We start from the raw sequence: 72,089 nt of genomic DNA on the forward strand, positions 1-72,089 counted from the left end.
TAGATTCTTCCGAGAAAAGTGATTTGTTAAAAGTTTTGGTTATTTCAAATCAATATGTACTCAACTTAGGACATCTCCTCACCCACGTTAATTTTTTAAAGAGAAGGAAAGTAGAAGGAGAAGATGAACACTTCGTCTGAGGCTCTGCCAGCCTACGAGGAAATGCAATCCTCCAGGCTGGCCCGAGCGTGGGCTGCGGGCAGGGGACTGTGGCGCCGCTGTCTCGTTTTATTCCACGGCCGTGCAGCAGAGGGCGCGTGGCTCTCAGCACTCAGTGCTGCGCGCTCCCCTGCGCCTCCAGGATCGTATCCCTATTTGCCCCAAGGTCATAGCTCCTAACCCAGCTTGCCAGCCCCAGGCCGGGGAAACCAGAAACGGAGCCCTTTGCGCTGGAGACCCCGGCGCGGGTGGGGCGGAAGGGCTCCAGGGCCCGGAGACAGATCACAATGGGGACAGGGGATGAAAGGCGCCGGGGGTCCGGGTCCCGAGCAGTCCCCGCCGCCGCCAGACTCTGCGCCCGGGAGGGGGATGGGGTGCGCGTAGACGCTCCGCGGCCCGGGTCGGACGGAGGAGCCCAGGAGCCACCGCAGCCGACGCGAGCCCAGAGATCCGAGCTTCGCTGCCAGCTCAGGACACTGGGGCCCGGACGCGGGCCGAGGGGAGCCGGGCGACTGGAGAGGAGCCCCGGAGCCCCGCTGAACGCCCGCCCAGAGGGCGTTTTCCCCGCCCCCGGAGCCTAGCCCGCCCGGCCCGCCCCGAGCGCGGGGAGATCACCTCCGCCCGTCACCTCCTCCCCTTGTCGCCTAGGTCCATCCGGGCCCCCTCCCCCGGGCCGCCCCCGAGCACGAAGTTGGCGGGAGCCTATAAAAGCCGGTGCCGGCACGACCCGCGGACATACAGTGCAGGCGCCCGAGCTGCCGCCGCTAGACCGGTGCCGATTCCTGGCCAGCCCAGACCGCCGGCGCGATCATGTCCCATCACTGGGGGTACGGCAAGCACAACGGTGAGTGCCGGCGGTGGCCGGCGCGGCGGCCCCCAGATCCCGGATCCCCGAGCCTGGATGCCGGCCCGGGGCCCACAGCACCCGCACATGCTGTTTACTGCGGCCGCGGGGAGCGCTGGATGCTCAGGTGCGCCCCGGGCGCTCACTCCGCTCGCGGCTCCCCGGCGCCGGGGATGCCCCCCTTGCCCCAGCTGCGAGGCCACTGTCGAGGAATCCCCGCGTCCGCCCGAGGCGCACAGGGCCCGAAGGAGGGGAGGCGCAGCCCTGGCCGCGGGACCCGAGGACAGTCCCTCCAGGGATCATTTTAACCGGACCTAGGAGGAGGCGGGGAAGGGTTTTAACGGAAAATTCTAGTTGTTGATCGCAGAGAAATTAAGAGACTCCCCTTCCCCCTTCCCCTCCCCCCCCAGTCCACCCCCACACACCCCTGCAGTTTCAGCACCACCTGTGGCTAAGGCGCTCAGCACGAACTGTCCCGGGGCATTTTCCAGTGCTGGTTTGAATCCATGGCGCTGATTTCCGAGTGTTCCCTTCATCTCTCGACTTCTAATGTTAGGGGGTCGGACACCAGGAATCAGGTTTTATCTTGGCCTCAGACCTGGTTCTTCCGAGCCAGCGGAGCAGAGAAGCATGCCTCTGGCGCACCTAGCGCATCTTTGGAAGGTGTGGGGCTTCCTAGGTAGTGGGGACCCTGACGGTTAAAGGAGGGGTGGGCCCGGGCCTGGGCAGTGAGGAAAGGATCCGGATCTCCTTGAATGTCTTAAGTGAGCTTGCATATCCCCAAATCCCAACCACAAGCCCTGACATTAGTGTCTGCCCAACTTCACTTGCTGAATTTCAGTAAAACGACTTTAAAATAGCTAATATTTATATAGCACTCAGTGATCTAAGAACTTTACATATATCAATTCTAATTGTTACAGCGACATCTATGAGGTAAATTTCTAATTATTCCATATTGCAAATGTGGAAACTGAGGCACAGATTACGTGTTTTGCCAAAATTTACCCCACTGTTAAGTGGTGCTTCTAAAATTGGAACTGAGCAGATAGGCTCCGGAATGATTGTTCTCTAGGGGTCTGGGTGTACCTTTCCCTACAATGGGGGATTCACACGTCTTCTTTCCCCCAGGACCTGAGCACTGGCATAAGGACTTCCCCATTGCCAAGGGACAGCGCCAGTCCCCTGTTGACATCAACACTCATACAGCCAAGTATGACCCTTCCCTGAAGCCCCTGTCTGTTTCCTATGATCAAGCAACTTCTCTGAGGATCCTCAACAATGGTCATTCTTTCAACGTGGAGTTTGATGACTCTCAGGACAAAGCAGGTCAGTGTTTAGAAAATAACTTGTGTATTTCAGACAGTAGCTGTTTTCCGAGCTTAATGGAAGGAGCCAGGAACAGTGGTAGGAACCCTCTTAATAGCACAGTTTGTCTCAGGACTCAAGGATGCCACCCTGATCATTTTCATTAGGTCTCAGATTCTGAGAAGTAGGCTAATTAGTTTGAAGTGTCCCGGGGCCGTTTCTCCTCTGTGAAATCCCTGACTTCTATGTAGGGCATTGAATAACTGCGATATGCCTGTGAAAAGTCACAAAAGGCACAAAGTCCCCTAGCAATAAAGATCAATCATGATGAGATTTGCACTAATTGAACTTTTAAGATTGTAAAATATTTGTCTTCCAGAGCTGATGCATATCCATTAAAAAGTATATCTTAGTGAGCCTTATCTTCAAGGTAGCAGCGAGAAGAGTAACAAAAAACGTGCCAATTTAAAATGCTGAAATTCTTGGAAAATGTTATGGGTATTTCTTAAGATTGGGCTAGTGTGATAAAGATGGCAGCATATTTTGATATCTACTCAGAAATTCATTCCACAAACGAAGATGTTGTAGAGTTGGTGGACATACCTGGCCCGTTACTGACAAAACCAATTACCATATTTATTTGTAATAGAGCTGTTTACAGGATGCTCACTGTAAAAAAAAAAAAAAAAATGCTGCTTTTTTTTTTTTTAAATCTCTCTCTCTTTTGAAACAAGAGAACAATCCCATTCAGACATAGTAGCTGCCTTCTTTGCTCAGCAGTTACTTTAATTGCCAGTGCCCTATTTTCCTGAGTGCTTTGCTCGGAAGGTCATTGAATGAAATGGTGCTGCAAACACATTTTGTTTGGTGGTGGGAGTGAGAGGAGTGGTGCAGTAAAATGAGAAAGTTTTGGAGTAGTGACCTACGGTACTAATATATTGTATAACATGCAATTATAACCATTTGGGTTGACTATTCTTTGTCAGCAGCTATCCTATATAGTCAGCTTGGTTTTGTAAAAAGAATTTTTCCCTCCTTTCAACTTTTAAAAAATTTGTAAACACCTGGCTTTCTGAAATGGTGATTCTGGAAGACAATTAGATGGGGGATAATGTGGAGATCATCTGAGAAATGTTTTCAACCTACCTGTGCCTGCCTGTGTGCACCGTCCCCAGTACACACATACATACATACACACACACACACTCACAATCATACTCACACATTCTGACACAGTATGATGATTTATTAGAATCAAGTCAAGGTTGTACATTGAAGACAGTTCAGTGATTCTGCTACATTGCTTTCCCAAGCATTTCTCTCACTCCAAAGGAACAGTGTTATATAATTAAATTAAACACTTTTTTCCTTGTAAAGAATACTGTATATTTATAACATGACAAGGCCAAAGGTCTCAAGGTATTACACATACAGAAAGGATACTATAACATTTCATGTCTAGTCATTTACAAACCAAAAGAAGTGAGCTACTTTAGTCTGTAGCTGTGCTTTTTGAAAGAGCCACAATGATGTCATTGTTTTCAATGGATGTAATGTCTACCACATTTTGTATCTCATTGGATGCTACATAGAAATTGGATACTTTGAGTCTTTTTTGGAACGCTGAAGAAACAAATCTCCAATAAATGAAAGCAAATGAGATTCCTTATCGTCCTCACGGTGGCTCAAGCCTGTAATCCCAGCACTTTGGGAGGCCGAGACGGGCGGATCACGAGGTCAGGAGATCGAGACCATCCTGGCTAACACGGCGAAACCCCGTCTCTACTAAAAAAATACAAAAAGCTAGCCGGGCGAGGTGGCGGGCGCCTGTAGTCCCAGCTACTTCGGAGGCTGAGGCAGGAGAATGGCGTAAACCCGGGCTCGGAGCTTGCAGTGAGCTGAGATCCGGCCACTGCACTCCAGCCCGGGCGACAGAGCGAGACTCCGTCTCAAAAAAAAAAAAAAAAAAAAAAAAAGAAAATGGATAGTGAAATAAATTATTCTAGTAATACATATTATTGGAAAGTGGATTTGAACATATGGTCTGGTGGTTATCAGCATAGACCGGGGTCAGAGAGACCTAGAGTTGAGTTCTAGCTCTGCCGACAACTAGCTCAGAGACTTTGCGAGTAATGCTGTCTAGGTTTTAGTTGTTTTTAACTGTTAAGTTGGAGTAACAATAGTATCTGCCACAGTGGAAGGATGAAATGGGACAGTATATGTAAAGCACCTAGCCCAGTGCCTGGCGCATAGAAGTTCCTCAATAAATGGCCTCTGTTGTTGTCACAATTTGAACCCTTCGACCGCCTCTATTAGACAATTGCTGTAAATGTTGCACCTGAGGTAAGATTTCTGAATAAACTTTTTCTTTAACAGCTTTAAGATTAGTTCTCATCGTTGGATGGTATTTTAAAATTTTATTTTTATATTTTCTGAAGCATTCTGTTTATCATACTGAATATGTACTTATTTTATGTATGAAGTTATTATATAGTTATATATTTTACCATGAATCTGTTAAACTTTGACGGATTTCTCCATAAGCAGTAACTAATTGGTTCTAGCTACATTTTTAGCAGCTATTTCTTGTGGAGAGCAATGCATACATTTTGAAAGAAGTTGGCCATGTTTAGATTGTGAAACAGATGAAAACCATGGCGTTTAGGTAGGAGCTCCCACCCATGCCTTTAGAGACACATGTATTATCCACCTAGTTCTTCTACAAAAAAAAAAAAAAAAAAAAAAAAAAATCATTACTAACACCACTTAAATGCATGGGAAGCTAAGCATCATGAAAGCAGGGTGGAGGCCTGGTCCCTCTCCTGTTTCCCGGAGCCCATGCTGGAAATATCTAAAGTAGAAAGACATAGAAATAGTAGACCCTGACTGCCACTTTGATAAGTGCAGAAAGGAAGTATTCCGAGGAACTATGGAAACATGAAGGAGGCTTAGCAGTCTAACTGTGTAAGACAGGAAAGATTTTCCAGGGTAAATAAGGCTTATGTGGAGGCTTGAAGGATTTTGATGTCTTGGACAAGAGTCCAGGCAAAGGGAGATAGGAAATACCAGGGGACTTAAGAGAGCACAGCATGTGCTCCAGAAAGGCAAGAAGGCACACTCAAAGCAAGGTCAGGAAGGACTTGCCCTCATTTGCATAGGAAAGATTCCTTTGTAATTTTGCCTCTCTTTTCCACATTTTCAGTTACTTTGGTTAAACAAGGATGCAGAATATATTACAATGTCAATATTAAGGGAAAAGACATCTACAGAAGAAATTTTTAAAAATTATACCATGTGGGGGCCAGGCATGGTGGCTCACACCTGTAGTCCCAGCACTTTGGAAGGCTGAGGCAGGCAGATCACTTGAGGTCAGGAATTCAAGACCAGCCTGGCCAACAGTAGTAGAAACCCCGTCTCTACTAAAAATACAAAAAAATGAGCTGGGTGTTGTGGCATGCGTCTGTAACCCCAGCTACTCAGGAGGCTGAGGCAGGAGAATCTGGATCCCGGGAGGTGGAGGTTGCAGTGAGCCAAGACCACACCACTGCACTCTATCCTGGCGATGGCATGAGACTCCATCTCAAAACAAACAAACAAACAAAACCACACACAAAGAAAAAACATGTGGAAAAACTCCCTTTAGAATTTTTTTTTTTTTAAAATAAGACAATCCTAGGCTCTCAAAGCCAAAACAAAGAGTAGAGATACTCTAGTTAAACTCACCTAAAATAAACATGAAGAAACTGAAGCCGAAGAGTTTAAATAACTTGCTAAGTCATCTCCTTGCCAGTTTGATGGAGGGACTAAATAGCAATCACTTAAAAATAGAATTTGAATAAAAATATTTGAAGGATAACCATATTTGACATTTAGTTTGTACATACCATGTTTTTTAAAAACTGGCATTTTTTTCTGTACAGTTAAGTCAAAGAGTTTTTTATTTCACTCATTTAATTTTAACAAATCAACAGTTTAACATCTTTTTGTTAGGAGTTATTTTTGTGGTGGTAACATTTTTAGATTTCCTATACCTCTTATTTCCTGCATTTAAATGCGTTTCATTTACCTGTCTTCTTTGTCTTAATGAGGTTTCAGCCTTCTAGAACTTCTCATAAATTGAGGTTTTCCAATATGCTTTAAATGTTCTCTTATATCCAAACTTAGGTACTTGGGTATCAGGAACTGAGTGGGTTGACTTTATTGCTGATTTAAGCTTGAGAGAATTTTTTAAACTGTGGAGTTAATAGGATTTAACTAGAAGCTTGGGTTAGAGCTCTGATCAATCTTCTAAATTCCTTTGAAAATAAGCCACCTTAAATTCACCTTCAGTTAATGAAAAATTGCTAATCCCTTTAGGTTTTTAAAAAAACTTATTAAATAATAACTCACCCTGCTTGAGATGTTTTATTAATGGCCTTATCTAGGAGAAAAGAATAGTAGTCAAATTATTAACTCCTGCTAACTTATTAACTTTTATTAAGGAGTTTAATACTCTCCTGCTTTATTGCAAAGTTAGGGACAAATTTTGAAAGCCAATGCCAGAATTATTGGGCCAACTCTTATCCAAGTCTTACATCATTTCTGTTTTTTAGAAATTGAAATTTTAAAAATCTGTTTGTTATTTCAAGAAAAGATTAAAGGAAGCTGGATGAGTTTACCTGTGCTCTTTCTAAGTGACCCATTGTCTGTATGACATAATGGATCTTCATACATGGATCCTGCTTGACTTTCAGAGACTTGCTTTTGAAACTCTAAAAGTTTTCTTCCACAGCAGTCCTAAGTTAAAAGAAAGCATGGCAACAAATGAAAGGGCTTGTCATGCACACAGTCATGGTGTCAGCAAAACCCTAAATACCTAGAAAATGGACCAACATATTCTAAACACTGTAGTTACTATATTCACATCAAAACAGCTTCTTTTTTTACTCCTATATAATTGCCACATAGCTTAAACCACAACTTCTGTTGAATTTCAACAGTGTTTACTCTAGCGAAAGTGACAGCTACACATCTTATTGCTTTAAAACAAATGGAACACGTGTATGTTTTTTATCCCCAGATTTGTCTATATTGTCACGTAGCCTTAGGATTATTGGCTGCTGCCAACAGTCAACACAGTAATACATGATTTTAACATTTTCAGGTTATTTATAGAAAAGATAGTCCTGAAAATGACATGTTTTCTGTAGAATTAATCATTTGCTTCATTAGTAGGAAATCATTTAAAATTTATTTTTAAACTAAAGATTATTGGGACTAGTTTATTTATATTTTGGACTTAAAAGAAACTGTTGACATTCATTAAGGTCTTTAGTCTGTCACTTCAGTGCATCTTAATTTAGTTTAAGTGAGTAGGGAGAAAAAATTAAAAAATATTAAATGTTCAGCTTTTAATTTGTGTAAGCAATGTGATTCATTTCAATATTGCTAGATCTCTTATTTTTCTCAAAAAGTAATTTATATAATTTCCTCAAATAATATGTATAGGAAGACAGATTATTCTATAACATTACACTTAGTGCTTGTTTTGTGTTATATACAGAGTATGTATAATTGATGACAGATCATGAAAATTAAAATTGGCTGGAGCTCTTGATGTTGAGATTTGAATTTAAATTAAATTTGGGAGGTCTTGAAAAAACGTTAGAGTAGAAAACTGTATTTATGTCTCCATCCCGCACAAAACACATTTCTGGGGCACAATAAACCATTGACTCTTTAAAGCGCCACTGCCATGGCTGGATTTTACAGAGAAAAAATACGCAGTTAGCAATTTCTGCTATTTTTAAAAATTATTTTTACATTAGAAAATAGATTTCATTTTAAACTGCAACAGTTTAGAAAACGGCATGGAGTTATTTAAATAAATAAGTAGAACCAGAATATAGCATAAAGTCCCTAACTTAAACCAAAATATTATCTTTTATTTTTCGCAAATAAAAAGTTTGAGTTTATGTCAATTTATTATAACCATGTTTTTGAAGGACTTCATTGACTAAACTCCATGCTAAGAGTTTGCTAGAATTGTTGCCTTCTGTAGCAAGTAAACGTTAAGGATTTAATAACTTTTTCTAGTTACAGTGGGTTTCTAATCTTCATAGCAATGAGTTTTATTTTAACAGGGGCTAAAACAGGTATCTGGTGATAGGAGATTAGCACTGAATGTGTTTAATCATTGAGCCCAGAGTACTTTTTCTTTTTTTTTTTTTTTTTGTCTTAGCTGTTAGCAAGCATTGTTTAATAAAAGTTTGCACACACTCTTGCCTAATTCTAAATGTTCTTAGAAACAAATTAAGATGAAATTTTAAGATTTGTAAGAGAAAGAATAAGAATAAGAAATAGCAATAAACTTTATTCTCCTTAAAATGTAAGATCCTGCTATGATTCTTCATTGGGGAGAAAGAAGCTACATTTGGAAAACTGGTTATCTCAAGATGCTTAGTATAGTTTTATTTAGTTAGTTTTACCACTTGGTAGAATTAATGATGTGACAAATGACATTTGCTTCTTATTATCAGCCAGTTGGTTGCTAGCTTTAAAGAGTTATTATAAAGGATTTTTTTCAGTATTAATTTATTTCATGAACATATATTTAATTTTTAAGGGTATATTATTATTTAAAAAAAGAGAATTCTTTCATTCTCTTAAAAAGAGTCTAGAATTAGAAGCTAATATTTCCTTATAGAATTATCAGGAAACATACTGTCATAATAAGTTGTTTTGGTGTTCCAAGAGATGTGACTTTGTCAGAATACATCCAAATTCATATTTCTTAGCAGATCTGAAACATAACACCATTTATAATTCTTTCTGTTTTCATTCTTCCTTTTTTATCCTGGCCTACTGTAAAACAGATCTGGCAGCCAGAGGTTGTATCAGGAACCACAGAAAGACCTCACTGCTTAAATATCTTCAAAGCAGTGTTTCACTTTGAATAGATGAATGGGTGTTGCTACCATGTAAGCATATTTAGGTGAAGCTCATGAACAAATCTTGTTGTACCGAAGTTATCCCTTTGTTCTGCAATGCCAAAGTAAATCTGGGGTCGTTATTTTATGGAAGTATAAAGTAAAGCTAATAAAATACACTTATAGCAACAGATGTTTAATTCCCAGTACTAGAAAAATAAAATTTAAATTGTAGAACTAAACTACCTCTAAAAGCTTTTGAATATATTGGTTAAATCCCATTAATATATATAAAGTTAGGTACAGAGTTTTCTTGGTGGAGGGGAGGAGAAAGAGTGATTTCACACTATTTTAATCCTCTGTCAAGACGCAACTTGTTAGTTATGTACAGATAGTTCGTAGCCCAAGTATGTGAGTTTTAGTACTGATTTGGCTTAGTGAAGTTACATTAATGCCAAAATAGTAGAATCATGGAATAGTTATCAAGTTAGAATTTTAAGTTCTTAGAGATAATAGAGCACATTACACTGCATATAGAAGACGATCCACAAATTATTAGTAAAATAGTAAATGATTTAGTGTATCCACTTTACAGATGAGTAAATTAAGGTCAAAGAAGATTAATAAAAACTTTTGGCTGGGCACGGTGGTTCATGCCTGTAATCCTGCACTTTAGGAGACCGAGGTGAATGGATCACTCAAGCTCAGGAGTTCCAGACCAGCCTGGGCGACAAGGCAAGACTCTGCCTCTACTAAAAATATAAAAATTAGCTGGACATGGTAGTGCACGCCTGTAATCCCAGCTACTCGGGAGGCTGAGGCACGAGAATCACTTGAATTCTGCTTGAGGCGGGGGTTGCAGTGAGCTGAGATCGCACCACTGCACTCCAGCCTGGGCAACAGAGCAAGATTTTGTTCAAAAAATAATAATAGCCAGGATGGACTCCATCTCCCGACCTCGTGATCAGCCCACCTCAGCCTCCCAAAGTGCTGGGATTACAGGTGTGAGCCACCATAATAATAATAATAATTAAAATATATGTAAATAAATAATAAAAAATTAAGGGAACAAAGCTAGCCAGCAGCAGTGACAGTCCAAATTCTAAAGAATTTGGGAAGCCTATATAAGGATAATTGGATTTTGCAATGTTAAGATCAATGGAATACTTATTTCACAAATTCGGGTGTGTAAGAACTGGTATCAGAGGTTAGCAAAGCAGGCTGTATGGCAGCCATTGGGCCTTGGTAGAACAGACGGTCCCACGTTTGCAAGTGTATGTGGCAGACCAATTATTTGGCCAGTGGCTACATGGGTGCTTCCTAAATGATTCACAGAGGGATTATTAGTTTCACTTAAAATTTTCTCTCTCTGGACCTGAATCTATGACTCTAAAACAAATCCAGAAAAAGGAATCAGTATGCTCAGAAAGAAAGATGTGAAAAGCATCCTTTCTCCAGACAACACATGTGAGGAATAAAAACAGACGAAGTGATTTTGTTCAGCACCATAGACTAAACTTGACTCTGGATTGAATTTTCAGAGTGAAATGTGATGAAAGGCAAACATTTAGTACTGTAAAATAGAACTAAAGATGGTAATATTTAGACATGTGTTTCATGTGCGTGTGTATGAATGTATGTGTGTATACATATGTATGTATGTGTATGCAGATACATACATATATGTTACATGTATATATGTTTTTAATTATAGTGATCAAGGGAGGACCCCTGGATGGCACTTACAGATTGATTCAGTTTCACTTTCACTGGGGTTCACTTGATGGGCAAGGTTCTGAGCATACTGTGGATAAAAAGAAATATGCTGCAGAGGTAAGATATACTTTTTTTTTTCTTTCCAGGGAAAAATGTTTATAAGTTGATAGCATTAATTTCAAAAGCTTAATTTGTAAATTCAACTCGCACCCAGTGAACCACTTCTTTTACAAAGGACCTTCATATTTGCTTTTTATAACCTTTAATTGTGACATTATACTTAATGCTGCAGAACTTTCTCTACTGTCTCCAACTCCACCATTTGCAAAAAGTAAACAGACTCAAATTAGAGGATCCTGTTTTAACATAAATTTGGATATCAAATGTGTGCCTTCTGTCAAAACTGTACATTTCTTTGTCTTAGAGTTATTGATGAAAACACTTGCTATTATACCAAGTACTCTGTGGATAATTAGAATTAAAATGAAAGGAAAGTTTTGATTTAAAATTATCCATATTTTCAATTTCCTAAGTAACCTTTACTGTGAGAAAAAGACCATTGGACAAAATCTGTTGGCTTTGATTGTGTAAACCACTCACTGTGGCTTTGTTTCTTCACCTTAGCTTCACTTGGTTCACTGGAACACAAAATATGGGGATTTTGGGAAAGCTGTGCAGCAACCCGATGGACTGGCCGTTCTAGGTATTTTTTTGAAGGTTAGTTGATGGCCCAATTATTTCTTTTTTTCCTATTTTTAATAAAGAATGACCAGACAGAACATTTGTAACATACAGGACATTCTACAAAAGAGCTTAGGAAATGTCTTTGTCCCTGAAATGTTTTAAAGTTTATCTCCTCCTTTCATATCTGCTAGTTGCAGTGGAGATGGAGGACAGAAAGACAATAGGAGAGGTGTTTATTCGGTACTGTTTGAATGTAAACGTGAAGAACATAAAAAGATCAACTTGGGTGACTGCTAGGTGTTTGTTTTCTTTTCATTTAATCTGAGGCTAAACAGTACTATATCATGATAAAGTAAGATCAGGTACTGAAGAGGGGAAAGACAGTGAATTTCAGGCAACAGTGGGACAAAACTGGTTGAGCTGCCTTCTAAACAGTGGTAAAGGGGAATGGAGAAAAGTCTGGACTGGAGATTTATGAGCTCTGATTCATATGTTGAGGTGAAAGCTACAGGTATCTATGAAATCATCCAAGTACAGCACCAAGAGGGAGATGAGAAAGCTGCCCAGGGGGCAATCATGAGAAACTGCAAAATGTAAGGCCTTTACAAGGGGAGAGATGCAAATTAAACAACTTAAAAGGGGTCAGGCGTGGTGGCTTATGCCTATAATCCCAGCACCTTGGGACACCAAGGCAGGAGGATAGTTTGAGGCCGGGAGCTCAAGACCAGCCTGGGCAACATAGCGCCATTCCATCTCTATGAAAAAATTTTAAAAATTAGCTGGGCATAAAACAAACGAACAAACACAAAAACACAAAATTAGCTGGGCATGGTGGTGTATACCTGCAGTCCCAGCTACTCGGGAGGCAAGGGCAGGAAAATCACTTGAGCCTAGGGGTTTGAGGTTACAGTGAGCTATCATCATGCCACTGCACTACAGCCTGGGTGACAGAGCAAGACTCTGACTCTAAAAAAAAAAGGCAAGAGTTAAGAGAGATTTGGGATGTTGGAAGGCATAGGGAAAGCCAAAGAAGAAGATAATTTTTAAAAAGAAGGGATGACCGTAGTGTAAAGTCCAAATCAAGGAAAGTCCTTGAAGAGTATTCTAAAAGTTAGAGCTCTGTCACTGGGGATAATTGAGCCAGTGGTTTCAGGAGTACTATCTGAGTGGAAGCCGAGGCAGGTTGAAGATTCGGTGAAAGTAGGCAAGTCTATGGTGCCAGTGTCATCAAGCCAGTACTGATGGGTGTCATGTATAAAGTGGAGGATTTGGGCTATTTGGATGTTTTCTAATAGAGCTACCCAAATAAAAATAAAAACTGGTACAGTACCAACTGGGTGATAATATCTTGCCCTTTATGTTTTTCTTTAGGTTGGCAGCGCTAAACCAGGCCTTCAGAAAGTTGTTGATGTGCTGGACTCCATTAAAACAAAGGTAAATTTGAATTTTCTGCCACCTCCTTAGGGTACTGATTTTCAATACTCCATTGGTTTTAGAAACTTCTTTTGATCAAATTGCACAGTCTCAATGACATGTGATATTTGGATGAGCAGTTGATAAAGGTAGAATATTCCTTAAATATTTAATGTTTCTTTCAACAAAGTTGATCCTAATGCTAGCATAATTCTAAGACTTGTGTTTATTTAATCTTGCTCCCCCATCATTTGAACATCCATATGTAAGAGTCAGAGAATCTTATGACTACAAGGCGGTTCAAAGGTCCTCTAGTCAAATTATTCACTCACTCACAGAGCAGATATTTGTTGAGTATGTACTATGTGCCAGTCGCTTTGCAAACAAGTAGATACAATGGTGAACAAGATAAACAAGGCCCTGTTTCATGGAGATTTCTATTCTATAACCTCTTTGCATTCATTCATCCTGCATTTAAATCCTCTCTACAGCATAGTTGTATTGAGGTCGTTGAGCATCTGTTTAAACACTACAGTCACTTCCCGTAATGGGGAACTTATCAGCAGGGACAGCCCTGGCTTTCTAAAGCTGATCCTCACATTGAAGCAGCATCTATTCTCTGAAATGCTCACTCTACACCCCTGGCTTGAGGCCCTTGAATTCATAGAATAAACCTGATCTCTCTTCCACATAACCCTACTCTCTCTCTACTCTGTTTTTTCACCTACCTCAAGCTAATTATCTTTAGTTCCCTTTAACTATTCTCATATGACATCATTTTCTCTCTTTGCCACCACCTTGTCACTCTTCCAATAAATCATTCCTGTTTGCTTGAAAAGTGTAGTGTCCAAAACAGAATGTAGTTATTTGATTCTGACCTAGAGCGAGAAAAATCACCTCCTCATCAGGGATACCCTATTTCTGTTATTGCAATCTGAAGTCACCTCATTTTAGTGGCAGCAGTCTCACTTTAAATACTGGGTGTGATCAGTTAATGACTTAATGGAGAATGTAAGGATTTTAGATAAATGGCCAACATGAAAAATGGACATGTGAAAATAGTTTTTGTTTTGTTTTGTTTTGTTTTGCTAAGACCTGCCACATATTTTCAAGTCGAATGTCTTCTGTTAATTTCTTTTTATTTTGTTTGCCAGTGAATATAGGACCTCTCTTTTAACAAGTGTTTTTGACCATCAGAGAGGAGTATACCTATTTGTGTCTCCTGCTTTCCTACCTTCCTCCTACTGTGTCAATGTGACGGTTTGAACCTGCGTATTTGCCTTGTTCTAGGGCAAGAGTGCTGACTTCACTAACTTCGATCCTCGTGGTCTCCTTCCTGAATCCTTGGATTATTGGACCTACCCAGGCTCACTGACCACCCCTCCTCTTCTGGAATGTGTGACCTGGATTGTGCTCAAGGAACCCATCAGCGTCAGCAGCGAGCAGGTTGGTTTTCTAATGACAGGTCTGTTTATAGGTGGAGCATTTAGTCAAGGCAGAAGACCTTGGCCTCCAGAGTGAGAGAGACCTGAGATTTAATCCTTCTGCTACTTCTTGCTGTGGAAATAGTGCCTTTGACGGTGCTCAGCAAATAAACAGCATTCAGTAAATCTTTGTTGTTATTAGCTATAAACTTACACAGTTTGTTTAGCCTGTAAAATTGAATAGTCATTGTAAAGATTCAATGAAAAAGGTGTCTGTCACCTAATAAATGCTCTTTTTTTTTTTTTTTGCCAGTTATGAGGAAACTGAGGCTTAGAAAAGTGAGAGTTCATATTCAAGGTTACATAGATATCAGTGAATTCCCAGCTTACTACTCACTCACATAAGAGCTTTCTGCAGTTTTATTTATATCAGAATGCATTTCTGAATCCTGACAGGTGAGAGTCATCCCTTGGAGAACACATATCTATTAAAACTTACTCCAGGTTGCTTTAGAGGCTTAGAGCAGGTATTCTTACATTTCCAATACAATGTATTGTGTGATGTTCAAGTGATTAATGCAGCTTCTAAGTCACTGATGAGTGGCCACAAAAGTGGATACAAATGAATTTTTCCTAGACTTGTCTCTTAGCGCACAGTTGAAATGTAGAAAGTGAACATTCCTTAGGATTCGCAAGAGGCTGGATCCTGAATAATTTAAGGAGAGCTTTAGGAGCCAACAATCTTGAAAATGGTCACTATGTGAGTAGTGATAGTGTGATTTAAAGCTACAAAAATGCTGAATAATAGAGGTTTAGAGCTGCAATGTGCAATAGAGATTATGTTGTCCAACTTTCTCATTTCACTGGCTTGAATCACTTTGATCAACAACAGTCTGAGAAACAGGAAAATTGAAGTGTTTTCCCTTCAGCTACCTTGGGACAGAATCAGGTCTGGGAGCAAGGATTATATTCCTGTGTCCTCCTTTAGAATATGAACTTATGAATGCTGAAGATGCTTCACATCTTTCTTTAAAGGAAATATATATCTAACTGGAAAATTACTTGTAGCATATCAAAGTGTGCCTAAAAAATAGCATGCTTGTCTTGTAGTATGTCACTTGAAGATTGACCTTGTAGTAATAAGATATTTGAGCAAGCTTCTTGAAGTTATAGTGTAAGGAAAGATTATAATGCCACTTTGCTATGTAGATGCGGTGTTTACGTTGTAATTTAAAACATGGAATTTTTTTTTCTTCTTTCACTGAGAGCAATGCAACTTTAAAGCAATAGTCTGACATTTAGAGCCATTATAACAAATAGATTTATGGCGTATACACACCCACAGGCCGAAATACACATATAGATAAGGGCAGTTGAACCTACTGCATTAATCCTTGTGCCCTGAGTTTGCTCTTTAAAGTTGAAAGTGGTATTAAACTAATAATGTTAATTGCATATATTGGCAAAATACCAATAGGGCTATTTTTCTTGTCCTATAACATGGAGTCTGGAGGGAGGCTCATGCTTAGCTCAGGAAGCTAGGGCTCCAGGTCCTCCTCTGTCTGATTCCCTTGACTTGGCCTTGCCCATCTTCAGGTGAGGACTTCATCTTCAAGGCAGTTGCAATAGCGTTTTGAGCATCACATCTGGATACAACCACTTCTTGAGGAGGAAATGAATACCTCTTCCGTTGGCTCCCTAGGAGCGGAGAAGCTTTTCCCTGAAGGCCCCTAGCAAACCTTTCACTTCTCACTGGCTAGAATTGTGTTTTCTTGCTTAGTCTCTAGCCAGGGAATGTGATCATTTCGGCCTGTGGGTGTGTATACACCATAAATCCATTTGCTATAATGGCTCTAAATGTCAGACTATTGCTTTAAAGTTGGATTGCTCACAGTGAAAGAAGAAAAAAAATTCCATGTTTTAAATTATAACGTAAATACTCCATCTACAAAACAAAGTGGCATTATAACCTTTCCTTACACTACAACTTCATTACCCCGCTGAGGCTTACAGGGAGAGGGCCGATGTCTGTTAATGAGGAAGTATAGGGGTGGCGGGGTGTGGATTTTAGGTAAGCAGTATAAACGGGTCTGCTAATTCTGCTACCTTTATTTTCTATACTCAGGCTCTGTCTCTGTGATGCTAAAATAATGAGTCAAGTTGACTAATGTGACGAGTGTAATTTAATTGGTGCAGTGAGGAACAGAAATCGGTTATACTAGTTTGATCAAAAGTTTGACCTGATTACACTTTATGAATAGACTCTCTTTCAGATTGCTGGAATTCTGTTGTAATGAGTCAACCCTATATATCCTTAGAATGCTCCCTAGCATTCAGTAACCATAGCTGTGCATGTTATAATGTACGTGCATGGAAGGTGGCTTTATGGGAGTGATTGAGAGACTATTACCAGACAAAAGAGATCAAAGGCTGTTGATTCCTGGGCTGCTGTATTACTGCCCAAATCACCCTTTTTCATTTGGATCAAGTCTTGGTTAGAGGGAGGAAAGTAGCACTTTTTAAGAACCTTGAAGAAGTGGGAGACTGTTTAATGGCTTCCTGTATCTCAGTGGTGGCCAGTAAACTGAAACAAGTTTACAAGGGAGTAAAAATCAACCAGTGACAAGGGGTTCTAATGTTAAATGCATATATTGGCAAAATACCAATAGGGCTATGTAGGATGATGAGCACTCACAATTGTTCACTAAAATGCTATTTTTAAAACAGGAAAGTAGAATGGTTGAGTGCAACTCCATAGCATGAAATAAATTGAGCTAGTTAAGGCAAATCAGCCTGGGCAAATTCATTTCTGTGTTTTTGTGTATTTGGAGATGCCAGCTCGTCGCTCAGCCCATAGAGCTTACAGGTCCTGACCACTTGATCTAATTGTACAGATGTGATAGTTTGTCTTCCCTGGGGCAGAAAACAAACTTTAATTTGGAACTAAAATTGTTATTATTTTGCATCTAAAGGTATGAGTTTATAGATTTTTGAGATTAGATTTTAAAATTAAAAGGTCACTGAAAATTTCCTTTAAAAATGGCCCCAATGAATTTGTGTATTTTGTATAAATTGGTTTGTTATATTAAAGCATGCATACATAATCTATATGTGATTATGTATTTATTAGGAATCAAATTGAATTTTGGCCTTTGATGCACAGCACTGTGAATGTTGGGGAATGTAATTTTTGTTTGTTTTTGTTTCTGCTTTTTGAGACAGAGCCTCGCTCTGTCGCCTAGGCTGGAGTGCAGTGGCGCAATCTCAGCTCATTGCAATCTCTGCCTCCAGGGTTTAAATGATTCTCGTGCCTTAGCCTCCCGAGTAGCTGAGATTACAGGCGCGCCACCACGCCTGGCTAATTTTTTTTTTTTTTTTTTTTTTTAGTAGAGACAGGGTTTTGCCATGTTGGCCAGGCTGGTCTTGAATTGCTGACCTCAAGTGATCCACCTGCCTCAGCCTTCCAAAGTGCTGGGATTACAGGCATGAGCCATTGTGCCTGGCAGGGGAATGTATTTAAAGATACAACACAAGCATATAACTGAATACTATTGTGAAACGTGAATTATCAATGTTTTATTGTGTCTTTTAGATGTCGAAATTCCGTAAACTTAACTTCAATGGGGAGGGTGAACCTGAAGAACTGATGGTGGACAACTGGCGCCCGGCTCAGCCACTGAAGAACAGGCAAATCAAAGCTTCCTTCAAATAAGATGGTCCCATAGCCTGTATCCAAATAATGAATCTTCGGGTGTTTCCCTCTAGCTAAGCACAGATCTACCTTGGTGATTTGGACCCTGATTGCTTTGTGTCTGGTTTTCTAGACGCTTCGTCTCTTACTTGATAGGCTTACTAATAAAATGTGAAGACTAGATCAATTGTCATGCTTGAAACAACTGCTGTGGCTGGTTGGTGCTTTGTTTATGGTAGTAGTTTTTCTGTAACACAGAATATAGGATAAGAAATAAGAATAAAGTACCTTGACTTTGTTCACAGCATGTAGGGTGATGAGCACTCAATTGTTCACTAAAATGCTGCTTTTAAAACATAGGAAAGTAGAATGATTGAGTGCAAATCCATAGCACGTGATAAATTGAGCTAGTTAAGGCAAATCAGGTAAAATAGTCATGATTCTATGTAATGTAAACCAGAAAAAATAAATGTTCATGATTCCAAGATGTTATATTAAAGAAAAACTTTAAAAATTATTATATATTTATAGTAAAGTTATCTTAAATATGAATTACGTTGTAATTTAGTGACTTTTGAATTACAGAGATGTAAATGAAGTATTATGTGTAAAAATTGTTATAATTAGAGTTGTGATACAGAGTATATTTCAATTCAGACAATATATCATAACTTAATAAATATTGTATTTTAGATATATTCTCTAATAAAATTCAGAATTCTGTTTTGGGTTATTTTATTGTGGACTGAGTAGTGGGTAATACAATAATGGAGGAACAAATGTCTACTTTTATAATTCATAATAATTCCTTATTAATAATGAGCCATCATAATTGGCTTACTGATAATTGAAGAAATCTCCATAAAAGGAAAAACTCTGGAGGTCATTTACTTATTATGCCAAGTGCCGTTTTAAGTGCTTTCTGAGCATTCATGTGATCTTCATGACAATCCTATGAAGATTAATTCTTCAAGAGAAATGATTACATTAAAAGTAGCAAGGTAGAAAAGGGGGAAGAGTCTGCACACTGAATCAATATAAGCCCCTTGGGAATAAAATAAATAAAAGTTCATTTTATTAAAAAACGGAACTCAATTGACACCCAGAAGTGAAATAATAATTTGAATTTTAAAAAGAGAAATTAAGCTGAGCATGGTGGCTCACTCCGGTAATCCCAGTACTTTGGGAGGCTGAGGCAGGATGATTGCTTTAGGCTAGCAGTTTGAGACCAGCCTAGGCAACATAGTGAGGCCTTGTCTCTATAAAAAATGTAAAAATTATTCGACCGTGGTGTTGCATACCTGTAGTCCTAACTACTTGGGAGTCTCGCGCACCAGGATCACATGAACCCAGGCGTTCAAGTCTGTAGTAAGCTATGATTGCACCACTGTACTCCAGTCTTGGTGACAGAGTGAGACCCTGTCTCTAAAGAAACACACAAACAAACAAAACAGATGAATTATACAACTATTACAGACAGGAAAGAGTGAATAAATGAAAATAAATCTCTTACTATTATGCCTTTCTGGATTTAGCTCTGTGCCTTGACCATGGAGTCTTTGGCTAATGAATTATTCTGGAAAATGAAATGGAACACATATCAGGTTCTACACGTCAGGGAATAAAAACTCATTGCTTTAGATAGAAAATTTCCTAAACTCACCTTAGATCTTTAGCTAACTCAAGCTTACAAAAATTTTATTCTGTATTTTCTACCAAATAATAGGTCTAAGAGCCAATTTGAGTTAACTTTTTATATGGTATGAGGTAAGGATTTAAGTTCAGTTTTTTGGCCTGAGGATCCAACTTTCCTAGCACCATTTGTAGAAAAGACTATCCTTTCCCCACTGAATTGTTTTGGTCACTTTGTAGATCAAGTAACCAAAACAACTTACTTTCTCACCTGTTTTCCTAAAGAATTGTACTGAGTTTGATTATTTGTTTTGAATCCCAGCTCTTCTCAACCTCTCTGATCCTGGGTATATATTGAGAGTGACACCCAGGATTGTTGCTTTTTTTTTCTCTTTGAGATAGGATCTCACTCTGTGGCCCAGGCTGGACTACAATAGCATGATGGTACGATCTCAGCTCACTGCAACCTCTTCCTCCAGGGCTCAAGTGATCCTCCTGCCTCAGCCTCCCCAGTAGCTGGGACCACAGGTGTGCACCACTACACCTGGCTATTTTTTTGTATTTTTAGTAGAGGCAGGGTCTCACCATGTTACCCAGGCTGGATTGTTGTGCTTTATTTGCTACAGCTCATCTCATCTTCCTTGGGACCACCCTCGTCTCCAATCCCCACTCAGTGGCGGCAGGGCGGCTGGCAATTAAAACTTGTCAGTAAAGGACATCTCAGTTTGTTCAGGTTTCAGCAGTCTTTTTTCGGGTTTTTATTCTCCACTCATACCAGCCCACACAGATGGTGTCTGGGTGACAGAGGAGAGGGCCCAGGATCTGTATAATGCCCCCAGATCCTTGCTGGCCTCTGTTGTGGGGTGGCCTAGGCTGGCCCTGGCTCCATCTGTGTCTGCTGGCGTTTGGTCTGTTCCATCTGGTTTTTGGAGGTACTAATAGCAGAAGGCTTATCCTCACCACTGCCTCTAGTTGCAAAGTCTAGAGCTCTTCATTTATGACCCTGGGGAAGGGTCCAGGTGAATCTTGTTTCCAGAAAGAAACAGTAAAAGGGAAGCCTCTGTCATACAGGAAGAATCACACAGAGGCAACCTATCTTCTGATGAAGAACCAGTTTCCTTGCTTTTCCTTATCACCCAGATTGGACCCTTAAAGAATGAGGGCAAAGAAGGACACTAGTACCTGACATCCTTGCTTAATTCTTCTCTCCCCTTCTTCACACAGGGTCAGAAAAGGTTGGTTTGTCCTTCTGTAATTCTTCCCTGTGTGGCGGCAGATTCTCTTGTACCCTGTTTCTTTCTGAAAGCAGCATTCACCTGGTGTCTTCCCCAGAGTCATAATAGCAGACAAAATGCACAGAAAGAAAATTGGTTTTACAATAGGAGAAGGGCCATCAGAAAATATTTCAAAATTAGGACCCACGTTACACTTAGCAATATGCTGCTGCCAAAGACTCAGTGAGATTTCTTTAGTCCACTTGGTAAAATCTAGAAGTTCAACTTGTGTTTCTCTCCTGTCTCCATCTCCTCTCCACCCCTGACCTCTGCCTCTAATATAAGTAATCTATATGCCCCTGACCTCCGCCTCCAATACTATAAGTAATCTATAGTGCTTCCATGTTTAACAAAAGGTAACATCATTACTTTTATGTTTTTTAATTTTTTATTTTTTATTTCAATAGATTTTTGGGGAACAGGTGGTGTTTGGTTACATGAATAAATTCTTTAGTGGTGATTTCTGAGATTTTGGTGCATCCATCACCTGAGCAGTGTACACTGTACCCAATGTTCAGTATTTTATCCCTCACCACTGCATCCATGCCAACATCTTTTTTTTTTTTTTTTTTATCTTTTGTTTATGGTCATTCTTGCAGGAGTGAGGTGGTATTACATTGTGGTTTGGATTTGTATTCCCTGATAATTAGTGATGTTGAGCATTTTTCCATATGCTTACTAGTCATTTGTAATTCCTCTTTTGAGAATTGTCTATTCATGTCCTTAGCCCACTTTTTGATGGGATTATTTGCTTTTTCTTGCTGATTTCTTTGAGCTTTTTGTAGATTCTGGATATTAGTCCTTTGTCAGATGTATAGATTGTGAAAGTTTTCTCCCACTCTGTGGGTTGTCTGTTAACTCTGCTGATTATTTCTTTTGCTGTGCAGAAGATTTTTAGTTTAATTGAGTCCTACCTATTTGTCTTTGTTTTTGTTGCATTTGTTTTTGGGTTCCTGATCATGAAGTCTTTGCCTAAGCCAATGTCTACCAGGGTTTTTCATGTTATCTTCTAGAATCTTTATGATTTCAGGTATTAGATTAAGTATTTGATCCATCTTCAGTTCATTTTTGTATAGGGTGAGAGATGAGGTTCCCATTTCATTCATTTACGTGTGGCTTGCCAATTATCCCTGCACCATTTGTTGAATAGGATGTCCTTTCCCCACTTTATGTTTTTGTTCACTTTGTCAAAGATCAGTTGGCTGTAAGCATTTGGCTTTATTTCTAGGTTCTCTAGTCAGTTCCATTGGTCTATGGGCCTATTTTTATATCAGTACCAAGCTATTTTGGTGATTATGGCCTTATAGCATAGTCTGAAGTCAGGTAATGTGATGTCTCCAGATTTATTCTTTTTGCTTAGTCTTGCTTTGGCTATGTGGGCTCTTTTTTAGTTCCATATGCATTGTAGATCCTTTTTTTTTCTAGTTTTGTGAAGAGTGATGGTGGTATTTTGATGGGAATTGCATTGAATTTGTAGATTGCTTTTGGCAGTATGGTCATTTTCACACTATTGATTCTACCCTTCTATGAGCATGGGATGTATTTCCATTTGTTTGTGTCATCTAGGATTTCTTTCAGCAGTGTTTTGCAGTTTTCCTTGTAGAGGTCTTTCATGTCCTTGGTTATGTACATTCCTACGTTTTTTTTTTGTTTTTTGTTTTTTGTTTTTGTTTTTGTTTTTCTTGCTTTTTTATTTGTTTGCTTTGCAGCTATTGTGAAAGGGGTTGAGATCACAATCTGATTCTCAGCTTGGTCGCTGATGGTGTATAGCAGAGCTACTGATTTATGTTCATTAATCTTGCATTCTGAATTCCTTTGTCAGTTCTAGGAGCTTTTTGGAGGTGTCTTTAGGGTTTTTTAGGTATACGATCATATCAACAGCAAACAATGACAGTTTGACTTCCCCTTTACCAGTTAGAATGCCCTTTATTTCTTTCTCTTGTCTGATTGTTCTGGTGAGGACTTCCAGTACTAAGTTTAATAGAAGTGATGAAAGTGGGCATCCTTGTCTTGTTCCAGTTCTCAGGGGGAAAGCTTTCAACGTTTCCTCATTAAGTGTAATATTTGCTGTGGGTGTATCATAGACGGCTTTTATTACCTAAAGGTATGTCCCTTCTATGCTGATTTTCCTGAGAGTTTTAATAATAAAGCAATGCTGGATTTTGTCAAATGCTTTTTCTGTGTCTATTGATATGATCATATGGTTTTTGTTTTAAATTCTGTTTATGTGGTGTATCAAATTTATTGACTTATGTATGTTAAGCCATCCCTGCATCTCTGGTATGAAACCCAGATTATGGTGGATTATCTTTTTGATATGCTGTTAGATTTGGTTCATTAGTATTCTGTGGAGGAGTTTTGCATCTATGTTCATCAGTGATATTGGTCTGTAGTTTCCTTTTTTTGTTATGTCCTTTCCTGGTTTTGGTATTAGGATGATACTGGCTTCACAGAATGATTTAAGGATTCCCTCTTTCTGTATCTTTTGGAATAGTGTCAATAGGATTGGTACCAATTCTTCTTTGAATGTCTGGTAGAATTCAGCTGTAAATCCATCTGGTCCTGGATTTTTTTTTTTGTTGGCAAGTTTTTTATTACCATTCCAATCTTGCTGCTTGTTATTGGTCAGATCAGAGTTTGCATTTCTTCCTGGTTTAATCTAGGAGGGTTGTATATTTCCAGGAATTTATCCATCTCCTCTAAGTTTTCTAGTTTATGCATGTAAAGTTGTTCATAGTAGCCTTGAATAATAATCTTTTGTATTTCTTTGGTATCAGTTGTAATATCTGTCATTTTATTTGTTATTCAGCTTATTTGGATCTACTCTATTCTTTTCTTAGTTAATCTCTCTAATAATCTATCAATTTTATTTACCTTTTCACAGAACTGGTTTTCTGTTTCATTTATCTTTTATGGTTTTTTTTATTTTGTTTGTTTGTTTCAATTTCATTTTGTTCTGCTCTGATCTTGGTTATTTCTTTTCTCTGCTGGGTTTGGGTTTGGATTGTTTCTCCAGTTCCATGAGGTGTGACTTTAGATTGTCTATTTGTGCTCTTTTGGACTTTTTGATGTGGATATTTAATGCTATGAACTTTCCTCTTAGCACTGCTTTGGCTGCATCCCAGAGATTTTGATAGGTTGTGTCACTATTATCGTTCAGTTCAAAGAATTTTTTAGCTTCTTGATTTCATTATTGACTGAACAATCATTCAGGAGCAGGTTGTTTAATTTCCATGTATTTGCATGGTTTTGATGGTTCTTTTTGGAGTTGATTTCCATTGTTATTCCACTGTGGTCTGAAAGAGTACTTGATAGAATTTCAATTTTCTTAAATTTACTGAGACTTGTTCTGTGGCCTATCATATGGTCTATCTTGAGGAGTGTTCCCTGTGCTGATGGATATAATGTATATTCTGCAGTTACTGGGTAGAATATTCTTTAAGTATCTGGTAAGTCCATTTTGTATAGGATACAGTTTAAGTCCATTGTTTCTTTGTTGACTTTCTATCTTGATGACTTATCTAGTACTGTCAGTGGAGTCCCCCGCTATTATTGTGTTGCCGTTTAACTCATTCCTTAGGTCTAGTAGTAATTGCTTTATAAATTTTGGAGCTCCAGTGTTAGGTGCATATATATTTGGAATTGTGATATTTTCCTGTTGGACTGGTCCTTTTATCATCAAATGATGCCCCGCTTTGTCTTTTTTATCTGTTGTTGCTTTAAAGTTTGTTTTATCTGATATAAGAATAGCTACTTCTACTAGCTTTTGGTATTCATTTACATGGAATACCTTTTTCCACCATTTTACCTTAAGTTTATATGACTTCTTATATGTTAGGTGAGTCTCCTGAAGACAGGAGAAACTTGGTTGGTGAATTCTCATCCATTCTGCCATTCCCTATCTTTTAAGTGGAGCATTTAGGACATTTACATTCAATGTTAGTATTGAGTTATGAGGTACTATTCTATTCATCATGCTATTTCTTGCCCTCATTAGTCTTTTTTTTTTTTTCCATTGTGTTATTGATATATAAGTCTAGTGTGATTTATGCTTTAAGGAGATTCTATTTTTGTGTATTTTTAAGGATTTGTTTCACAGCTTAGAGCTTTTTTTTAGCAGTTCTTGTAGTGCTGGCTTGGTAGTGGCAAATTCTCTCAGCATTTGTTTGTCTGGAAAAGACTATCTTTCCTTCATTTATGAAGATTAGTTTTGTTGGATACAAAATTCTTGACTGATAATTGTTTTGTTTAAGGAGGCTAAAGGTAGCACCCAATCTCTTCTAGTTTGTAGGGTTTCTGCTGAGAGATCTGCTGTTAATCTGAAAGATTTTCCATTATAGGTTACCTGATGCTTTTACCTCACAGCTCTTAAGATTCATTCCTTTGTCTTGACTTCAGGTAACCTGATGGTTATGAGTCTAGGTGATTATCTTTTTGTGATACATTTCCCAGGTGTTCTTTGAGTGTCTTGTATTTGGATGTCTAGCTCTCTAGCAAAGCTGGGAAAGTTTTCCTTAATTTTTCCCTCAAATATGTTTTCCAAACTTTTAACTTTCTCTTTTTCCTGGGCAACACCAATTATTCTTAGGTTTGGATGCTTAACATAGTCTCAAACTTCTTGGAGGCTTTGTTCATTAAAATTTTTTTTTCTTTGTCTTTGATGAACTGGGTTTATTGGAAAGCCTTGTCTTCAAGCTCTGAAGTTCTTTCCTCTGCTTGTTCAATTCTATTGCTGAGACTTTTCAGTGCATGTTGCATTTCTCTAAGTGTGTCCTTGATTTCCAGAAGTTGTGATTGTTTTTTAATTATGCTATCTGTTTCACTGAAGAATTTTCCTTTCATATCCTGTATCATGTTTTTGATTTCTTCAAGTTGGACTTCGCCTTTCTCTGGTGCCTTCTTGATTAACTTAATAATAAACCTTCTGAATTATCTTTCTGGCAATTTGGAGATTTTGTCTCGATTTGGATCCATTGCTAGTGATCTGCTATGATATTTTGGAGGTGTTAAAGGTCCTTGTTTTGTTCTTTTGTTCTATTACCGGAATTGTTTTTCTGGTTCCTTCTCATTTGGGTAGACTATATCAGAGGGAAGATCTGGGATTCAAGGCCTGCTGTTCAGATTCTTTTGTCCCATGGGGTGCTTCCTTGCTGTGGTGTTCTCCCTGTTCCCCTAGGAATGGGGCTTCTTGAGACCTGAACTGCAGTGATTGTTTTTGCTCTTCTGGGTCTAGCCACCCAGCAGAGCTACCTGTTCTGGGCTGGCACTGGGGAGTGTCTGCAAAGAGTCTTGTGATGTGATCTGTCTTCAGGTCTTGCAGCCATGGATACCAGCACCAGTTCCAGTGGAGGTAGGAGGCGAGTGCAGCGGACTCTGCCAGGGTCCCTGGTTGTATTTTTGTTTAGTGCACTGGTTTGGTGTTGGTTGGCCCCCAGCTAAGAGGTGGCACTTTCAAGAGTGCATCAGCTGCAATCCTATAGGGATGATGCAAACTTGCCCTGGGGACATGTGGTTAAGTATTTAGGCTTCTTAGGCAATATGCAGGGCCATAGAGCTCCCAAGAGATTATGACCTTTGTCTTCAGTTAACAGGGTGGGGAGAGAAAGACCACCAGGTTGGGGCAGGGATAGGCACGTCTGAGCTTAGACTTTTCTTCAGTGGGTGGGACTTGCTGTGGCTACTATGCAGGATGCGGATGTGGTTCCCAGGCCAATGGAGTTATATTCCCAGAGGGATTATGGCTGCCGCTGCTGAGTCATGCAGTTCACCAGGGAAGTGGGGGAGAGCTGTCAGTCACAGGCCTCACCCCACTCCCACACAGACCACAGTTTTAAAGGTCAGTCTCACCCCCACCATGCACCCCCAGCAGCACCAAGTCTATTTCCAAGCAGCCAGTGACCAGGGCTGAGAACCTACCCCAGACCACAGACCTCACTGTTGAGAAAGAAAGCAGACTCACAGTATTTCAGCATCTCAGGGAGCCTGCTGCAGTGATCCAGTTCTTTCAAGGGGTCTGTGGATTCCCTCGGCTTTCCTGGTATGTTCCTGCGGTAGTTCTTGGAGCAAAAGTTCATGATGTGAGTCTCTACACGCTGCTCTGTCCTTCTAAGCAAGAGCTGCAAGCTAGTCCTGCCTCCTATCCGTCATCTTAATCCAAAAAGTGCATCATTACTTTTCATCTGGTATCTTTGACAATTTATTTTATGGAATGAAACAAAAAGGAACTCTGAAGGCTCAGATACCGAAAGGTTCATGTTCCACAAATAGAACAGTGCACAATTTCCTTGTGTAGGAAACAGAGATGGTCCCTCTGTGGGACTTATGGAAGAATCTCAACTATTGACTTGCGGCTGGACACAGCACCCCTGATGGAGTTACATTCTGTAGAACAGCATGGCCCCCACCAGCAAGGATCTGTTTTTCAAGTAGAGATGCCCAGAAAGAGGTTTAGGAACAGAAGGAGCCCTCAGCTAACAGGTGCCTGCAGGTGCAAGTGAAGAGAGTGAGTCCAGCACAGTCCTGGGCACTCTGCACACTCCAAACCAGGACCCAGACATTGAAGGTTTCTTCCACATACCTTTGGTCTTTGGAAGAAAGATTGTCCCTGATGTTTTTAGAGAAGTATTTTTACCTTCTCTTAGAAGAATGATTGTGATACGTTTGGCAGAGGGCAATCTGCCCTCCTAGAAAGGGTCTGTCTACTGCTCAGTCACTGGACTGTCATTTATTTCCTCTTTTCAGTCCACCTGTGTTTCTACTTTCTGAAGAATTCAAGTCTGCATGCTTGGAAAGTTCTGGCAGGCACAGTGATGCCTTTCAGCCTATAGAAATGTGCATGGGGGGCGGGCACGGTGCCCCATGCCTGTAATCCCAGCACTTTGGGAGGCTCAGGCAGGTGCATCACCTAAAGTCAGGAGTTTGAGACCAGCCTGGTCAACATGGTGAAACCCCATCTCTACTACAAATACAAAAAAACTAGCTGGGCGTGGTGGCGCGTGCCTGTAATCCCAGCCTCGAGAGGCTGAGGCAGGAGAATTGCTTGAACCAGGGAATTGGAGGCTGCAGTGAGCTGAGATGGCACCACTGCACTCCAGTCTGGTGACAGAGTGAGATAAAGGCTGGCAATATGTGTTTTTGTGATACATAAGATATTTTATACACGGCTACCTTGATGAGCCACCTGGTTCCTTTAGGAGCCAATATTGATACAGGATTTACTGATTCATCTCTTCCTACATTACCTTATAGCCTACATCACCCACATGCACCTACATCAGCCATATAGCCTCAAAAATAGAAAATATAAGTATTGAACAATGTGGACTACAGTTGTCATAAAAAAAGGAATGAAGTTTTATATCACACAGTGTGCAGCATTTCATGGCCCAAATCCCCATTCACCATCCTCTCTCCTTCCCCTTCAAGGACTCAGAATCTCCCCTGGCTGCAGTTTCCTGTGCCTGGAGCCTCCCTTGGGGCTCATTTTCTTCTCTATTTCTAACACAGAGCAATTTAGTTCCACCTTCCCTGCCTCCCCGTTCACAATATACACATACACACTCTCACACGTACACCAAGAAACTCACACACATGTGAATGCACACACACACATGCACATACACATCGCTGTCTCTTGTTACTGTACCGTTTACTGTACCACACTTAAGCATGCTAAAGGCTAGCAAAGGTAATTTCCTCCAGTTTCAAAGTCTCTCCATAAAAGTGGCAGGAGAATTACAAATATTTATTTTTCTTGTCAGCAATCATTTTTGTATTATCTGTCGTATTCCCAACAAACATTATTCCTTCTTTTTTTTTTTTTTTTTTTTTTTTTTTTTTGAGATAGAGTTACCTCTTGTTGCCCAGGCTAGAGTGCAATGGCACAATCTCAGTTCACTGCAACCTCAGGCTCCTGGGTTCAAGCAATTCTCCTGCCTCAGCCTCCCAAGTAGTTGGGATTACAGGCACACGCCACCATGCCCAGCTAATTTTTTTGTATTTGTAGTAGAGACAGGGTTTCGCCATGTTGGCCAGGCTGATCTCGAACTCCTGACTTCAGTTGATCTGCTTGCCTTGGCCTCCCAAAGTGCTGGGATTATAGGCGTGAGCCACTGCACCAGGCTGACATTATTCCCATTTTACAAATGGAGACTTGGGGGCTCAAAGAGGATAGGAAATATGCCCAAATCCCACAGCATATGAGGCAAAAAGGAGATGCAAGCCCAAGCTTTAGTGTTCACATCCTCTCTACAGCACCACATGAAGGATGACACTTAATGGTCTAGGGCCTGTTCTTTAACTGTATCAAACCTTCTCCCCATTCCCACCCTTTCAATTAACTACTGGTTTTGGTGGCCAAACTATAAGGAATAAAGCTCATCAGGTGGGGCCAGCTAGCCCTGTAAGGGGAATCTGAGAAAGTGAATTGGGCCATACTTCGCTCAGCACCTGGCTCAGAGCAGAGGTTTAACTGGACTTCAGTAGCACTGCTGAATGAATAGATAAATGTGTTTTAAATTCAAGAGTAATGAGAAGTTGGAGATGGATGTTGGTGATGGTTGTACAACAATGTGAATGTACTTAATACCACCAAACTGTAAGTTTAGAAATGGTTAAAATGGTAAATTGTATGTTGAATGTATTTTATCACAAATTTTGAAAAAGTCAAACGTGCATGGGGAGACTGGAGAGAGTCATAAAAAGCCATATAAAGGAATTTACTTATTATCAACTGTTTTATTATTCATTTGTTCCCTGCCAGTTGAAAGCAGTCACATTCTGCACAAAACAAACTGACATATACAAAGCTAACTTAAAAAGATGTATAAGACCTTAAACAAGATGTGGCATCGAGATGACCTGGATTTAAGGGTGACAAATGTTGTGGTTGACCACAGTGGGTTCTGGAATTAGATTGTCTAGGTGTAATGCCTGGCTTTTTGTCTCTTAGCTGTATGAACTGGGACCAGTTAGTTAATGTCTTTTTTTCTCATCTGTAAAATGAGGATTATAATACTAGCTAACACATAAGATTCTTGGGAGCTAATCCAGGTAAGAGACAAGCTATCATGCTTTGAAAGCACTCAAAAAATCCCAACTATGATTAGTAAGGCTCCAAAAGTGACTAAAAACGAAGGGCCTTCAGTTATCAGTCTAACTCAAACCAGGCTCCTGCCTGTAAACAGCTATGAGTGACTTCGTGTGTCATCTTTCCTCTCTTTTCCCTAGGCATGGAATATTCTCTGTGCTGACCTCTTGAATAATGCCCCAAGAATGCTTGCCTTTCCTGATCGTTCTGTGAAATATTGCTCAGTACAGGAACGAGTGAATTGTAGATGGATAAATATCTAGTATGTTCTCCACTTATTTCAAAGTCTAGAAAGCTTTTATGTAATCAGAAAATAAAATCCAATTGCTTCCTATTGCGTTGTCTTCCCAAATACATTACAGATTATATTTTAAACATTTGTATTAATCAAGTAAGCCACACTTGCTTTCCCCCAATGGAACCTGTAGAACTATTCCACTGCTCCTGGGCAAGGTGGTATTGGATACAAACTCCATATTGCCAGGATTCCCTCTCCCCTTTCATCTCACTTTTGCTTTAATTTCTGTTGTTTGAAAGGCCGATGATTAATCTATTTCAGATTGGCATTTTAACTTGTTTTACTTACTGACCACTGTGGTGAAATGAACTGAGAGCTATTTCTCAGCTTATCTTAGTCTAATGTAATATGAAAAGACAAATATCATATTTGAGGAAAAATATTTCCTATGCAGCATTATTATTAATCAGGGATAATAGGTAAAATATCAGAAACTGATTAAATGAGAATTTTATAAGTAAGAGAAGGAAGTTAGAGTGAGAAATGTAGTCTTTAGAGTCCGACTGAGAGGCCTGTATTTTAACTGTGTAACCTTGAATGTGTTACTTAATGACTCAGTGACTCAGACCTGCTCCTTCATGTATAAAATGAGGAGAGTGATACATTTCAGAGAGACAGTGTGAGAAGTAAATGGAATTATGCACAAAGAGCACAGTGTAGTCTGGCTCATAGTAAGTGCTCAATAAATGGTTACTCTTATAAATATACTCAAAATAAGATATATGTTCCAATCAAACAACAGTCTTACTTAAGGATCACATCAACCTCTTTCTGGCTGACTCAGGTACAGTAAGATGTGAGGTCAGCCAGACCACTGACAATTAAACACTGGCTTAGCTATCACTTTCCTGGGCTCCAGTTTCCTCATCCATTCAATGGAAATAATAAAGGTACCTACTTCTTAAGGGTTGTTTTGAGGATTTAAAAAGATAATTTAGGTACAACTCTTAACACCAGCAAATGCTATCTGAGGTTATTAAAAGTTCATTGAATCAACCATGCAGAAATTCACTTCATGATGTGGCAACTGGGGTTTTTTCCAGGCTTCTGGAAATGTATAACCAAATAAGTGAATATATGGCTGCCTCTAACAACCATGTTGAGTATTTTTTTTTTACTTTAGAACAAACTTTGGTCATGCTGCAAGCCTAGTGGAATACCTGATTCTTCTGGGTATAGCTCAAGGAACACCCACCCCAGAATAGAAGTCATTTAGCAGGTAATGGTCACTGTGGAATGCAAGTCTTTAGAATGAGTTTGTGAAGACCCAAGTATCTGATGCCTTCCTTGGTAGACAGTGCTGTCAGGGGCTGATAGGCTCCACCATTTGTTTCTTCAGCTGATCTTGTACAGTTCCAAAACCACTTTTCTTGGGATACTCCCAAGCATTTTCATAGCCTTTTCTACTGTGCCAGTAGCAAGCAATTCAATGTCTTGCTTAGTTTTCATTTACCTACCTCTCAGGTAAATTCTCTGAGTAACTACAAAATGGTGGCTATAGCCACGAGAACATAATGTATGTTTTCTGTCATTGTCCTTGAAATCATTAATTTTATATTTGTATAGAAGACAAGAAATTGACTTTATATGTACACTAGTGAGACTGCTATATCTAAATTTGCATACAAATCAGAAAACATTTACATTGAGTTTTGCATTTTTGATGCTCCAATCCTACCTGTTAGACTCACAAGGAAGTCTGATCTGCAAAAGATTCTTTCTCTCCAGAGATTTCTTCAGGTCTGAGAGGTATACACATCTATTCAAGAAACATTCATTGGACATAATTCACTATTATTGCCTGCTGATGAAGTAGAAAGTCACAGACATTCCTTGTGGGCAAGTTCCACAGGTGATGGTCCCCTGAAAGGTCTCTGATTCTCTCTCCTCCCATCACTCCTGCTACCAGTGAGAGAAAGGGAGATCTGTCATTGTCATGGGACTGGGGATCCACTCACATCTCTGCTAGCACTGTCACCATTGCCAGGGCTTCTAGCTGAGCCTTGTAGTCTCATGGCCTTAGTGCCTACCTCCTTCAACTCACACAAGTTGTGATGCTCTTGAAACAGGGATGAGCACAATTCACAATTGCCAAAATGTGGAACCAACCCACATGCCCATCAATCAATGAGTGGATAAAGTGGATAAAGAAACTGAGGGGTGTGTGTGTGTGTTTATATATGTGTATATAAACACCTCGGTTTCTTTCTTTATATATATATATAATGATAAAATACTACTCATTCACACAAAGGAATGAATTAATGGCATTTGCAGCAACCTGGATGGGAAAGGAGATTATTATTCTGAGTGAAGTATCTCAGGAATAGAAAACCAAACATATGGTTTTCACTCATAAGTGGGAGCTAAGCTATAAGAATGCAAAGGCATAAAAATGACACAATAGACTTTAGGGACTCAGGGGCAAAGGGTGGGAAGGGGATGAGGAATAAAAGACTACAAATCAGGTTCAGTGTATACTATTCTGGTGATGGGTGCACAAAAATCTCACAAATCACCACTAAAGAACTTACTCACGTAACTAAATACCAACTGTTTCCGAAAAAACCTACAGAAATAAAAAAAATTTTTTTAAGACACAAGGAATTAAAAATAAAAAAAAAAGAAAAAGAGATGAGTAGAATCCCTTCCTGTCTCTCTGTATATTATAATGTATTGGCTTAGAACTGTCTGTGTTCCTAAATGTTGGCAGGCACAATTCTTTCACACACACACGCACACACATACACGTCATTGTCTCTAGAGTGCTCCCATAGCACAGGCCCCATTTGGCTTTCACACCGAGGACAGCTTGGGGTCCAGGCACCATCTTCCCTGTTGGTGCTTTCCCTTTCATGGTGCAATCTGGTTTCAATCACGTGTCACCCCAGTTTATGCATTTTTACAGACTCGAATCTCAATAAGGTCAGTGTTCCTGTATCTTTTTCAAAGGCAGGCAGATTTTCAGCTCTTATATACACTAATTCATTCTAATAGACACTTGGGGTATTGTCTAACTCTGCTCCTCCTCAGCATATAAGCTTAACTTTATTATGGATTCACTGAGTAAGAAGGGATTCCTATATCCACTTACCAACTGTGGTTGACCATGTATTAGTTTGCTAGAGTGTCTGTAACCATGTACCATAAACTGAGTGGCTTAAACAATAGTTTATTGTCTTGCAACTCTGGACCCTGGGACCAAGATGAAGGTGTTGGCCAGGCCTGTGAAAGTGCTAGAGAAGGCTCTGTTCCAGACCTGTCTCCTAGTTTCTGGCAGTTACTTGATTTGTGGCAGCATACCACCAGTTTCCACAGGGCATGCTCCCTGTGTATCTATGTCCAAATTTCCTCTTTTCATAGACACCAGTCATATTGGATTATATCATGGAATGCCCACTCAATTCCATTAGTTAAGATGAGCTTATCTTAACTAATTCCATCGGCAATGAGTAGGACTCTAACATTATATTATCTTGAGGGGGAGAGACACAATTCAACCCTTAACACCATTCAAAATATCTTTTCACACAAAAATTTGTGTTACATGACAAAGGGAAACTTTATTCTTCACTAATTCCTAAATGTGTCTTAATCGAACCTACACTTTATTTTATTGTTGCTTCCTGTTAAAAAATTTCATAAAATATATATGGCATGTTTTAATTACTGTGACAGATTCAATATAAATTTTAAAAGGAGAAAAAAAGCACATTTTAATGCACCATGTATTTATATTATATGTAAATCTTTCACGATTGGTGAAAACTTTTACAGAATATTTGTGGAGGTGCCAAGTTAGAAATAATAAACATTTATCAAGCTGCACTCATGTCCCTGATTTCTTCAAATGTATGTTGTTACAAGCCTCATTTTTCAGGAAGCGATGTGTGTCTTGTTCATGTCCTGTGTTTCACCGGTATATTTGTTATCCATATAAAGTTATAGTTATAAGACTTGTCCTTTTACAGTGAGAGCAAAGTTATTTCTTTTTTTTTTTTTTTTTTTTTTTTGAGAGGAGTTTCGCTCTTGTCGCCCAGGCTGGAGTGCAATGGTGCCATCTTGGCTCACTGCAACCTCCACCTCCCAGGTTCAAGCAATTCTCTTATCTCTGCCTCCCAAGTAGCTGAGATTACAGGTGCCTGCCACCACACCCAGCTAATTTTTGTATTTTTAGTAGAGACGGGGCTTCAACATGTTGGCCAAGCTGGTCTCAAACTCCTGACCTCAGGTGAGTCACTTGCCTTGGTCTCCCAAAGTGCCGGGGTTACAGGTGTGAACCACAGAGCCTGGCTGCAAAGCTATTTCTATACATGTCAGAACATGACTTATTGTTATCAGTGCATCAAATTTCTTTCATCTTTAGTAAAATAAAGCTGTGACAGTTTTGTTAGGTGACAAAAGTACTTTTTGTATAAAGTAAGCATGAATTGGGTTTTGTGTCAACTCATCAATGCTACAAGGAGAAAAAATTCACTTTCAAACTTTTTTATTCAGTATCTAATACTCTGGCACATCTGGAGTTCAGATATTATGTTTTTTTTAAAGAATTCTGAAACAATGCTTCATATAATTTCCCATTGTTCTTCAAAGACTGGAAAAAATGAGTTAGACTTGTATTGAAAAGGCGTTGGTCAGAGAATTAGGCAAACTCCTTTCTGTTGATGCAAATTGAATCAGATCATTAGGTTAGAGATCATAGAAACTAATGCTGTGGTGTTTCATGGTGGGCAGGTCTATGCAAACCAACCCTAAAATTCGAGGAAGCTGAGAGGCCAAAGAAGGAGCTGATAGATCAATTTCTTAGAAAGAAACGGTTAATAGGAACTTATAATCAGAAACTGTATCTGGTCTGTATTTCAGGAGGTGGTGGGACAAGATGGTGGAACCTCATGCCATTACCCCACCAACCCAGGGCTTATATACCGTAGGGAAAGGATAATTCCAAAGGGATGTGTAGGACATCTGAAGTATGATAACATTAAGGTTGTTTGACCTAAGGTTGGGATTTACAGTAAATACCTCTGCTTACACGAGAAGCAATGGATAAACTGGAAATGTTAGAGGCCCTCCAGGAACAGGGGTTGATCAGAAGCCAACATGGCAGATTAGCATCCAAGGTGGAGTTGCCTTAGCCTCCACAATTGGTCATAATCACCTTGTTAGGCCGGCTTCCAGCTAAAGTTGTTTCTCGATAATTTCAGGAAAGCAGTGCTCTGCTGTTCTCTGAGCACCATTGACCACTTACTTATTGGATTGTGGAAGACACCTAACTCAAATTTGGAGCAAGAAGTGGCTTGAAATCAAGATCTCTTCCCCAGAAGAGACAACAATGAATAGGTGAGCCTATCAGGTAGTCTTCCTTTACAAACAGCCTGAAGGTTACAAAGAGGATTGTCTAACAGAGAAGGGAAAACAACACAGCACAAGGAGCCTTCAAGACAAAAACCCCAAAACTCAGAGGGGAGGATTAAGAAGCTAGTCCTCAGAGCTGTCTGGGTCTCTGTGACAGCTCTTTGTTTCTGTCTGGTCTGTTTATGTAAATTCTTAGCCTCCCATCTCTTAAGGTGGCCTGACTTATTATTTCCTTTAAATAATCCAAAGTGTCTACATATGCGTAATCAGAGATCACTTTATTTCCATTAACATTTATGGAGACCCTTCCTTCCATCCCCACTCCCCATTAGGTGCTGGGCTCTGCGCTGAAGATTTCCAGTATTCCAGGAGTACACAGGAGAAATTTTTTAATTAATTTTTTAAAAAATCTATACAAGAGACCACTTAAATATGTCTCTTCTATTAGCAAAACTGTACTCAGTCTCTATTTCTGTATTCCAGAAAAATTTTGTGAATGAATTACAAGCCCATTTTGAGCCAGGGGTGCAAGGATTTCTTCCCTTATGTGACATGTTCCCACGAACAGCATGTGACAAGAAATTACAACTAAGGTTGAATGGAATATTGTTGAGTAGCATTCTAAGAATTCCAGCCACTACTTTTCTTTTTCAAAATAAACTTGAACAAGAAATAACATAATGTGTCATAGATGATTGACAAAGTTTTTGCTAGTGTATGATGGTATTATATTTAATTGCTGGAACTAGAATTTAGACCGTGCATTGGCTCTTTAATTCACCTATGTTGTTTTAGGGAATTAACCTCCCTGAGCCTCAATTTTACCATCTTGAAAAATGTACATAGTAACTTTAAAAGGTCTTTTGTGAGGACTGAAAAGGATAATGCATTTTTAAGCACTTAGCATAGTACTGGGGCACATGACTGATCAATAATTGTTGGTTAATTTCCTTTGTTCCCTCCCTCCTTCCTTTCCTCCTTTCAATTCTTGTTATTAGTAAAGCCACATGCAGTCTTAAAGTCTCCTTTTAAGTTTTACATCAATATATGCCAATACATTTTATTATTCTGAGTCAGTCCCACTTCATGTGATGTTCAGTTCCCGTGTCACGTATAACGGGCAGACCTTAAATACAAACTGAAGAGCAATCATTTTCTTGGTGTGTCATACATAAGCTTTCATGCCAAGTATGATGAAACCATTTTTAGCTCTACTCTTTCTACAATAAAGTATTGCATGCAGTTGGGAAGTGGGAATTATTTCTCTTTTGGAAATTGGATGCCAAGAGTGTACAATATACAGATAATTCTTCCTGTGACAGACATGGACCTTTTCAGTGATACAATCTTCGCCACACTCTGGCATTCTTTGGGCCCCTCCCAGCTATCTAGTATTTCCAGACTTCTTATCTAGGAATTGGCAGCATCTCAACATCAGGCAACTGTCTCAATGACTATAGTAATATTGTTTTCTAAAAATCAAAGAAACAGTTAAGTAAATACTTCTAGAAAGTGTTCTTTAGATACAAATCAAAACAGTATATTTGGTTAAGCGCTTGTCAGAACATTTGTGCTTCCAAGTAACGATCCGAAGACTTGCTCTCTGTGCACACCTGGACAAGTTACGTCAACCAATTCACCTATAAATCCATGTCATTATTCACAGCAAATCTCTTGAAAAAGTTGCTCATACTTGCTGTCTCAACTTCCCCATTCTCTTCTTTCCCTGGATCACCTCAATCAGCATTTTGTCTCCACTAGACCATTGAAATAGCACTAATTTAAGATCACAAAGACCTACACACAAAAATCACAAAGATCTAAATGAAGCAAACTCTCCCTTCTGTGTCCTAATCTTACTTGACATCATGATGCAACTGACACAGCTCATCACTCCTCCTTTTTCTGTGTTTAAATGTTTTTTCAGTGGCTTCAATGTCTAGTTTTTCTTCTGGCTTGCTCCTCCCTTTGCTGGCTTTTCTTTCTCCGCCAGACCTCCTACCGATGAAGCTCCCTATGCACCTACTCTTTGCTGTTCCTCCTCTAGCTACACTGTCTACCTGAGTAATCCAGGATTTCCATTTCAAATGCCACCTGCATGTTGAAGACTATCACATATTTATCCTTCCTCCCCACTGAACCACAGCCCCTCGTGTCCAATTGTCTATTCAATTTTGCCACTGGGATGTCTAAGGGGCATCTTAAACTTTAATATGACCAAAAAGACCAACTGAGCTTGTCTCTGTAATCTTCATTCTCAACATTCTCCAAGTCAGTAAATTGCATCATCTTCCCTCCAGTTGCTCAAGCCAAACACTTGCAAATCACATCTGATTCCTCTCTCTAACATTCTTCATGCAACCCTATCCAAACTATTGTTGTATCTTCCGTGAACCACTGCAGTAACATCTCAGCATGTCTCTCTTCCTCTACTCTGGATACTCTGAAGTTTGCTTTCTACACAGGAGGCTGAGAGCTCAAACAGGCATAAATCAAATCATATATTCCCCTCATGACAGCTTTCAGTGGCTTCCCACTGAATCAATAAGGGAATCCAAACTCTCTCCCTTTCCCCCAAGGCCTCACATGATCTGACCAGCCTTCCTCTTTAAAGATTTTGCCCTCCTCTCTTTCCCTGCATTCCAGAGCCTCAAGGGCTTTACGCTTGCTATTCCTTCTCCTTGGAATGATTTTCCCTGAGATTTTCAAACAGCTATTCCCTCTCATTTGAGGTCTCAACTGAAATGATGTCATTTTATTAAGATTTTCCTTTACTATCCTAGTAAAAATAGTTCCCCCAATGCCCTACTTCCATCACTTTCTTATATATCATTCTATTTTGTTTTCTGCAAAGCACCTACTGTTATTTGAAATTATTGTACTTATTTATATGTTTTGTTTATGTTGTTTCTCTGATCTGTGCTATGTAAGATCCATGTATTTCCAGCACCCAGAACAGTGTCTGGCACTTAGCAGGAGCTTCTTTCATTTACAGTCGTTGGCTGGCTGACTGCATACTTTCATTCTCTTTAAGATCCAGACAGTAGCAAGGCATATCTTATGAATGTTTGTAAAGTACTTAACTGTACTTATAGAGCAGTACTCTGTAGATGTTAGCCATCATAATTATTAAAATGTAAATTTTCATCTAGAAAGTTAGCTATCCATGAGATATTAGTAAGTGCTATCTAATGCTGAATTGGGTATGGTGAAATAGACGGTCTCATACCTTGCTGGTAGAAATGTAAATCCTCTTAGAAATCAATTGGGCTTCGTGGAGCAAGACTTTAAACCTGTTATGAAGGACCTTAGTAATTTTCATATCCTTTGACTCATAAATATCCAAAAAAATCTATATTTTCAGAAAATTAACAACAAAAAATATATTCATTCATCATTATTTATAAGAGTATAAATCTAAAAGCAACCTCACTAGGATAATAGGTAAGTATAATATTTAACTAAAAATGGTTAAATATTTCTATAAAAATAGTTAAAAAGTATGACAAAACTGTAGGAAAAATTGCTACAAAATTTATACAATAATATGGAAATTGTAACTATATGTTCTTAAAATAAAAACTTACACAAACTTGTGCTATGCTGTGTGCCCCTCCCCAAATGAAAATCCATTTGAGAACTGAGAATAGAAATACATAAACTGGGGTGCTGATATTATAGTGCTTTGGCTGTTTTTTTTTTTTTTTACTTTTTCTCTAACTTCTTTCTTTAATTATTTATATTTTTGTTATGAGTATCTGATTTAAAAAACAGAAGTATATATTCATAATAATTTTCATTAAAGCTGATTTTTAGTTCAATTTTATATGTCTAGTAATCTAGCTTTCATCTGTCAATTATTTAAAGGTTTTATAAATAGTGAAATCATAGAAAAGTATCCAAAATATAATAAATACCCATATTCTCACCATCTTCTACTAACAATTGGTTTTCTTCATTTTGTTTTGTTTTGTTTTGTTTAGACAGGGTCTCGCTCTGTCACTCAGCCTGGAATGCAGTGATACAATCTCAGCTCAGAGCAACTTCTGCTTCTGGGCTCAAGGGATCCTCCCGCCTCAGCCTCCTGAGTAGTCTTTTAGTCTACAAGCTGGGACTACAAGCATGTGCCACCACATCTGGCTAATTTTTGTATTTTTTGTAGAGACAGGGTTTTGCCATGTTGCCCAGGCTGGTCTGAAACTCCTGAGCTGGATTGATGGAGCAATCCACCTGCCTCTGCCTCCCAAAGTGCTAGAATCACAAGCATGAGCCACTGTGCCAGGCCCTAACACTTGTTAATATTTAACCATTTTTGCTCTGTCTTTTCTCCTCAGTTACTAATTTAAAAAAACAATACCAGTAAGATTTGTATATATGCAAGTCATATTGTTTTTGTTGATTCCTGGATATCTTTTCAGCAATGTTAGTAACTCCACTTGCTTTGTCTCTATAACCGGTCAACCGAGTACCTTCAGGACCCAGAACTGAATTATTCCCTCTGGGTCGTTGATTTTGACAGAAACTCTTTACCTCATCCCTGGCTAAGATACTTTCTCATTCACTACTACAGTGACCCCAAATATCTACCTGTAAAAATTCTCACCATATCCTAACTTTCCCTTTTATCCAGTAACTTTACTTTCTACTTCAGTGAGAAAATAAAGGCCATTAGGCACAAATATCAATGTTCCTTCCCATCACTGAAAACAGATATCTACCTGATGTGAACCAATACCCTTACATACATGGTTTGTTTGCAACAATCTGTTTCATATGATTGATGTCCATGTCAAACATGGCGGGCATTCTGGTGTGGAGAGGTGAGAGGGGCCCACAAGAGGAATGTTCTACTTCTTTTAGTCTACAAGGGACTTGTGTGTAGGAACTGGCAGGCCTCCCAAATCTCCTGGAATTAGCTGGATGCTGTGAAGTTGCCAGCACGCTGTTTCATAACCAGGACCAGTCTGCATTAGACTTGATTTGTATAATTCAATTCATTCCCAAGCTGATTTTTGACTATCACTATTATGCTTATTAATCAATATTTTGACTATCACATCTGTTACCATTTCAAAATTTACCAACGTATTTATTCATTTTTACCTCTGTCTCTTGTTTCAGAAAAAGAAAACTTTGATTTCAGTCCAAAGTTAACTTTTATGTTCCACCTCTTCATCATTTTGCACTAAAAATTATTTTGCCTTCCCTTCTATCTTCAACTTTTTAATTTCACTCTGTGTTTGACAAATTTAAGCCCTCCTCATCACTAAAAACAAACAAACCAATGAAATCCACCCATGAAGGGTGGATTTAAAGCTAACTTTTATTTATAAAAAATATAGAGGTAGAAAAACTGACTGGTTTTATCAGGTAATCCAAAGCATGAAAATAAAAAGTAACAAAGAGAGGCTACTTTAGATGGCAGAAAACTTAAAAGAGACATAGCAATTCAGTATAATACTTGGAACATGTTTGAATCTTGATTCCAATAAGCTCATTGTGAAAGGATATTTTTTGAGACAATGAAAGAATTTTGAATATGAATCGAGTATCGGTTGTGACAAGGAATTATTGGTAATTTGGTTGTATATAACAATAGCTTTATATTCATAAAAGAAAAAATAAATTTTTAGTGAAGCATAGGTAAGAATAGGAAGACTACGTTAAATTTCATGATGTCTGGAATTTGCCATAAAATACTTAGGGAAAAGGTGTAATTTCCTGATGGGTTCTTCCTGCCTGCTGCACAAATGAGATCAATTCACAGAGACCATGGCATTGCAGTAAAGAAGGACTTTAATTGACAGGAGCCTAACCATGCCTTGTGGGAGATGGAATTGTCACTCAAATCAATCTTGCCAAAGGCTCAGAGGTTAGGGGTTTTTCAAAGATAGTTTGGTGGGTAGGGAGCCAGGAATTGGTTGGGTAGGAGATGAAATCATAGGGACTTGAAGCTGTTCAATTGTGCTGAGTTGGTTCCTGGGTCGGGCCACAGGACCAGTTGGTGAGTCCCAATGGAGCCATTTGGTTGTCAGAAATGCAAAAACCCGAGAAGACGTCTCAAAAAGCCAGTCATAGGTTCTACAGTAGTGACGCTATCTGCAGGAGTTATTGGGGAAGACACAAGTTTGGGATCTCCAGAATAATGACTGGTGATTATTTAACTGTGCCTACATTGTAGTAGAGTTCAGGATCCTCTCATCCTCATAACTTTGTGACCTTTCATTAGTTTTACAAAGGTAGCTTAGTTTTTGGGAAGACCTATTATCATTTAAACTATAAACTAAATTTTCCCCAAAGTTAGCTTGGCATACATCCAGGAATGAGTGACAACAGCCAGCCTGTGAAGCGAGAAGCAAGATGGAGTCAGCCATGTCAAATTTCTCTACCTGTAATTTTACAAAGGGAGTTTCACAAAGAGCAGGAGAAAAGAAAAATTTTGCAAAAGTAGCAATGTGATTCTTGATAATTGTGTAGTCTGAGTAAATTACATGGCTCATTTTACTATTGTTTCTACTTTTGTGAATGTTTGAACTTTTTTCTTCAAAGAGTTGTTGCAAAAGGCCATATGAACAAGTATGTTTCCTTTAACCTCATTTCTCTTCAGGGTTCATATTCATTGCTCTTCCTCTCATTCTCTTGACATTTTTTGAAAGAGCTGTCTAGCTAAACACTTTTACTTCCTTGTTTACCTACAGCAATTTGATTTTTATGCACACAATATTCTTGAAACAGCTCTATCAAAAGGCATCTTACATCTCTGTCATCTTCTAATTCACTTCCCCCCTCCACCACTGTCCTAGCAAAAGAGGTTGTTTTACCTATGGAGGGGAGAGAGACAGGAAGCAGCGTGGGGGAGGATGGGCTCACGTGACACTTTAACCTGCCTACTTTGTTCACAAGTACAGTTGGTATTCACAGAGCAGAGAATGGTTCCTGGACTACTCTAGCAAATGCTAAAATCCTTGGATGCTCACATCCCTTAAATAAAATGGTGTAGTATTTTCACATAACCTATGCATATCCTTCCATATTCTTTAAATCATCTCTAGATTATTTATAATACCTAATCCAATGTAAATGTTATGTAAATAGTGGTTATATTGTATTGTATTTCAATTTTTATTGTTAATTATTTATTGCTTTTAAAAACTATTTTAGATCTGCGGTTGGCTGAGTCCACCAAGGTGGAACCTGTGGATACCAAGAACCAACTGTGTAAGATCCCCAAGATGTTAAATCCTTTCGAGGAAGTAAATGTCAACTGTTAGCATCACAACAGCCTTCACTGGAGCAAAGGGTAGATTTTTTTCTCCGTGCTCACCAACTGATTTGTCAATCAGAACAAATAGGATGTGTTTGGGTCTCCCCATCTGCCTTAGAGGGATAGTTTGGGGATTCTTGTCACAGGGACAAAACATGCCCTTAAATAAAGACCACCATTCCTGGAAGCTGCTAAGGCCTGACATGATTAGCTCCAGCTTTTCTCTCCACGGCACATGCTCACTGTGCTGTGCACCCCACCTGACATGGGATGCTCCTGGTCCTCCTACCACAGGCTTTTGCACACACTGTCCTCTTACCACAGTCCCCCCACTCCCCTGTGCGTGCCCTCTCCCAAGACCACCAGCTCCTTCAGAACCCAGCATAATTATTACTTCTCAGGAAGCCTCTCCTCACTAAGCAGACCAACCCCTCCTATAACCTGCTTTCTCATCCCGTGTTCACTTCCTTCCTACCCCTTATCTGGCATGTATCTTACCTTACATATATCGAGTCTTTGATACATCTAACCACAATAGTATACATTCCATGAGGGTGGGGACCATGGTTTAATTTTTTGTCCTCACTAATTCTTGCTGTCCTGAAAGCTCTTCATTAGCCCTTGATAAGTCTCCTTAAATGTAAACCATTTGACTTCTCTCTGATCTCAACCTATGCTCTTCTGTGCCTCCTATTTATGACCAATTTTTCATTTTTCCTTTTCAGTACAATCCTGAACTCATACATCATGAGGGCCTCAGGAACTTTGAGATTATAAAGTGGAGTCAATAATCTCTTATATCCCAGTTCTTGCATCAAAATTATAAATAGAAAAACTTTAGCCAAGTTAAATTTAAGAGAGTTTAACTGAGCAAAGAATGAGTCACAGATCGGGCAGCCTCCTGAGCCAGAGTAGGGGCAGAAACTCCAGTGCAGCCACGTGGTGGAAGATTTATGGACAGAAAAAGAAAAGTGATGCACAGAAAATGAAAGTGAGGTACAGAAACAGTCAGGTTGGTTACAGCTCAGCATTTGCCTTAGTTGGACATGGTTTGAATGGTTGGGCACCTTTGGCCAAAACTTGGTGATTGGCACAAGAGTAGAGTACAGTCTGTATACAACTCCATTTAGGTTACAGTCCACGAGGTACAGAGAAATCTTTAGGCCAAACTTAAAATATGCAAGGAGGCATCTTTAGACTATATTTGATTTAAGAAAACTCAATTGCTTCTTTTTCCCTGTGTAAAACCTCATTGCCTTTAGTATAAATTCTTCAGTTGGTCTCCTACTCACTTCTCAAACATAAAGGATGGGGAAAATTGTCTTTTTTTGTACCTCGTATCCTGCCAACATATCGGTGACCTCAGTGGTCACATGGATGTCCCGTTTGAAATCCTGACCCGTACAGTCCCCTGATTTCCTCATCTCTAAAGATCTTGACGGCCCCTCCGCCTCAGTCACACATATAGTCATATTTTCACCTGGGACTTGGTCACCAAGTAGACTAATTTCTATTCAAAATCTTCAATTCCAGTATCCTACTCTGGCCATAATCTCCACAATGTTCAGTCCTTATTCTTGCAAATATGTCTGGATTGTCTTCAGCCCTCATCTTACTTGACCACTTTGTAGCATTTGATGGTATTGTCCATTTTTTTTTTTCTAATAAAAGCTCTTAACTTTCTTGTTTATCATAAAAATTGTCTCCCCTGGTCATCCTCTGATTTCTTTTCTCGTTACTTCTTACTATCATACATGGGCCTTCAACCCTGCCCTCTCAAGCTATTTCTTCTCCAGGTTATGTTCTTACCCATTGTTCTTCCATTCAACAGGTCTTTCTGGGTGATTCACATGGTTTAAGCAACTCTCATATTAAGATGACTCTATCTATCATCCATTATATGTAAGTATCTATCTTCTATATCTAGGTATCTACCTATCTACGTATCTATCTCTCTATCCATTCACCTATCTTTGTAGCTTTGCCCTCACATCTGGGATATAAACTTGAATATCCAAATGCTTAATGAGCATCTTCACTTGGATGTACCACAGGCTCCTCAGATTTTATGTCTCACTCTCACTCCCATGACCTTTTCCTATCCTGACCATGTCTTCCTCCTAGTTTTCCTGCTCATTTAATGGCACAATCACTGCAGTCAGACACTTGTGAATTACCCTGAACTCCTCCTACTCCTTCCTCCCTGCACACCCAATTAAGCACTAAAATGAATATTCTGCCAGGCACGGTGGCTCACGCCTGTAATCCCAGCACTTTGGGAGGCTGAGGCAGGTGGATCACCTGAGGTCAGGAGTTCAAGACCGGCCTGGCCTACATGGTGAAACCCTGTCTCTACTAAAAATAAAAAAATTAGCCAGGCATGATGGCGGGTGCCTGTAATCCTAGCTACTCAGGAGGCTGAGGCAGGAGAATTGCTTGAACCTGGGAGGCAGAGGATGCAGTGAGCCGAGATCACACCACTGCACTCCAGCCTGGGCAACAGAGAGAGACACCATCGCAAAAATAAATAAAATAAAATAAGTATTCTGCTTTCAAAGTAGTTTGAGTCAATGCTCTTTCTGTCTGATATATGGCTTTCTTTCATTTACTCATTGTTTCTCTCACCTGGAATATTACAATAGCCTCCTACTTTTGCTTACTTCCCACTAATCTAATTTATTCATTATTTCTCACAGGACTATTACAATAGCCTTCAACCCTCCTTTCATCTGAGGAGCTTTCAAATTTATCTTCCATACTGTCACAGAATGTCCTATCTAAAATGCAACTGCAACCAGTTACACCCCTGCTTAAAAACTCTTCAAAACCTTTCTGTTTTCCACAAGATAAAGTTTAGGACCTGAAGTAACACACATAGGACCTCCATGATCTACCACTATCACCATGGCCGAGCTAGCCTTTCATTGGTAGGAATATCAAGCTATTCGTCATTACCATCCCAACCATTTCACTCCTGGTCTCTCACAAACCCTGTCTTAGATATATTCTCAGTCTTTCTAATCTTGTGCTATTGCAAAATTATCTTAATTGGTGATGGCTGCAGAACTGCTTTTCCTAAAGTATTAGTCTGACTACGTCATTTTCCTGCCCAACAGCTTTGTTAACTAATCAGTCTTTTTAGAATTCATTCATTCATTCATTCATTCAACAAGTGTTGAGGATCTAGCACATTCCAGGCATTGTGCTGAAGTTATCAGCCACACAGTGTACATATTCTAGAACCAACACATATTTTCAGTTCTAAATCTCTCCTGCTGGTCTTTCTGCCTGGATTTTTTTCCCTGGTTGAGTGTAGCTAGCTACTTCTTTCTCTTCAGGATTCATCATTGCTTAGGAAGGTATTCCTACATCTTTTATCTAAACCCTTTTGTTCTGTCAAGGGTGCCATAATGGCATCTTCATTTCCTTCACAGCACTTTGCATTTTATCAGCACTTATGAATCTAGTGATCTCTTTGTCCTTCTAAGTACCGTAAGTTACAGGAAAATAAGAACTGTCTTCTTTTGCTTACCTCTGGATACCCAGTGCCTAGTTTAGTGGTTGACACATAGAAGCTATTTGTGAAAAGAATGAATGAAATCAGCATAAATGAAATAATACAAATCATGATTCTTTGTTCTCTATTAATCTAAAAGTTTCCAATTTTCAACAAAGTAGATGTACTATGTATAAATAGTCTATGCCTTGCCTCAACATTTATTCCATCAGTGTTGAATCCGTCCCAAATATTTCTATCTCCTGCCTATTTCCGTATCAGAAATTCCTTGGTTTCTTCCCCTAACATTCCTTTATTATTCTCCGACATTTAATCCTTCTCCATCAGAAACACAGTCTCTTCCGTATGTGCTCCCATATATTCATTATATGTCTGTTCTTCAGCATTGGTAAGCCACTACTCATGTCTCTATTGGATTATGAGTACCTTAAAGCTAAGGCTTCTCGCTCTAGATCTGAGGGAGACAAATACATCTTGGATACCCGGCACTGTGCTAAGCGACTGCATATGAGATATTTAATTCCTTAAACCAAACTTTACAAACTGGATCTTAGTTTTGCAGATAAATAAAACTGAAAATCTAAGGGGTTAAGTGATTTGCCCAAGATTAATAATAAGCTAATAATAAATTAATAGATGGTAGAACTGGGTCTCAAAGTAAGTTAAGACTAATTTCAAGAAACAGTGTTATTATGTTTGCCTCTCTTGCTTGTCTTTGTATGCCAACCGCCTAGCTCAGTGTCTCCCACATAATAAGCATCAAATAGAACATAAACTTAATCAAATTGAAACGAGATGGGCAACCATCTCCCTTGAGGTTCACTGTGTGTTGGGTAAGTTCTTATACCTAGTAGTTTTATTCATAAGCTTTAATATACACACCAGAAAACCACACATTATCACTCTCCTTTCTGCCAGCTGATCATAATTTCTTCCCACACTTACCCCTCAAAAAACCCAGAAAATATTGTAAGAAATATTATAATATCCCACCATTCATTTCTTCCGTGTGACTTTCAATGTTGTGGCCTATGAAAGGAAGCTACAGATGATCTAACTGACTTCTAAGATCCAATCTATTCTAACATTCTGCACATCTGTAACTCTATGAGTAGATGAATTGTGAGTACATATATCTAATATTATAGAAACTCACCTAGGATCAATACAGAAGGATAAAAATGCTAAATACCTATTCTGAAACAGTAGCCTCACAGAAGAATACTACATACATTTATCATCCAATTTCCAGGAGCATAACTTAGTTTCAGACTAAAATGCAAAATTAAAAGTATCCCTGCTGTAATGAAACACTTCTTTTTATTTTGTACCAATGCACTCCAGTATCATTCTTGCTTATATTTCAACTGTTTTTGAGTCAAGCTGGTAGGCTTAGAAAGAGATGACTTATATTTATGCCAGATTCAGCACAGTTCCTTTCCAATGATACTTAAATGTCCTTATTCCAGAGGGAAATAAACTAGTAGACTGCAATAGAAGCATTTTGAGCTGCAGAATTTAGAACTGTGTCTTCCAAATCATTTGGTCAGTAAGGTATCTGTTGGAAAAGCCCGAAAGAACTTCCACAGCAAAAATTGAGCAAGTCTTCATTGTTTTTGCCTCAATATATTTAACACACAACTTTCTGGGAAGATAGCCAAGGTAGGAGTTGCCCTGGCTAAAAATACATTTCCTTTAAATGTGAAAGTGGAAGTGATTGTAGCAAGTGTTATTTGTGAGGTTCCAAAGAAATACTGATAGCTACATAGTATATTTGTCTCACGGAATTTTAAGAGTTTTATGACATGATCATATTAAACTATGTTAATTATTTTGTTCATAAACTAAATAAGTATTTAGAACTACAATCTGCTCTACTTTAAAGCTGTTTCATTGATACTGTTTCCCTGGTGCAAATAGGAGATAATAGGAGAATAATGTCTTCATAACACAGCAGTAGTGTCTTAGTTTATGTATAATTTTTTTTTCCAACAGGTTGATGTTTTAAAGTGGTCAGAGTAGGCTTTCTTACAACTAAAGAAAGAGCCTTAACAATCTGTGAAAAAGACCTGACAATTAACTCTGGAAATCTGCAGAACTGCAGGTGGAGACTAGATTAGTGGCGTCAAGAATTGCTACACTTTCTACTATGCCCAGCTTCTTGGGTAAACTGTTAGTGCAGATAACAAAGCTTCAATGAATGACATTTCCCTCTTATTTAAAAAAAAAAAAAGTTACACTCTGGATAAGATTTCTAATGTTTGTTAAATAATCTACTAGAAGAGAGTGTCCTCTAGGATCTCTCCTTCAAAGGGAAATTACCAGAACCAGGAGTTAAAACTGTGAAGATTAACTGATTGGACGTAAATACAAAGAAAGATTTAACAATGCTGGTATTTCTATTAGGAGTGTTAATTATTCTCATTAGTTTCTTGGTTGCAAAATTCCATAGCTTACGAGGAATTTGCCCCAATTCTCTTCTTTCTATAAGCTCTCTTATTTTTAGTGTCCAGTTTTGCAGAGGTGAACATACATTGTAGAAATACCTGAATTATTTTATAAATAGGAGAAAATCTAAATTTTCTAAATACAAGAGATTAAAGCCAAGTCACAATCCAATGCGGAGGCAGAGTAAAAAATTAGGATTTATGGTTCTTAATTCTTGCATGACTGTTTTAGGAAGTACTTGTTTGTATCTATCACTGAAGATATGTGGTGGTATAATATACACATATATCAAAACAATCACATTATAATCATACATATCTACAATTATTATTTGTCAATTAAGAGTAAAATAAAATAAATTTTTTAAAATAAAGAAAACAATTGAAATCTTTCAGCTATTTTATTTTCCTCTTAATTTTTCACATTTACTTATTTCCAAAGGGATTGAAATATCACTAAGGAGGGACTTAGTACTTTACGACTTTTTCAGCACCTCCTTGAGACATGTTAAAGTTGCACAGTTGAAAAACACCACACAGCTTTACTGTTGTGCTTGGCAACTTTCCAAAAGATAAATGCTAGCATTCCAGAGGCTTTCCTAGTGAACGGTGAAGGGTGGAGACACACATTCAGCACCTGATGACAAGCTGGGCTAATGGTGAGAGGTACCTTTGTGGTGGATAAGAATGTGGAGGGCGGGTGCAGAAGCCTGTAGGACAGAGTGAGACAGGATCAGGGAACAGGTGCCTATGATACCAAAAATCAGCCCTAGGGGTATTTTGCCATGTGTATATGGGTTGCTGAATATCTTTGCATATGACCTTTTTCTACATTAATTAATTATTCATTTGATTCAAGAAATGTGCATTGCATATCTATGTTGTTCCGGGTACTGTGCTTGGCATGAAGGAGGGAGATGAAAAACACTCAGCCTCTGGTTTCAAACAAACAACAGCCAATCGCGATCCAGTATAATAATGAGTGTCTGGTGTTATGGAAGCAGAGGAGACACCTCTAACTCAGGCTCTGGTCAGAAAATTTAAAATGTGAGGATAATGTTGAGTTTAGAATACAGGAAAACTTGGTAACCTGCCAAGTAAATAAAAGGGGGAGAGGGGACTTTCAGGCAGAGAGAAGGGAATGTGCAAAGGTGAAAGACAAAAAATATTGGAATTTTGGGAAATGTAAGTGAGTGTGGTGGCAGCATAACCTCTGTGTGTGCGTATGTGTGTGCACACGCGCGCATGTGCACAAGCACATATGTACACAATATGTGGAGTGATGAGGAAGGAGTCAATTGAAGGTTGAAAATGAAGTCAAAGAAGCAGGTAAAATCTAAGTCATAAAAGGTTGTGCCTATCAACAGTTTGAACTTGGTTTGACAATTAGTTTACTCAACCCAAGTTGCCTCCTTTACCTGTTCTCCACCATAGCACTTTCAAAGCTTTGCTGGGCATTCAGCCCTGTGAGGGCAGTAGCCATGACTCTTAGCCACAGTTATATCTCTGGTGACAAAGCATAATAGCTGACACATGGGAGATGTCCATTAACTACAGGTAGAATGAGTCTCTCTTCTCAAGCTTTTAGCTCTATGCCAACGCCTTCCTCCCAGAAGATGATTTTTAACTTCTTCTTTTCTTTGAGACTGAGTCTCACTCTATCACTTAGGCTGGAGTGCCATGGCACGATCTCGGCTGACCGCAACCTTCGCCTCCCGAGTTCAAGTGATTCTCCTGTCTCAGCCTCCCTAGTAGCTGGGCTTTCTGGTGCCCGCCACCACACCCAGCTAATTTTTGTATTTTTAGTAGAGACGGAGTTTTACCATGTTGGCCAGGCTGATCTCGAACTGGTGACCTCAAGTGATCCACTTGCCTCGGCCTCCCAAAGTGCTGGGATTACAGGCATGAGCCACTGCAACTGGCGATTACAACTTCTTAACTGAGGAAATAATCACAGTCAGACATTGTATTACTTGCCTAGAGCTTCTATAACAAAACGCGACAAACTAAGTGGCTTAAACAACAGAAACTTGTTGTCTCACAATTCTGGAGCCTAGGAGTCCAAGATCCAGTGTCAGGAGAGTTGATTTGTTCTTGAGGCTGTGAGAAGAATCTGTTTAATGCCTCTTCCCTAGTTGTTAGTGGTTTTGGGGTGACCTTTGATATTCTTTGGCATCTAGAGGCATCACTCTAATCTCTGCCTTCATATTCACATGGCATTCTCCCTGTGTGTGTGTTTGTGTGTGTGTGTGTGTGTGTATGTGTGTGCCTGTTTCCAAACTTCCCTTTGAGTAAGGACACGAGGCACTTTGGATTAGGGCCCACTATATTAGTCTCATTTTAACTTCACTACCTCTGTAAAGATCGTATCTCTGAGTGAGGTCACCTTTTGAGGTAATCTAGGTTAGGACTTCAACATACGATTTTTGGGGGGAGTGTATAATTCAATCCACAACAGGTACAAACTTCAAAACTACCTTCCATCAACTTTCATAATTTATTCTGCAAATAGAGTTTATTGTCCCCATTTTAAAGAGGAGAAAATTGGGGCTTAGCCTCTTTCTATGATTTGACCAAGTTCCTACAGCTAGTAAGTGGCAGAGTTTGAACATTGTCTTTAAACAGCCAGATTGAATGCAATCAAAACAAACATTTCAGGAAAGAATTACTTGTTTTACATGTAGGTGGCATTCAATGTAAGAATTGTTCATTCATCATTTTACTTATCTGATAACTAAACACACTGAATATTTATGATGTACCAGGCACTGTGGTATGTGCTGAGGGGACAAGAAATTAGTAAAAAGTAAAGGTTGATCTTAAAGCAGTTTGCCATTTTCATGTCCAAACTGTAATGTTAGAACATATAAGCATTGGTTGAACACAAGGGGATGTTTTCCCAGATTTATCAAAATAAACTCAAACTACTTTACTTCAATTTCTTAGACATCTTTATAAAACAACAAGGCAGAGAAATGTAGTGGGTTAATAATACAATATAATTTGAAAAGGTTGACTTTGAACATGTTTAAATAGTGTAAAACATTTGGCAGACAGTTTAATAACCTGTTCAGATAAAAGAAAACACATATAAAAATAAATACACAAAAAGCCAAAATGATTGCCAGACCTCATGTTTACTCACCCACTGTGATAGGATCTAAGAGTGCTGAAAAGCAGCAAATTTGTATTAAAAGGCAGTGTATTTTCAGGTCCAGCAAGCATTTACTGATGCCTACTGTGCGCTGGACTGTTTCCTGGGCACTTTCCATTCTACCTGTGCGATAGTAAGCATCTTACTCCATTGAGTCTCAATTGCCCATCTGTAACATGGAGATGATAATAATACCTTCCTCATCACATTGTTATGAAAAGCAAATAAGATACCAAAGAAAGAACGTGGTGCAGTGGCTGGCATGTAGTAGCTTTTTTTTTTTTTTTTTTTTTTTTTTGAGACAGATTCTTACTCTTTCACCCAGGCCAGAGTGCAGTGGCGGAATCATGGCTTACTGCAGCCTCAATCTCCCAGGCTCAGGTGATCCTTGTACCTTGGCTTCCCAAAGTGCTGGGATTACACGCATGAGCCACTGCGCCCAGCCTGTAGTAGCTTTTCAATAAATGTTTATGGAATCTGAATCTGAATCATATAATTTTTCCTATTATTCTTAGACTAAGATTGGAGAATTAAGGCCAAGTGCAGTGGCTCATGCCTGTAATCCCAGCATTTTGGGAGGCCAGGGTAGGAGGATAGCTTGAGCCCAGGAGTTCTAGAGTAGCCTGGGCAACACAGCAAAACTTCTTCTCTACAAGAAGTATAAAAACTTAGCTGGGCATGGTGGCCTACGTCGGTAGACCCAGCCACTCTGGAGACTGGGGTGGGAGGATAGCTTCAGCTAGTGACGTCGTTGCTACAGTGAGCCGTGGTTATACCACTGCCCTCCAGCCTGGGCAACGGAGTTAGGACCCTGTCTCCAAACAAAAACAAAACACAGCGAAACAAAAAACAAAGATTAGAGAACTTTAAAAACTATTGTGTACTTTAAATTTGAAAGTTCTTTCATAGCCTTATTATAAACACGCATTGTTACAGACGGCTGCAAACCTTTTTTTTTTTTTTTTTTGTACAAGGCATATAAGAAAGAAAATTATAGCAAAGCTCTGAAAATAAGAATAAATTGCAGCTTGAATTACAACATTCAAGACAAACTATTCTTAAATGTATTTGAAAGAATTACATATTCCCTGGGTTCTTAAAAGGGGTACAGTTTTTCAACTCTTTTTTTTGTTGTTATGCATTGCCTTGGGTTAAGATCAGAGCAATTTAAATGATGCAGTCACATTTTCTGTTTAAAGTACTAAGGTTAAAATCTCTTAGGCATAAAGCAAAGCAGTATAGCCACACTGCAGGTAATAACACGGATAAATTTAGTCTTGCAAATAAGAAACAAGTATACCAACATATCATGTAGCATGTTCCAACAATTCTGTAGTTATATATAGATTAAGTTGTACCTTTATTTATTTTAAATTTATGCTCCTATCTGTTTCTGAAAGGACTTGAGACAGTGTATAAAAATACACATGGTTTAAATTTGCAACGATACATACTCATAACATAACTCAATAAATCCCATAAGAAACCTAAGTAACTTATGTCTATCAGTTGCTGGGAAAAGCCTGCTTGTTTTCTTGAGGGAAAAAATAGAATCAGCTTCTTCTTATTCATTGTTGTTTCCTTGGAGCTCTCTTAGGGAAGCTACAGCTATCTGGGTTGTGTCTCACCACCAACCCATGTGATATGAAAGAGCAAAGGACTTTTATTAAACTCACATGTTCTACTGAAATCTTGATGGGGTACATTGTTAACATGGATCCGATATCAATGAATAATACTATTTTGAGATTATAGATCTGGAATAGATATATTTAAGAAATAGATCTAGAATCCTATACTTGCCTAGAAGTAACTTGCTACCATAACTTTTATGGCAGAAAATACACTCCAAATGATGACTTTTCCATTTTCCTTTTAGTAAAATTCTTTTACTAAATAAAAGCAGAATTGTGCATTTTTCATTCATTACTTCAGCCATTTATTAAACAACTCTTTATTGGATATTTAGTACACACGGAGCAATGGGAAACACACTGAGGATGTAAAGATGAGTACAACACCATCCCTGGCCTCAGGCAGTATTTTGTGTAGGTGGGAAGGACAATGTCAATGGACATTTAAAACATAACCTGCTCAGAGCCAGGCACGGTGGCTCACACCTGTAATTCCAGAACTTTGGGAGGCTGAGGTGGGTGAATCACGAGGTTAAGAGATCGAGACCATCCTGCCCAACATGGTGAAACTCCATCTCTACTGAAAATACAAAAAAGTAGTCAGGTGTGGTGGTGCATGCCTGTAGTTCCAGCTACTCAGGAGGCTGAGGCAGGAGAATCTCTTGAACCCTGGAAGCAGAGGTTGCAGTGAGTCGAGATCGCACCACTGCACTCCAGCCTGGTGACAGAGCGAGACTCTGTCTCAAAAAACAAACAAACAAACATAACCTGCTCAGTTCTGTGAGAGCCGAGAAGGAGCACTTCATACAGATGACGACTCAGGGCCCCTAAATGAAGGAATATCTGAAGAATAAATAGACGGTGTAGTTAGTTTTCACCCAAAAGGGGTATTCTGGACAGTCATTCCAGTTCATGCAGCAAGTTCAACATATTACGATGGCAGACAGAGAAATTGGAGTCAGATTCGATGTGCTCACCTAAGTCATGCTAAAGTGATGGCTGTTACTGTGAAGTCAACGAGGAACCTCTGCAGGATTTCAATATGTTTAAAATTGAGTTTTATAAATATTTTCCCAAACTGAAGGTAGACAGTATGCAAAAATGTACTGATGTTAGGAGAGTGAATCACAGAACTGCAAGGGGGAAATAACAGAAACCCTAAATAAAATAATGGCTGCAGAGGTGAAGATTTATTAAACTGGATTCTACTGTTCGGGAAACAAATCTAAGATTATTCATTAGGCAAAAGCACAAAAGATTACTTTACTTTACATTGATTCTCATATCGTGAGATTGCTCTCCTATCATTAATGCCGTCAAGGCCAAAACTCAACAATTATCGTCAAGCAATAAAGGAGTTCCTGTTTTGTCCTTTTCAGGTATTATTTATAAGAGGTATGCTCTCTTCTTAACCTAAGCACTATGACTCTGAAACACCAAAATCATTAATACTTATTTTTTACTGAATTCCCACAAGGCAGTAAAAGATGTGATGTTCTGAAAAACTGTGACAAGGAGTCACTGTAGATCATATTTTTGCTTAAAAAATTAAAATTAAATCTAATAATTATGATAAAAAGTAGAAAAACCATAAAGAGATATATGATGTTAGCAAAGAGAGTGATCTTGTAGTTAACTTCAAAATAACTACCAATTTATGCATATAATTATTTTCAACTCTTAATAATGTTCTCAAAAGTTGAGGAGTTACTAAAACAAGTGGACAAAATGCTGATAATTATGGAAAGTGGATGGTGTATAAATGGAGGTTCATGATACTAGTTTTTCTACTTTTGGAAGTGTTTGAATTTTTCCATAAAATGAAGTTTTAAAAAAAGTATTTTGATAATATTGTGTGGTAAGTATCTATAACTGGAAAATAAAATTTATTTTAATTTTATTATATTACTTGATAATTTATTTAGCCTCTGGATTTTTGGGTCTGTGAAATTCACATGGTAAGTTTCCATTATAAGGCTCTATCTAAGGTCTTAAAAATACTCCCCAAAATCTCTTCTACTGAAAGTAATTTACAGTAAGGATACAGTGAGCTTCAATTTAAGATGATAATAAAAAACATCATCTTTTTCTATCTTAGTAACTTGCTTGAAGGGAAGTCTTTTGTGCGTGAGATAGTGGTTGACTTAATGAAAAACACCATTTTACATTTACATATTTATTTAAGTTCCAACTTGTTTCAAATTATTTGATGTGGCCCATAATATATACTAGAGTAATCTCTTATCCTAGAAGAAATGTATATCCCAAAATAAAATAATTGAATCCTAGAGAGTAATTTTCACAAAGAACTAAACATATAATTGCATTTCACATTTTGCTTACTAATGAAATTTTCAAAATGGTAGATTTATTTCTTTTACTTATTTATTTTTTTTTGAGACAGAGTCTTGCTCTGTCATCCAGGCTGGAGTGCGGTGGCCCGATCTTGGCTCACTGCAAGCTCCGCCTCCCAGGTTCATGCCATTCTCCTGTGTCAGCCTCCCGAGTAGTTGGGACTACTGGCGCCCGCCACCACGCCTGGCTGATTTTTTGTATTTTTTTTTAGTAGAGACTGGGTTTCACCATGTTGGCCAGGATGGTTTCGATCTCCTGACCTCGTGATCTGCCCTCCTCGGCCTCCCAAAGTGCTGGGATTACAGGCGGAGCCACCATGCCCGGCCTATTTCTAATATTTTTAGGTCAAAAAGGCTTACAGAAAAATTCAAAGTGAAAGTTGGTTTAATTAAGACCAAGAAGGAGAAGATGCTGTGAATTAATTTTTTTGTCAGAAAACATTTCAAATACAAACTAAACAGCCTAAGAATTGTAGACTCAGTAGTAGTTAACACAAATGACCATCCTGAAACGGATTCTGCGAGTGGTAAGCCTTGTTGTACACTGGAAGAGAGAGGTAAATGACCAGCCACCTTCTTCTTGAGGCCTGGAAGATTCAAATAGCAGTTCTCCATTTTCCAAATTTATCATCAGGAATGAAAGTAAAGCAATATTGAAATAACGCCCAAGCCATATTAGAGAAAGATCTCAGCACTGATGATAAATTGATCAGGCTTTCAATAAATTGCAAGAATTTTTGTTTGGCATTCAGAAAGCATTTCTCATAGAAACAATTTTTCATATGGTGGTTTGGACCCCAGAAAAGCCCACAAACCTCTTTAGCATGTCATATGTACAGACAATGCTAAAGGCGTACAATGCCAGTGTACTGCAATACTCTCCTCTTACCCTAGGAGTAAAGCTCAAATCCCTTGCCCTATCCCATGATGTCCTTCATGAGGCATCCTCTGCCTCCTTTGAGGCCTCACCTCACACCACTCTCCCCTCACCATCTGTGCTCCAGTCACACTGGTCTTCCACAAGATTCTGGAAGAAGTCAGATTTATTCTCACCTTAAGGCATTTGCCTAAGTTGTCTTCTCACTTAGAATGCAATTCTCTGACTCCTTCTCCTCCAGACATTAAGAAAAATGTCACTGGGTGCACCTGCTTAGTAGACTCAGTCTAACTGTGAAAGCTACTCTGACACCCAATGTAGATTAGCCACCTAATCATTCTATTAAACATGTTATCATGTTTCCATTCTTTGCATAGCTCAAAAAAACCTACCACCTGATATTCTCTTGTTAATGTCTTTGTGCATTCTATGTGTCCCCCAGCTAATATGTAAGTTTCATAAGAGGAGAGTTCTTGTTCAACATTGCCTTCAATAGCCTGAAACAGTGACTGAAAATAGTAGATCTTCAATGCATGAGTGAATGAATTAAAGAATAACTCTACAGGAGTACTATATGCAGTAATAGAGACTCTAACTGACATCATTGGAATATTTGCTCAGATTTGTGTCTCAAAGAGATAGGACTACATCTTCTGTTTCATCACTGATGGTTTCAAGGCACTAGGGTTGTCTTCCCAGCAATCTGGGATAAGGTAACCAGTGTTAAGAGGCATGGCACTGAATCTAGGAGGTGGGTTGATGTGAGAATTACGAATGGCACTGAGACTTAATGAACAGGGGTGGTAGAGACTCTAAGGTAGGTCTTTCTCCCCTTCACATTTTGCCTCCACCACATTCTCCCTTTTCTCCCGTTCATTCTCACTAAACAAAGGCTTGGCCAGGAAACAAGCCTGGCCAGCAATATTAATTGGTCATTAATAGATATATTTTTCTTCTTCCTTCTTCTCTCCTGTCATTTCTCCATTCTCTTCTTCTCTTTCTTCTTCCCTCTCTCCTGCCCCCAATTTTTTCCATCCTTCACTATCTTCTCTTAAACTGCCATTTGGTTCTGGGTGTGGTGAAGTTGGAGACCACTGCACCAAGCCCAGTGCCTGGCATGCAATAGGTATGCAGGTTACACTTGTCAACTGACTGACTAAATGAATGAATCAATGAACAGATTCCGTTCTGCAGTCAGTGGAATTCTAGAGAGCATATTTTCCTAGATTATTCCAGTACATGCCAAATGGGACAGTCTAAAGCTTTGACTAAATCAAGATGGATTACTTCTCTGGCTTCCTCTAGGCACTAACAGATCTGCTGCTTGACCACTGACAGGAATTTCATTAATTGGGTGTGATGTGTTTTTTTGTGAAGCTGACAGAATGTATTAGAAACTCAATTTTAAGAGACTTAAAAATGAAAGAATCCATATAGGAAACACTGTGAATTCTATTGTTTTGAAGGACAATTTGTAACATGAATAGGTAATGTGTACTCCTATGGACAAATTCCTAAATTTATTTATTATTTTTGTTAGAATACAATATCTTTTTGTTTTCAAGAGGGGTACTAGAATCTTTCAGTAGATGCCTAGATACTGCTGTTGTCTTTTCTAATAGTCGCTAAGAGATATAAAATTCAGTGATAAAGTTTAGTGGCACGGTTGATTGTTTTTATTTCAGAAATGATTTGCCCCTGTGAACTCATTTACAGATTTGTTTAGATAGCGTTCTTCAACATGTCTATTCTTTCTATTTTCCAGTGCTGTTGAAGAGGAGTTGCTGGCTCAGCAGGCCTCTTTGTCTCTGTTCTCATGACAAGGACATATCACCTAACTCTGGGCTCCGGCTCACTTAGCAGCTTCTTTGCCGTTGGACTCTCACATCGAGATGTCACCTAGCAGCAGCCTTTCTCAGGAAGTTGTTAAGGAGATGGGAATCCTCATGTCTGCTGCTTTTTCCCAAATAAGAGGCAGCCTGGGAGCCAGTTGCAATAAAGTCTTGCCAGTAACGTTTCTCTTAAGAACGGGGAGAAAATACTATGAAAAGTCACATTTACTTTGACCTAGAATTAAGTAAATTTTGGTGTTTGGGTCTTTGGTAAAATGTCACAAGTGGGAAGTCAGGACTCACGATGTCCAGGCTTCTTTCTATGAGAATTATTTTTAGTTTCTCTTGGTATGCTTGGGTTTCATATTATATCCCCCAACCCCACCACCCGTAAATAAAGGAGAACGAAAAAAGGGAGAAAGAAGTTTAGGAACGGGAGTGGCCCCTGCAGTTGTCTGCTTGGCATCCAGCCTGCCTTGGTCCGCGGCAGCCTGTGGTCTGGGTGGGCGTTGCCCCTCGTCACGTCCTGTGGGGAGCTGTGATTGGCTCACGCCCGTCAGGGCAGCCCCACCCCCTGGGTAAGTGGCTCAGTTCAAACTCATGAGATGTGAGCTTTGGTCACGAAGGCCCGTGCTTCTCTTTCGTGCTTCTCTTTAGAAAAAGCTACTCAAAGAAATGATCGCTTCCTGGATGTTGTGGTCCACGAATATTATGTCTGGAACATCAGAGCCATCTTGTCTCCATGATGGGAGTTTCACCTAAAGACAAAGCCAAAACCCAGCAGAGGACACAGCTGAAGGAACACGAGAAAGTGGCATGGAAAGACTGAAGCCCCAGCACCGTCAGACCTCAGTTATTGGAGCCAATCAACCTCTTGTTACTGTTGAAGTGAGTTTGGAAAGTGTTGTCAGAGACCCACAGCAGAAAACAACCCAAACAGTGGATGTTTTAACTGAGATTAAAATCCTGTTTTAGGTCAGGTGGGGTGGCTCACGCTTGTAATCTCAGCACTTTGGGAGGTCGAAGAGGGAGGATCGCTTGAGCCCAGGAGTTTGAGACCAACTGGGCAATATGGCGAAACCCTGCCTCTACACAAAATACAGAAATCAGTCGGGCATGGTCACACACGCCTGTAGTCCAGGCTACTTGGGAGGCTGAGGTGGGATCACTTGAGCCCGGGAGGCGGAGGTGGCAGTGAGCTGAGATCATACCACTGCACTCCAGCCTGGGCCACTGCACTCCAGCCTGGGGGACAGAGCAAGATTCTGTCTCAAAAAAAACGAAAAAAGAAACGAAAACAAACCAACAACAAAAAACTGTTTTAAATTTTCATTTGTCAGTAACAGTAATCATAAAGACTTGCCCAAATGAGTCTACAGAAACGTTTTTGTTTCAAAGGTAAACAAACCCTACCTTGAGTGGATCATTATTTAACATTTGATAACTTTGACACAGAATTCTGCACATCATAAAAATACTTTTTAATTGAGTTATTAGGTATATCTCAGTTTTGTTCTTAAAATAAGAATGTATTTTATCTAATTCTAAAGTCATTGTACCAGGCAACCACAGATAAAGTCAGAACATTTCAACAATTATTGAAGCTACGTCTAGAGGTCAATAATTATAGTATTAGTTTATTATTTTCATTGTCCTTTCTCAAGACCTTTTAGGAACTTTGTTTTGTCTTGACAGAATTAAGTAGCAATCTTCTCTGGAAATAACTATGAAAAATCAATAAGTCCATTACAGCAGTTTCTATTCATAAAAGAACAGTGGATAATAGTTACCGTAATGGAAAAAACATTAAAATATATGTTTTATAAGTAAATGGTCAAGAAGTTTAAAACATCTGTTTTCTTACTTTTCTAGGAAATAAAAGATAGCCGGGGAAAGAAGTCCTAAATCCCTAATTTAATTGAAGTATTGTCAATAATTGAAATCAATTAAAGATTTAATTGCCTCCTACTCTGATGCATTTGTGTGCATTATTGCTCTTGAGGTTGGAGGAAAACCTGACCAAGTAGCCTTACGGAAGTTACTTAATAATTCATTTTTTTCAAAGGTGGTCAGAACACTCAGTGAGATAAACTTTAAGGATAGCAAAACTGAATTACACATGTCTGTTTTGGGTAATCTTGACTAATTTTCTTAGTTTACTTCTTTTCTCTGGAAAATAAGATTAGTAGTCATAACAGGAAACTCTGGCTTACATCTGGGTTCTTCTATTGCATTTCATTTTCGTCTCATGAAAAATGTTGTGTAAAGCATAATGCATTGCTCTTCTCAGGCCTAGAGGTGCAAGGATATTATCTAGCTGAGCAAAAGTAGTTTTGGGTATTAATTAATGTTTGTTAAGATGTCAAAGAAACTCTATTTTTGCTTTCCTCTACTGTAGCTTCATTCATAAATGTGTTTTGATTGTAATTGATCTGCATGCCTTCTCCCTTACACTGCTCAAGCTGATAATATTCAATATAGTTAAAAATTCATTATAGTTACTGTAAATTCAATATAGTTATTATAAAATCAATACAGTTTAAAATATTCAATATAGTTTTTTTTTAAAGTACATATTAAGGTCAGGTGCTATGGCTCACGCCTGTAATCCCAGCACTTTGAGAGACTGAGGCAGGTGGATCACTTGAGGCAGAAGTTCAAGACCAGCCTGACCAACATGGTGAAACTCTATGCCTACTAAAAATAAAAGAATTAGCGGGCTGTGGTGGTGGGCAACTGTGATCCCAGCTACTCGGGAGGAAGGAGAATCACTTGAGCCTGGGAGGTGGAGGTTGCAGTGAGCCAAGATTGTGCCACTGCACTCCAGCCTGGGTGACAGAGCGAAACTGTAAGAAAAAAAAAAGAAAAAGAAAAAGAAAAAGGAAAAGATTATTGTATGCTATAGTACAAGAAAGCAGAATACCAGAATTAGGATGTTTCTGTGAGTCCATGTTTTTTACTTTTGGCCAGACATTTGCTTGGCTAATAAAATAAGAAGTAGAAGTTATATTTTAAACATCAGAATATATGGGCTTTTTTTTTTTGTTTTTAGGTTTCAGTATTAATGCAGTGCCTAGAATAGTTTTGATAAAACAGTAAGCACTTAATAAATTCTTGACTAATACAGTAATTAGAATCACCTTGAATATGCTGCATTTATTTACTTAATCTACTCTGCCTATTTTCACCAAGGATTTGAGTAGACTTAAAAATATACGCAATAAAAAATACCTAAAATAAATAAGTGAGAGAATTGAGATAATTAGGATAAAGGAAAAGTATGAGTAGAAAAATAATATATCTATGGTAAAATTGACATTTTGAAATGCATATGTACAGTCGCTAGAGATAGGCATCAATTGTCTTTGTGCATCCTAGTAGCCAAAGTAAAGAAGAAAACATGATCAATGACATTCAGTGTCCTTAAGATTAAAAAAAAAATGTTATTCAGAAGAATCTTAGACTTATTTGACCAACACACTTGGGAATAATTTCTGATGAGTCCTCATTTATGCAACAATCATCATCAACATTGCCAGTTTGTATGGATATGTACTGGAACACTTTGCAATGACATCTGGTAAAGGAAGGCTAACCCATGTTTCAGTAAAAATAATTCATAAAGGTCTGAAGCAACATAATTTAAGCATGTAATACTCTGACGTGGAACCTTTTACTATGTTAAAGGTAACTCTCTTTAGGATCAACAGACTGATGTGAATACTAGTCCATTTACTAGCTGTAAAACCTCAGGCAAATAACTTCACTTCTCTGTGCCTTATCTGCAAAATAAAGATAATTAATAGCTACACATGGCATTGTTATTAGCACACAATTAAGTAAATGTCTTAGCACAGTGATATGGAATAAGCGTTCAAAGCATGATTGTTTTTATTTTCATTTTCTGTTTTGGTCCAAAGAAAACATTTAGAATAACTGGAGAACTGAATATGTTCTTTGCGCATTTCTACACATTTACTAGTTCTCATAATGAGGCTATCATTGAGAAGTTATACAACAAATGGTTGAAGTTGTCATTTCTGCCAAGAACCTGCAGTGCAGTTATGGAAGAGACAGAGAGTAAGGGTAAAGTCTGTTACTAAGACACATGCCTGAATGGAATGGCCATCCCACAGTTGCAGGAAAGTGGGTGAAGGTACTGCCTAGATGCTGGGACAAGATCTTCCTCAGAAAACACTTCTCCTACTGCTCCAGTATGTACGTCACTAGTGACTAAGTACACATCATCACCTCAAACAGTTTGGCCTGGGAGTTTTCAAGGCAAAGGTTGCAAAGATTATTCATGTGGCCACTGGAATATTTCAGAAAAAGGTGCCCATAGAAAATATAATTTTAAGTTGTATAAATAACAAATTCTCTCAGATAAATGTATTGCAATTATTATGCCCTAGAAACCTAAAACTCATGAAAATATCCTGACTCTAGTGTTCTGCTTATTCATTTTAAATAATTATAAATTATTTTGAAAGGACCAAAGTGTAAACAATTTTTTAAAATATAAGACACTTTGAATGAAGAAAGGAATAAATTACAGTCTCTTGTTGTCTCGAAAAGAGTATTGCTTATTTGGTTGTTAGCTAAAGTTTGTGTCTCTATCTCCTGCCTTCTCACTGTTTTTCTTACATGTGGTTGCTTTATCCGAGGTATCTGCAGTGTAGGAAAGATGACCCATTAGAATATAAGCTTCAGGAGGATAGCATTTTTCTTGGTCTTTTTGTTGTTGTTACTGTTATTATCCCCAACAGGTTGAATTGTTCCTGGCATGTGGTAGGTAGGAACTAAGAAAACTTTGTTTTGTTTGTTTTGGTTTTTTGAGACAGGGTCTCACTCCATTGCCCAGGCTGGAGTGCAGTGGCTTGGTCTTGGTTCCCTGCAGCCTCGACCACCCGGGGTTAAGTGATCCTCCCACTTCAGCTTCCCAAGTAGCTGGGACCATAGGCATGAACCATTATACCCAGCTAATTTTTCCTTCTTCTTATTTATTTATTTATTTATTTATTTTGTATTTTTATAGAGATGGGGTTTTGCCATGTTGCTTAGGCTGGTCTCGAACTCCTAGGCTCAAGCCATTGGCCTGCCTCAGCCTCCCAAAGTTCTAGGACTATAGGCATAAGCCACATGACCAGCCAAAAATATATAAATGAATAAGGCTGGATGCGTTGGCTCACGCCTGTAATCCCAACACTTTGGGAGGCCGAGGCAGGCAGATCACTTGAGGTGAGGAGTTCAAGACCAGCCTGGCCAACATGGTGAAACCCTGTGTCTACTAAAAATACAATTAGCTGGTTGTGGTGGCACATCCCTGTAATCCCAGCTACTCAGGAGGCTGAGGCAGGAGAATCACTTGAACTTGGGAGGCAGAGTTTTCAGTGAGCAGAGATTGTGCCTCTGAACTCCACCTGGGTGACAGAGTGACTCTGTCTCAAAAAAAAGAGAAATGAATAAACTAGATCCCTTGGAGACAGAACCAGCTTCTCCCTGGATAACTCTATACATGATGGGCAAGAACTTAATGTCTCAGTATCTGTTTCCTGTGGATTTTTTTTTTTTTTTTGAGACAGAGTCTTACTCTTGCTAGCTAGACTGCAGTGCAGCGGTGCTATCTTGGCTCTCTGCAACCTCTGCCTCCCGGGTTCAAGCAATTCTGCCCCAGCCTCCCAAATAGCTGGGATTACAGGCATGTGCCCAGCAAATTTTTTCTTTTTTTAGTAGATCCGGGGTTTCACCATGTTGGCCAGGCTGGTCTTGAACTCCTGACCTCGTGATCTGCCTGCCGTGGCCTCCACTGCCGGATTATAGGCGTGAGCCACTGCGCGCAGAGTCCTGTGGAATTTTTAAGAAAATAGCTGCCCAGTACCTTAGAGTAGCTCTAGTCACTAGTTTACCTCTATGAAAAAAGTGTTTTTTATGGTAATGAACTCTTCAAATGGACATTATTCTACCAGATCAAGGGTTATGAACATTTTTCTGGGCCATAGACACCTTTTGCAGTCAATAAGCCTACAGACCCCTTCTCAAAGTAATTTTTTAATGCATGAAATATAATGCATAGACTTATAAGAGAAATTATTTAAAATAGTGAAATACAGTTATCAAAACATTAAAAAGACAAATTTGTGTTATAGTAGTATACAAGTTTTTGTTAACGCATTGAAGAAAAAGATGATATTTAAAGTGTCAGCAAGTTAGTTTTATTTTTTAAAGTATCAGCTACTGTAGCTTAGCTAAAGTAAGATTATTAAACTGTGGAGTGGTCCTTGACTCATCTCCACATACTGACTAATACGAAATTGTAGATGGGGAAAGAAATGTGGATGCTGAGGTCATCAAGGTATTACACATGACTTCACTGTCAGGTGGCTGATCAAAATGAATTTCAAAACTGCCCAATAGTTGGCTGACTTGTATTACAATAACATTTGTGGGCAGAAAGACTAGTATCATGTGAACCCTGATGTCAGTATAATAATGACTGCAATTCCAAAACAGTGATGGAATTGTCATTAGTCTTTCTCTATATATACATACATATATAGAGAGAAATTTACAGCAATAATGTAATATAAAAATATCTGAGATTTCCATTAATGATGGAGTTGTAGATTCTTCTAATATCATGGTGATACATACTTTCACACTGGAAGGAAGTAGTACATCTCAGTTAATGGCTAGTGACATAAAGATAGCAGCTTCCCTTTCCTCAGAGGATGAGAACCTCTGTACTAAACCAAAAGTTTCTTAGGACTAGGAGGCCCTGATACATCTTTGCACTCTTAGCAGCATCATATTGTATGTCTTGTTCATCCAAGCAAAATTATTTTTTACTTACTAAATGATCTTCCCATTGGCGCCTACTTCTACTTTTCCTGACCCATTTGGATGAGTTTGACGACAACAAAAGCCAAGGAACTGACGAGACAGCAAGTGGCCACAGCTAACAGTCAAGCCAGTTCACAAAAGTCCCAGGGAGAAAGATTCCCACTGTTTCCCACTCCCAGGACTTCCTACTGGACATCAATGCTACATGGTAGAACAGTTGAGACAGATTCAGGAATGAATAGTTTATTGACACTGATGTCAAATGGAGAGGCAAGATGTCTAGGGTATGTGACCTATGGACCAGCAGTGGTCTTTTGGAAATGCAAGAGTCCCAGGCTCCACTCCAGACTTACTGAATCAGAATATACATTTCAACCAGACATGCAGGTGAAGTGTGTGTGCATTAAAACGTGAGAAGCTGTAGCACTCAGGGCGACAGTATTCCGTGTAGATCACTTAAGCATCTTCCCTCACGATCTCATCCTTCACCCCATACACTCTCCTCCCAAGACCTTACTCCTACGTGAGACTTATTTTGCTTGTGTATTACCTTATATTATAAAATCATTAAGGTTAGGAGGGGCTCAATCACTAGAGCAACAGGGAGAGGCGCCAGTGCTTTGAATGTAGCTGGAACCTCTCTCCAACTGTAAACTTGGCCTGCCTTACTTTGGTTGGTCCAAAGAATATACACATTCTACAGTCTCTTTATATTTATCTAGTTTGTTTGTCTCAGTGTCTTACTGAGAAATATGTTCTTCAGAATTCACTGACAACACATATTTAATCTAGTATATGGCTCTCCTTCAAAACAATAAATTTCCCTTTATCAGCACTAACCCCAAACTCCCTCACCGATTTCTACCTCTTTCTTTTTTTTTTTCCTTTTTCTTTCTTTCTTTCTTTTTTTTTTTTTTTTAAGATGGAGTTTTGCTCTTGTTGCCCAGGCTGGAGGTACAATCTCGGCTCACCACAACCTCCGCCTCTCGGGTTCAAGCGATTCTCCTACCTCAGTCTTTCGAGTGGCTGGGATTACAGGCATGCACCACCATGCCTGGCTAATTTTTTTTGTATTTTTAGTAGAGACGGGGTTTCTCCATGTTGATCAAGCTGGTCTTGAACTCCCGACCTCATGTGATCCACCCACCTCGGCCTCCCAAAGTCCTGGGATTACAAGCGTGAGCCACCACACCCGGTCTGATTACTACCCTCTTTAAATGTATCTCCCTATAAAAAGAAGTTCATCTCTTTTTCTCTTTTCTTATGCCCTAGAAACCTAAAACTCATGAAAATATCCTAACTCTAGCATTCTGCTTATTCATTTTAAATAATTATACGTTATTTTGAAAGAACCAAAGTGAAACAATTTTTTAAATATGAGGCCCACATCCTTCCCTACTGACTCTCCCCTTCTAGCAGGTCTCTTGGACTTAGCTGTTAGGACCATCAGGACCCAGTTCATAAATGGCTATACTACAAAATTTTGTTTTAAAGTATTTTATTTGAAATTACAATGTACATTCTAACAGAAATTGTAGAAGTAGTGGTTGGTTTTCCAAAATAACAAGCAAAAGATTATTAAATCTTTAATAAGATTGTGGAATTGTTCACCTACAATGAAGGATAATAGAGCAATGTTATTGTAATACAGTAACTAAACATGAGGAAAAACTAATGACATTGAATATGAAGTGATAATATATGTATTTTAGATTTGGTTGAACTAAAGAAGCATGAGTATCATCTGTGAAGATGACAATAAGGCTACCTTTTATTATTATGAATAATTATATCTAAAAATAGTTGCTGTTCTATTCCTGAATATAAATGGTATCCAGGCCCTACCAGATGTAACTTGGGTCTCCTGGTTCCTTGAGAATAACATATTTTTCATTCCAGTTTTTAATCAACTCTACCCACATGTTCAGGCAATCATTGGTGTAAAACTTGAGACCTTTGGAGAAGGAGCCCTTTGAGATTCCTCTTAGGATCACACTGCCATCATCCTCTGCCTCCCTTGTGCTAATCTCTTCTGACTCCATGACTCCTAAATACTCTTCTGGGGAAAACCAACATTTTGAACTGATTGATGGTATGAGTTTCAGATCCCAGCTTAGATCCTGACTTGGGTAGAGAAAGGTAGGGGATGTGTTAACCTCAGTCTCATGGAATCTCAACTCTCTCATGGAATCTCAACTCTGGGTGTTAGAGAAAGCTATTCTTCCATAGCAAAGTTTCTGAAAATAAGAAGACTCAAGAAAACTAATGGAGTCCAAAATGTTGATTTCAGCAGGAACAAAGCAAGTACAACCTGACCCCGAAGGGGAATCAATTTTAAAGAACGTGTGGAAACAGTCTCAGAACAGAACACATCTGAGTTACTTGTAATTAATTGACTTTAAAAGTCATGATGATTAAAATCTATCCAGTGGCCCTTAAAAAACTGGATCAGTAACTTTGAAAATAATCTCTGTATTGACATGATTCAGGTAACTGACCCTCAAAATGGAAGTGTTAAGTTGGTTCTATCGCAGAGATTAATTATTCTTTGAGAAACAAGTGAAAATTAACAAATTGATTTCATGTGGTATCCAAACGTGTTCACAGCCCTGGCAATAATCACTGAAAGTTATTTAGCACAGAAGGAGGACCTACAAGCTAGCTCCTAAGAAGAAAGCAAGAGCCATGACAGTGCATTCCTCCGCATCACTGTAATCTTTCTTAGGACTCTAAGAAAACACAGGACTGAGCAGTAACTCATTGCCTCAGTTGCTTTATAAGACATAGAAGAAAAGCTGTTTGGGATAAGAGGTCACTTTTGGAATTTTGGATAAAGAAGACTTTCTTACTACCTGTTAAAAATTACTAATTTTTCATCTTCCTTTTAGTCATACCTAAAGACTCCTACATGGCTTTGATGACATAAAGGGTTTGTGGAGTGAAGACAGAAATGGTGAACGAATAAACAATTTGGGCTTGAATGTAATGACCAAAAGAAGTCCAGGAGAGCTTTCAGGTAGGGAAAAAACAGAAAGTGAAAGTTTTCATTTCCCAAATAGTGACAAATCCCAATGAAACAAATGAAAGAGGCATTCTGAATTGAGACAGTTATAGACAATCTACCATTTTTTTTAATCAGTATTAAAACACAAATGAGGTTTTGTTTAGCATCTTATTAAACCTATAGAGAACTATTCCTTATACTATTTTAGATATGTAAAAAATTGAATAACGTTTTATCTTCTGAAGAGAATTTATAGTGTCTTTATTCTATGTAATTCTGTAATACTGAAATACATTTTTACTTTGAAATATCAGTTAATAAAGTCTGATTTTGGTATATTTCTCAAGATACTTGATTAAAATATCATCTTAACAAATATTTGAGTAACATTTTTCTTTTTAAAAAACCTACTGTATATTTCATCTTTGGTGTTATCAAAAAACAGAGTATATAAATCTGTAAATCTTGCTACATTTGCTGGAAAAATTGGCATCTTTTGGGTTAAGGTGAAACTTCATATTTTGAGAGTGTTTCAAGTTATAGCATACCTTGATCATGATTTGATATCTGCATATCTCAGATTTTGTGTTTCTTTGAATTATAGAAAGGTTTAATGAGTTTTGTGTTGTTTTTAGAGTCTAGAAAATGCTCAAGTAGATAATAGGATGTGGATACCCTAACGATAAATCCATTAGCTTTTGGTATTGGGGGTTAGGTTTCAGTCACAAGCTTTTCAATTTAAAAAAATCTTTTATTCCCTGGGAACCAACATGCAGCTACATCCACAATTCCTCAGCACTGTAACAACATGCTTGTGACCTTTCCTTTTCACAGCAACAGTGACATGTTTGGTTTGTAACAGTTTCTGAACCATTGAAGTACTTTTCAACTTTCTCCCTTGGAAAAGCTGGCATCTTGCCTGAGATCCTTGGTGTGATCTAGCATTGCTTTTGTTTTAATCACATTCCAGTGGGAAACAGCCACTTAGCCAAATTTACATCAGCACTTCCTATGGTAGCTATTGGAAACGGCACGGGCAAAAATGTTGCTATCTACTGCATTCATTGGACTCTGGTAGCTTGTAACAAATAAATAGATGTATTTTGGCTCCTCTTTTCCACACTTTTCCTCTATGTTTAAAAATATTTTGAACAAATGATGAAGTGTTGACACTTGATCATTCTTAGGAGCCCACTAAATAAAAAACTGTATTGCCAGGCGTAATGGCTCATGCCTGTAATCCCAGCACTTTGGGAGGCCAAGGTGGGTGGATCACCTGAGGCCAAGAGTTTGAGACCAGCCTGAACAGCATGGTGAAAACCCATCTCTATTAAAAAATAAAAAATAAAAAAATTAGTCAGGCATGGTGGCGTGCACCTGTGATCCCAGCTACTTTGGAGGCTGAGGCACGAGAATTGCTTGAATCCGGGAGGTGGAGATTGCAGTGAACTGAGATTGCACCAGGACACTCCAGCCTGGGCAACAGAGCAAGACTCCACCTCAAAAAAAAAAAAAAGATTGTATTATGCTGTGTTCATTTCCCAGGGAAGGCTGCCAGAGTGAAGTACCATAAACCGGGTGGCTTAAAACAATACAAATTTATTGTTTCATAATTCTGTAACCTCAAAGTCATGAGTCAAGGTGTTGTCATTGCCATGTTTCCTCTGAAACCTGAAAAAGAGGATCCTTCCTTGCCTCTTCTTAGTCTCTGATGATTTGCCAGCACTCTATGGCGTTCCCTGGTTTGTAGAACCATCATTCTAACCTTCTCTCCTCACATGGCGTTCTCTCTCTGTATCTTCACAACATTTTTCCTTTGTGTGTATCTGTCGCTGTGTTTGAATTTCCCCTTTTTACGATGACACCAGTGCTATTGGATTAGGGCCCACCCTAATGACCTCGTTTTAACTTGATTACCTCTATAGAGACTATTTCCAAATAAGGTCACATTCTCACATACTGAGGTACTGGGCGTGGGACTTCAACCTATCTTTTTGGAGACACAATTCCACCCATAACACATGCCAGCTACACATCTTTCTAAATAAGCACAAAACACAAGTATTATGCTCAGATTTAAGGACTACGCCCTTTGGTTTATAGATTTAAATGTTTTCTACTATGGAAGCAGGCTGAAGGGCTTGAATAGGAAGAGGATGGATGGTTGCACGGCTGCCATGGTAGATGCTGAATGTCCTCTGGGTGATACCATTGGTAATGGTCCATCTGTTCTCTTCCAGTGCCCTGATCACCCTCCTGTGGCCAGTAATCCTCAAATCTCATTTTTCTCTATTGAGGATTTAAGCTGAGCTTTCTTTAAATGATTGGTGGTTTGAGGCTGGGTGAGAATATTTGAGTTGGAGACATGGTTTGAGAATAAATATGTACAGATCCACATATATGCCAATTCTAATGGAGACAGCACCTAGGCCTGCCTGGCACGAGGTCTGTGAAGAGACTTTGACCTTCAGAACACACACTCCCCATTCCTTTTTATTTGCTGCACTAACGCCTGTGTGGTAAATGTTTGCTGCACTCTGGATTGCGTTATAACACTCTACACCTCTTTAATGCCTGGGAATTAAGGTGGAGGTGTCATATTACCTTGCATAAAATATCACTGTACACTATTTTGCCATGTAGGAATAGGATAACAGGAATCGAAAATACTAAAGAGAATTGGGTCTCCATCCTTCCCTTTGGAAGGAATCTAAATCAATATTAAGTATTTTCTTTCTGCACTGAAGAATTAGAGAACTTACTGTCTGTGACAGCCTTTTGGAAATTATGCAAATCACTGACTTGTGGGTGTCATATTATATGCCTATGTCTTATTTACAAATTATGGTATATGGATATTTGGGAGACAGGAATCAAGCTTATTATTACATTTTATCCACTCTAAGATGAACTTACCCAAGACCTCCATATTTTAACATCTCTGAAAGCAGGATGTGTCTTATAATCTATGGATTGTTACCATCATCATGGTGACAGAGCTGTCATTGCCTGCACATGGGTGAACTTGGTTGTAGCTCTCAACAATATCATCACATCTGTTGATGCATTGTTGATAATCCACATGTTGAATTTAATTGCCACTTAAAATGAATATAGAAAGAATACATTGTAATCCAGTAATGAAATGAAAGTGATTTGTACATAGCAAGATGCAGAAATAGAAAAGTGGGGGCATACATGTAACAGTAGTGAAGCAGATATTGGTAATTGGAGGGATGACTGCAATTCCATATTTTCTTGCAAAGCAATTATGAAGTGCTTTACATAACCTAAGAAAGAGAGCCATAAATGGTTGAAGCTTTGTTACATTTTGTACTAAAATGTGGGCAAAATGACTGCTTATCATATGCA

At 38.9% G+C, this 72,089-nt stretch overlaps 1 protein-coding gene across 1 annotated transcript; it reads left to right on the plus strand.

The window, feature by feature from the left end:
- The first annotated feature begins 894 nt into the window (after nucleotides 1–894).
- CA2 (carbonic anhydrase 2) lies at nucleotides 895–18,870 on the plus strand. Its single transcript, XM_045398464.2, has 7 exons — nucleotides 895–1,003; nucleotides 2,135–2,332; nucleotides 10,934–11,052; nucleotides 11,560–11,652; nucleotides 12,991–13,053; nucleotides 14,323–14,478; nucleotides 18,049–18,870. Exons 1-7 carry the CDS (start codon nucleotides 970–972, stop codon nucleotides 18,166–18,168), a joined length of 783 nt encoding a protein of 260 aa, XP_045254399.2. The 5' UTR covers nucleotides 895–969; the 3' UTR covers nucleotides 18,169–18,870.
- The last annotated feature ends 53,219 nt before the right edge of the window (nucleotides 18,871–72,089 follow it).

This window comes from Macaca fascicularis, chromosome 8 (genome assembly GCF_037993035.2).
Source record: "Macaca fascicularis isolate 582-1 chromosome 8, T2T-MFA8v1.1".
Taxonomy (NCBI): domain Eukaryota; kingdom Metazoa; phylum Chordata; class Mammalia; order Primates; family Cercopithecidae; genus Macaca; species Macaca fascicularis.

Coding starts and splice junctions, on each gene's coding strand:
- CA2 (XM_045398464.2), top strand. CDS start 970: ATGTCCCATCACTGGGGGTACGGCAAGCACAACG. Junction 1,004..2,134: donor GGGGTACGGCAAGCACAACG/GTGAGTGCCGGC, acceptor TCTTTCCCCCAG/GACCTGAGCACTGGCATAAG. Junction 14,479..18,048: donor TCAGCGTCAGCAGCGAGCAG/GTTGGTTTTCTA, acceptor TGTGTCTTTTAG/ATGTCGAAATTCCGTAAACT.